The sequence below is a fragment of the Balaenoptera musculus genome, chromosome 1 (genome assembly GCF_009873245.2).
Source record: "Balaenoptera musculus isolate JJ_BM4_2016_0621 chromosome 1, mBalMus1.pri.v3, whole genome shotgun sequence".
In the NCBI taxonomy this organism is placed as follows: Eukaryota; Metazoa; Chordata; class Mammalia; order Artiodactyla; family Balaenopteridae; genus Balaenoptera; species Balaenoptera musculus.
In genome coordinates, this window is record NC_045785.1 from 79,045,206 (window position 1) to 79,117,294 (window position 72,089).

Here is a 72,089-nt window from a genome sequence, read left to right on the forward strand (position 1 = left end):
CATTGATCTATATTTCTGTTTGTGTGCCAGTACCATGCTGTCTTGGTTACTGTAGCTATGTAGTATAGTCTGAAGTCAGGGAGTCTGATTCCTCCAGCTCTGTTTTTTTCCCTCCAGATTGCTTTGGCTATTTGGGGTCTTTTGTGTCTCCATACAAAACTGGAGATTTTTTGTTCTTGTTCTGTAAAAAATGCCACTGGTAATTTGATAGGGATTGCACTGAATCTGTAGATTGCTTTGGGTAGTATAGTCATTTTCACAATATTGATTCTTCCAATCCAAGTACATGGTATGTCTCTCCATCTGTTTGTGTCACCTTTGATTTCTTTCATCAGTGTCTTATAGTTTTCTGAGTACAGGTCTTTTACCTCCTTAGGTAGGTTTATTCCTAGGTATTTTATTCTTTTTGTTGCAGTGGTGAATGGGAGTGTTTCCTTAATTTCTCTTTCAGATTTTTCATCATTAGTGTATAGGAATGCAAGAGATTTCTGTGCATTAATTTTGTATCCTGCAACTTTACCAAATTCATTGATTAGCTCTAGTAGTTTTCTGGTGGCATCTTTAGGATTCTCTGTGTATAGTATCATGTCATCTGCAAACAGTGACAGTTTTACTTCTTCTTTTCCAGCTTGTATTCCTTTTATTTCTTTTTCTACTCTGATTGCCGTGGCTAGGACTTCCAAAACTATGTTGGTGAGAGTGGACATCCTTGTCTTGTTCCTGATTTTAGAGGAAATGCTTTCAATTTTTCACCATTGAGAATGATGTTTGCTGTGGGTTTGTTGTATATGACCTTTATTTTGTTGAGGTAGGTTCCCTCTATGCCCACTTTCTGGAGAGTTTTTATCATAAATGGGTGTTGAATTTTGTCAAAAGCTTTTTCTGCATCTATTGAGATGATCATATGGTTTTTATTCTTCAATTTGTTAATATGGTGTATCACATTGATTGATTTGCATATATTGAAGAATCCTTGCGTCCCTGGGATAAATCCCACTTGATCATGGTGTGTTGTTGGATTCTGTTTGCTAGTATTTTGTTGAGGATTTTTGCATCTGTATTCAACAGTGATATTGGTCTGTAATTTTCTTTTTTTGTGACATCTTTGTTTGGTTTTGCTATCAGGGTGATGGTGGCCTCGTAGAATGAGTTTGGGAGTGTTCCTTCCTCTGCAATTTTTTGGAAGAGTTTGAGAAGGATAGGTGTTAGCTCTTTTTTAAATGTTTGATAGAATTCACCTATGAAGCCATCTTGTCCTGGACTTTTGTTTGTTGGAAGATTTTGAATCACAGTTTCAATTTCATTACTTGTGATTGGTCTGTTCATATTTTCTGTTTTTTCCTGGTTCAGTCTTGAAGGTTATACCATTCTAAGAATTTGTTCATTTCTTGCAGGTTATCCATTTTATTGGCATAGAGTTGCTTGTAGTTGTCTCTTATAATGCTTTGTATTTCTGTGGTGTCCTGTTGTAACTTCTCCTTTTTCATTTCTAATTTTATTGATTCGAGTCCTCTCCCTGTTTTTCTTGATGAGTCTGGCTAATGGTTCATCAATTTTGTTTATCTTCTCAAAGAACCATCTTTTAGTTTTATTGATCTTTGCTATTGTTTTCTTTGTTTCTATTTCATTTATTTCTGCTCTGATCTTTATGATTTCTTTCCTCTGCTAAGTTTGGGTTTTGTTTGTTTTTCTTTCTCTAGTTCCTTTAGGTGTAAGGTTAGATTATTTATTTGAGATTTTTCTTGTTTCTTGAGGTAGGATTGTATTGCTATAAACTTCCCTCTTAGAACTGCTTTTGCTGCATCCCATATGTTTTGGACCATCGTGTTTTCATTGTCATTTGTCTCTAGGTATTTTTTGATTTCCTCTTTGATTTCTTTAGTGATCTCTTGGTTATTGAGTAATGTATTGTTTAGCCTCCATGCGTTTGTGATTTTTACATTTTTTCCCCCTGTAATTTATTTCTAATCTCATAGCGTTGTGGTCAGAAAAGATGCTTGATATGATTTCAATTTTCTTAAATTTACTGAGGCTTGATTTGTGACCCAAGATGTGATCTATCCTGGAGAGTGTTCCGTGTGCACTTGAGAAGAAAGTGTAATCTGCTGTTTTTGGATGGAATGTCCTATAAATATCAATTAAATCTATCTGGTCTATTGTGTCATTTAAAGCTTGTGTTTCCTTATTAATTTTCTGTCTGGATGATCTGTCCATTGGTGTAAGTGAGGTGTTAAGGTCCCCCACTATTATTGTGTTACTGTCGATTTCTTCTTTTATAGCTGTTAGCATTTGCCGTATGTATTGAGATGCTCCTATGCTGGGCACATATATATTTATAATTGTTATTATCTTCTTCTTGGATTGATCCCTTGATCATTATGTAGTGTCCTTCTCTTAATCATTATGTAAAGATTGATCCTTTAATCCTTGTGCAGTGTCCTTGTAACATTCTTTATTTTAAAGTCTATTTTATCTGATATGAGTATTGCTACTCCAACTTTCTTTTGATTTCCATTTGCATGGTATATCTTTTTCCATCCCCTCACCTTTGGTCTATATGTGTCCCTAGGTCTGAAGTGAATCTCTTGTAGACAGCATATATATGGGTCTTGTTTTTATATCCATTCAGCAAGCCTGTGTCTTTTGGTTGGAGCATTTAATCCATTTACACGAAAGGTGATTATCTTATTACTATTTTTTAAATTGTTTTGGGTTTGTTTTTGTAGGTTCTTTTCTTCTCTTGTATTTCCCACTTAGAGAAGTTCCTTTAGCATTTGTTGTAGAGCTGGTTTGGTGGTGCTGAATTCTCTTAGCTTTTGCTTGTCTGTAAAGCTTTTGATTTCTCCTTCGAATCTGAATGAGATCCTTGCGGGTAGAGTAATCTTGGTTGTAGGTTCTTCCCTTTCATCACTTTAAGTATATAATGGCACTCCCTTCTGGCTTGTAGAGTTTCTGCTGAGAAATCTGCTGTTAACCTTATGGGAGTTCCCTTACATGTTATTTGTTGTTTTTCCCTTGTTGCTTTTAATTATTTTTCTTTGTCTATAATTTTTGCCAGTTTGATTACTGTGTGTCTTGTAAACTACAACTAGGCATGAATATAAGCAGTTAATAGACTGTAAGAAAAAGTGATCCATTTGCCCTTGATGCTAGCAATAGCCACATTTGAGAGACCCGGGGGATATAACATTGGGTCCATGGAAAATGTCATCCTAGCATATAACACTGAACAATGCTTATATTGATCATAATAAAATACATGCAGTATATTGGCTTGCTTCCATTGTTTATTATGTTTTAATAAACTTTATTTTTTAGAACAGTTTTAGATTTATAGAAAAATTATAAAGACACTACAGAGTTCCCCTATTATTAACATCTTATATAAGTATCATCCATTTGTTATCATTAATGAACAAGTACTGATCCATTATCATTAACTAAAATCCATACTTTATGCAGATTTCTTTAGTTTTTATCTAATGTCTTCTTATGTTCCAAGATCCCATCCAGGATACCACATTACATTTAGTCATCATGTCTCCTTAGGCTCCTCTTGGCTGTAATAGTTTGTCAGACTTTCCTTATTCTTGATGACCTTAATGAGTTTGAGGAGTACTGGTCAGGTATTTTGTACAATGTCCCTTATTTGGGATTTGTGTGGTGTTTTTCTTATGATTAGACTGGTGTTACGGGTTTTGTAGAGAAGACCACAAAGGTCAAGTGCTGTTTTTGTCACATCAAATCAAGGCTACATACTATCAACGTGACTTATCACTCTTTCTGGCCTTGATAACCTGGTTGAGGTAATGTTTGCGAGGTTTCTCCAATGTAAAGTTTCCCCTTGCTCCCACCTTTTCATACTGTCCCCTTGGGAAGGAAGTATATAGGTTATTAACTTCTAAAGTCAACCTATAGATAAAGTAGGAAAGAATTTTTCGTGATTGCAGTACTAAATGTAAATATTAACAATTTTGTTAGTGGTTACATGTTGCTGACAAAAAAAAAAAGGGAAAGGAAAAGTGGAGGAATGGGAAGGGGGATCAATACCTTCATTTTATAGAGGAAATCCATAGATACACTATTAAAAAATAGAAATTTGAGTCCTTGTTTAAAAATGTAAACGTTTAGGACTTCCCTGGTGGCGCAGTGGTTAAGAATCCACCTGCCAATACAGGGGACACGGGTTTGATCCCTGGTCCGGGAAGATCCCACATGCTGCAGAGCAACTAAACCCATGTGCCACAACTACTGAGCCTGTGCTCTAGAGCCTGCAAGCCACAACTACTGAACCCACGTGCCACAACTACTGAAGCCCACACGCCTAGAGCCCATGCTCCACAACAAGAGAAGCCACTGCAATGAGAAGCCCACATGCTGCAATGAAGAGTAACCCCTGCTCGCCGCAACTAGAGAAAGCCCATATGCACCAATGAAGACCCAATGCAGCCTAAAATAAATAAATTTATTTTAAAAAAATGTAAACGTTTAGTTCCAATAGAGGAAATACTGCTGTTAAACATTGGGAAGGGAAGAGTAGTATGAGATACATTCTGATTTTCATACTGTGAAATTGACTGACATTGACTGAAGTTGGTAATCCAAGAAGAGAGATATAGAATGCACTGGAAGTGAAGACTGAATGATCTCACTCCAGATAAAACCAGTTTTCCTCTGTAGAGGGGATTGGAGCTAACTAAGCAAGGAAAAGAGGAAAGGCTATAGCTTTTCCCTGAAGTTCTTTTATACTACTTGATTTATTACCATGTGCACAAATCATTTGCTTTAAAGCCAAAGACGATGTGTAGGGTGGTGTCAGGACTAATACTGGACCACCCAGTATGACCCCTTTTGCCTTTACTGATCCAAGCAAACCCATCAACTGCCTAAACATCATTCACACCAAACCATACTACTATGTGGTGTTTTGTTGAGGCAGGAACCTTACTTCTGAGAGAATAAAGGGGTAATCTTCATAGGTCTTTGATTTGTAGGAAAGGCATTTAAAAAAGAGAACTCTGTAGAAATAAAGATTAGGAAGATTTCAGTTGCAAAAGGAAACCTGGCTGAAAGATGCATCAGCTGTCTCTGGTTGAGAAATATTGGCAGTCAGTGAAATCCTTTGTGTGTTTCCTGTGTTTAGCATTATACATGTTTCAGTTTAAAAGCCTTTACTGTCATTAGCTAATTGCCTCCTAAGGGCTGCAGGGTAGTTAGAGGGAATATTGGAACCAAGCCAGATTTTAGAGCTGAAAGATGTATATGTGTCTGTACCAACCCTGATTCAGGGTGTAGTTGTTATACCATTTCACACACAGGGATCGATCCGCTAATGTGTGGTTACTCAACTATAAAGTTTCTTTTCTAACTTCAACATATCCTTGAGAAATACAAGTTACTAAAACAGAAGGGAACTTATTCCAATAGCATCTCTTACGAGTGTCTTGAAAATCAACATTGGTGACAGTTTTAGATTCATCATTAAATCAGAATCTCCAAAGTGAGGCCTAGATACTGGAACTCATTAAAAGTGCCCAGATGATTCTAGAGTAGAGACAGGCTTGAGGACCACTTACTTAAGTGGAAAATAGCTGCTCCTTTCCCTACCCCTAACAGTAACTATATCTACTATGGAAATGAAATACAACATTTGGCTAAGGAGAAATTTTTATAAACACTAATTATTAATAAATATTACAAATTGTTTTGTGTAAACTATATACTTTATAGAAGTGCTCAAGAAATTTGGAGAATATAGGAGAACAAATAGGTATGTCTCTGTGCATACAAAAAGTCATCACACAAAGAATCACTGTTCATGTTTTGGAATTTTTCTTTCCAGTTTATTTTCATACTTTGTCTTTTAAAAAAATTATTGACATTGCTCTTGTCAGATTCCATACACAATTTCATATCCTGCTTTTCAAATATACCATTATAATAAGCTTTTTCATCCTTTGATTCATCCTTTAGAAGTCATCTCTAAAAATGAAACCTAGTGAAATGAGGCAAACAGGGAAATTTAAATCCACAATTAAACCAGAATAGAAATTCAGGTACCTGTAGAGCACCAGCCCACAGGAATATTCTCTACCCTGTTTCTATTTGGAACACTCAGACCAGCAGTATCTAGAACATGTGCTCAATTTCTGCAGCCGAATTTTGACTATATTTGGTGTGTGGTGCCCTCTACTGGCTCTCCCAGGATTGTGCCTTTTTTCTGTTTGTAAACTATGTGTTTGGGTAAGGACTCTAAAGAAGGGAGTTAAATTGTATGTGTGCAAGTTTGAATTTTGCATGTCTGTATTTTTATTAATATGTGTCGCCTTAATGTAGAATTGAATCTATCTTAATACTGGATCTGACTGTGGGTCTGTTTCCTTTTTATTTATTCCACAAACATTTTAGAGTCTACCATGTGCCAGGGGTATTGTGCTAGGGGGCTGGAGACATAAAGATGAAATCTCCACCTTCAGGTGGCTCATTATCTATCCCAGGCAGGATAACCTACTTAACATGCCTTGAATATTCCAGCAGAAGAACCTGACTCCTTATAGATCCTTGTCCTCCTCTATCTAGGAAAATCATCCTCTTCAATGAAGCATGCAGCTTTGGGACAGACACATGTGGCAGAGCCAGGAAGAAAGAGGACACCTTTCCAGCAGGGCAGATCCACCAAATCAATTCTGGCCATCAGTGGGGTTGACAGATGTCACAGACAGCTTGCTCTCAATTTACTTAGGAAATTAAAATTTATGATGGATTATAACACATTAATAGATAAAATGAGTGGCAATAATTCAGAGGTTTAATTGAGCCCCTATAAGGGAATAAACCTCATTTTCTAGAAATGTGAACTTTATATAATATGTACCTAAGGAAGGGAGGTAATTATTACGTTCTGAAAGCACTTCTGCATTTAAAATTTTACCTCCATTTTGGGGGGAGGAAATGCATATGAAACTAATGGAGTTTTTCTAATCTGAGGAAGGCCTAAAGCATAGAACAAAGTGAGGAATCTCTAAAGCCTTCATGATCACTTCTTTTGGTATGCAGTTTCTTTGACCACATTATATGCAATTATGCAAATGATAGGTTAGCAAACCCCTTCCCATGCCCCCTTTTTAACCTGAGGACCCTGATGATGATGCTGGATCTACAAGGTTGAATCCATACACCAGTAGACCCAAGCATGACTATATAATATTTATCCTGAATATGAAACCAGATTATATAATATTGCACATCAACTATACCTCCAAAAAAATTTTTTTAAAATATAGAACCAGCAATTACTCGTTAAGTGTTCTTGGATGAATAACTTTCTTTTTAATTTGTCTCATTTGGAAAAGGATATAGCCTATCTTTTTTGTTAGGATTCGAAATAAGGCATGTAAAGTGTCCACCAAATTCCTAGCATATCACGGCTACTCAGTAGACAAGCATAGGCACTTCCGAAGCTTGGGCTCTGGAATCTGGCTGCCTGGATTTGAAACATCTTTACTCTTCTTTTAGGGGTGTGACCTTGGGCAAGCAACTTCACCTCTCTGGGTCTCAGTTTTCTAAAGTAGTGGCCATAATGGTACCTACATCATAGAATTACTGGGCAGATAAAATGAGTTAATACATGTAAAGTGCTTTGGAACATTTATTAATATATAGGGCTTTATAATGGTTGCTTATTATTTTAATTGCTATTCCTTTTAGCTTTTAGAGACTCTTGCATCTTTTCGAAGTCGTATATGAAAATCGGAGAGATATCTTCCCATACGTATAAAACACATCCATTTAGTGCTGTCATACCAGTTGCTTTCAGCAGATTTCCACTGTTGTGGTTCTGTAACCAGATCTCCTTGATAAGTCCTCAGAGCCCTCAGTAGGAATTACTTTGTTTATATTGAGTTTAGCTGCTTTGCTATAAGATAGTAATTCTTAGTTCTTGACTTTTGCAAGTATTTGTGAATTCCCTAAAGAATATAGGGAGGAAGAATTATTTGGAGCTAATTAGGAAAACATTGTGAAATTAGGACTCCCTTTTGTAACTCCACTGTCACTTACTCTCCAAAATAAATTGTAGGATGCTGTGGTTTTGGATGAAGCTCTGGACATCCAATTTGTCTGAATCTTTTCTTCAGTGGCTAATTGGCTAATGAGCCTCTCCTTTAATATATAGTGACAATGTGCTACACATAGGCCTTATAAAGGGGTGCAAAGAAGGGTCCCCATACCCAAAGAGTATGAAAAAGTAGCTAGACAAAGAAGTAACTAACTAACTATAACAAAAATTCAACTGTGATAACTGCTATTAAGGTAACATAGAGGGAAGGGGATTTTGACTAAGAGTTAGGGAGGGGTTTAAAAAGAGGTAACATCGATATTGAACCTTGAAGAATGGCAGAGGAGGGGAGGAAACATCATAGAAGCAGAGAGAACAAGATAAGCAAAGGCATAGAAACGTGAAACTACATGACTTGCTCGGGGAACAGCAGATGGTCCTGTGTTGCTGGGGCAGAAAGTATGTAGGTGGAAGGTTAGGAGATGAAGGGCAAAGGTCCCTGCGTCCTGAGGAAGTCTGCTCACCTAGCTCTTCTCAGGTTCTGGGGAGTGGGATGGTGGGGCTCCTCTGACAGCTCCCTCAGGATCAGGTCTTGGGCATGACTCCTCACTTCCTCCTTCTCCCTGCAATCTTTCCTCGGCCTCAGCCCACACATCCTTTAACCTCTGCACTTAAAAAACCCTGTTCTCTTTTATTTTCCAAGAGACTCTCCCGGTCTGGTGTTTACCAACCTTCCACCTCTTGCGAAATATGTGGAGGATGAAATGATATAAGACTTTGTACAAAACGTTGGCCCCTCAGGGTAAAAATCTGAGCCTAGCAAAGTACAGACCCTGGGGGGCAGGAAAGAGATAACAATGAAGAAAAGGATGTTTGGCACATAGTTGGTGCTTATCCAATATTCGTTCCATAAGTGAATTAGGGGATGATGTGATAGTCTCTCAAGTATTACGTGGTGTCTCAGGTACTGCCACCTGCCTCTTCAAGAACACTTCCTATTTGGGAAGGAGGAAGGAAGGAGGGAAGAGACACATGTATTCTGGCTCTCCAGGCGTTTGTGCTGAGGTCAGGTTTCTTCTGGAGTTAGGAGTTCCTTGTCTGGCAGTTTTCTCTTTCAGGGGAGTAAGGTAGGGGTGTGTGTGTGTGTGTGTGTGTGTGTGTGTGTGTGCACGCGTACATACGCGTGTGTGCATACGATACACAAATACAAATAGTGACCCAATGTTTATTTCCTTTCACTTATGCCAAGACCTGAAGACCTCAGATTACAAAATCATTCCTTTGCCTTGATAACAAGAAAAAAAGTTAAAAACCTCAGGGAGAGCTCAGTTTTAATTGTTAAACTTACGTGCTTGGCACTTAGGATACAAAGAAGACTTAGGTCTAATCTCAAAGGGCTTTTAATGTGGAGAGACATAAAGCCAAACAGTATCTGATGCAAGGAAGATAGTGCTGGAGCAGAGGTTGGTCCAGGGAACTCAGAGGAGGGGCTTTTAATAGAGCCCAGGGCCCAGGGCCTTGCTATTCCAAGTCTAGTTTGACTGCCAGCAGCAACATCTCTTGGAAACTTGTGAGAAATGCAGACTCTCCGGCTCCAACCCAGACTGACTGAATGTGAATCACATGCTCATTAATATTTGAGAAGTACTGGTCTAGGGGGCGGGGGTGGGATGTGGGAGCGTTTTTCAGAGGAAATAAATTCTGAACTGTGTTTTGAGGATGAGTAGGGTTAACTGGGGGTGTTCCAAACAGAGAGAAAAACCTAAGCAAAAGTTCAGTGGCATGAAAAAGCATTGGGGTGTTTTGGGAACTGCGAGTAGCTTAAAATTGCCGATCAAAAGGGAAAGAGTAGGGGAGAGAGGAGGAGGGAGAAATGTAGGAAGATGGCAGGTAAGGCAGTGGCTAGACCCTGCTGGATGTGCTCTGTGTTAAGGAGCTTTGCCTTCACCTAATCCGTGATAGAGACGCATGATATGTTCAGATTTGCCTTTAGATCACAGCGGCCCTGAGGAGCCTGAGAATTATTTAGGAAGCTATGGCAATAGTTTGGGAGAGAGATAACGAGAGTCTAACTCAGGTAGTGCAGTGAGTTGGAGAGCAGGGGGCAAATTTAAGACATTTTAGGAGGTAATAAGCAGATGAGAGACTTCAGTACGGATTGAGGATGGGAGAATGGGAGTAGCCTGGATGAGTTGCAGGTTTCTGGCTGGGATTAGTAGTGGGTGGTTGCTCATGACGCCACAAACACAGATGAAAGAATAAAGGAGGATGAACAGGTTTGAGGAAGGAAATTATGAGTTCAGTTTTCAACATGTTCTACTCCGGTGAATAGAAAACATGTATAGGAGGGAAAAAAAAGAAGAAAACAATAAAAGGGTGGAGAACTGGGTGAATCAATCAGGGTGGAGAAGGAAAGTGATGAGGAAGAAACAGTGCCCTGCCCAGATTTGGGGCTACAGTAATGCAACATAGTATACCTGTGAGCTTTTCCTTCAGTCCTGTTTCTAGGGGCTGCTTTCTCGGAACTTGGTTCCCGCAATTGCTTGGACCCCAAAGAAGGGCAAAGGGCTTGATTCATGATTTCCTATCCTGTGATCAACTCATTGTTGACACCATTTGCGCTATGAAAAAAATGTTTTCTAACCTGGAGTTCAAGCTGCTCCAGGGTTAGAATGACCTAACTGTTGTTTTTTTCCACATTGCCTTGTGGGTGAATGACTTTGCCCACTGTCCCCAACACTATTTCCAAAGTGACAATAATACAATGCTAACATGTATGTGTGTTTGCCCGTTGTTGTTCTTCAAGTTCTGGATGACTCCTGCCACAAATCTTCCCTGTTAACTTTTAAAACATTTTTATTTTGCACCTTGAAACTCAGAACTTGATCATGGCCTGTGTTGGATCATACTCATAATTGTTTCCTATTTAGCAATCTGTTCTCCTCTGCTCACAGAGTTCTAAAAACGTCCTGGAATTCTGCGTCTCCACGACAGAAACTCCATAAGGATTTTAACATTTTCTGATCAGTCATCACCAGCCAATAAAAAGCAAAATGTCGGCACGTGGTATAATATATTAGTTCGGGCAGGAGGAAGATATTCCAACCAGATCCTTTCGCTCTTGCCAGAATCAAACATGGCGGGCCGCAGCCAGACCTTCCAGAACACCCAGCTCTCTTTCCCACGACCCCGGCCAGTCGCTGGGGCTCCTTTTTTTTTTCCACCTTCCTTACCCCTCGTCCGCTCCGAGAGGGTCAGCACCTGGGAGCGTGACAGCTGACCTGCTTCCCGCCCCCACTCGAGGGCCCGCCCACCAGCCCGCGCCAGCCAATCGCAGGCCGCGCTGCGACGGTTGGGAGTGCCGGCCGGCCCCGCTTCCCAGCCTCGCTGTGGCCTGCGGCTCCTGGGCCGGTAGCGCCGTTCTTGATCGCGTTGACTGGCTGTGTGTAACCGCGGGTCACGGGTGCTCGCCTCCCGTCACAGCTCAGCCCAGCGCCGCCGAGGCCGTCGGCCCCGAGCCTCCGCCATGGACTTCGAGGACGGTAAGCGCGGCCTCTGGCTGGTCGCCGCGGCGGCGGGAGGCGGGGTGGCCTGCCCCGGGGGTCTGTTTACCGTCTCAAGATGGCCGTGTGGGCTTTGTTCTGCGGGCCCGGAGGCCGCCCGCCCGCCGCGGGCCCGGTGCCCGGAGTCGGCCTCTGTGGGGACCCGCGCGCCCGATCCCCCGGCCCGGCGCCCGCTGTGGCCCGTGACCCTGGAGTTCCGCGCCGGCCTCGGTGTGGGGAAGGACGCGCCCAAAGCGCCGCGGCCTCCGGACTCGGCCCCAGACTGGTCCCCGCCCCGCTGCGTGGAAATTGCCCCGACGCTTCCAACTTCCCGGTCTCGGGCTAAGCGGCGAGCGGGCCTCCCTTGCCGCGGCTCGCGCTCGCGCCGTGGGCAGCGATCCAGATCGTCCTTTTAGTCAATTCCCAAACCCAGGTTACTTCTCGCCAGATAGGATTTTCATAGGCTTGTTCACGGTCGTGTTCCTGGTTGTCTTAGTTTAAGATGAGTTTAAAGGGCATCTGTAAGTGATAAGTATAGGTAGATCTCTATCCGGAATGGAAAGTAAGGTATTTCTGGTTAGCAAACTGGGATATTTATCCACCGACAAACATTGCCCGGGCCTTAATCCCTAATTTGAAATACGTCTGTGAAGCAAAGCATTTTTCTCTGGACGGTGTATGGATGGGACTTAAGTTAGTCAGAGTTCCGGCACAGCATCACATGCCCTTCAAATTCAGACCTGTGCACAACCGCCTGGGTTGGACTTGCTGTTTAAATAAACCGTATTTTAGCAGGACCTTTCAGTCGTCTCTCAGGCCAGTTCTTTATAAAGCATTTTCATAGGCTCACGAAGTAAAATTAATTTGGTTTTCGCCTTGTCTTCAAATCTTGGCCAACTTTTATAGGAACGGGTGTCAAGGTAACATGAGTACGTAATGACAGCATTAGGGAGACATGAGAAGGGGTGTGAATAAACTGGATTTAGTCCTGAGTAACCAGGCATTTCCAAATAAAATCAGTTTACTACCTAGTTCTAAGCCTCTAACCCAACCCCCAGAATTATCTTTGAATGTGCTGTGAGTCCGACTAAATGATCTTTTGATCTTTGATTTGATTTCATGCCACAAAAAGTTAAAGCTATCAAATCTAAGTATATGAAAGGGGATTGGAATAACCCTTTTGTGGGTAGTTTTAAGTTACTTTGAAACAGGAAGTTTAGGTATTAACAGTAGCACACTCTGGTGTTTTTTTTGTTTTAGTTGGACTTTGACTAATCCTGTGTAGTGTAGTTGGATTCTATTGTATCCAAATGACCACTCTGTTAAATTCCTTTCTTTGAATATTTATTAGTAAAATTAACTAAAGAATTTAACAATTGCCAAATTCGTTTTGACAGAGAAATTATCAATATGATTTTTTGGTGATGATGCCACATCCTGGGTAGATATAGCACCACACATATACACTTATATGTATATACATTTCTCAGATAAGATCTTGAAATCTTTAGAGAGCAAATTAAGTGCTAAAAGAAATATTAACTTGGAAAAAATTATATATTACATAGAATCAATTCTCAGATGTCCCTGCTTTTTGCATTATTTGATACATAATATATTTGCCTTCCTTTTTGTTACTCCATATAAATCAGTACTGGATCCCCTTTTTTGGATGTTATTATATATTAGGTTTTATAAACTAATTTTTACATTACCATGATTTGGATGATAAACCTGCCATTTGGGGAGATAGTGAAAAGAAAGGGTTATGTATTTTCCCATATGAAATATTTATAATTATTTACACCCTATTTTTGCAGATAATTGCATTAATGGCATTTTAAAAATTGTGTTTGTTTTTAGTAGATGGGTATATAATTTCAGATATTTGCTAATATTGCACTAATTCCTTTCTGTTAAATGTGTCTTCATAGATTACACACACTCTGCTTGCAGAAATACTTATCAGAGCTTTAATGGTGAGTATCCTCTTTCATTTGCTCTGAAATAAGTTAAGGGAATGCATTTCAGTTTTTCTCTTCATCCATATAAAGTACCGATGTAAAAAGGGAATTGTGCCTTGTTTCAGTCATTGTTTGGTCTCTTGATGTATCAGTGTTAATGTTGTTATAATATATATATTATTTGAGTTAGAGAATTTGGGATCAGAAAAACTTAGGGCTATTCAGATTAATTTGACTCTGTTTTATTTGAATTATGAATCCTTTAATTTATTCCAAAAGGCCCTGACTGCACTGAGTGATGACTTAACAAGCAACTAGCTGAGTTATTTTTGTTGAATTAGAGGTTTTGGTATTGAGTAAAGTAGATTAAGTGGATTATTGGCTTTGTTTTATACTGCTTCTTTTGTAACATTTTGACCTTGTTTTTGAGGTCATTTGCTTTAATGTGTCCAAATGTGTTAGTATATAAAGAACTGTCTAGAGGAGCACATAAAGAAGCCTGATTATTTATTGACATAAGCATGACATTAGAGTTGTGACTACAGAGCTAGGTAAAATCGTAAGAGGTATGCAGCATACAATTGGGGTGGTGTTTTGATAGTTATTAGAGTTAAGGCTTTACCAGACAGGATAATAACACAAAGAGAACATGGAACAATTCAAAGAGGTTAAAAAGCATTATATGAATGACACCAGGGAGTGGAATTAAATATCCTAATTGCCAGAGAAATGCAAAATTCAACTGTTGTACAGGATGTAATATATTCACTAAATAAAACTGAAGTAAATGTACTACTACGTAAAGAAGACCATGTCATTTTATGGGAATAATTAACATTCAGTTAATTTCTATTTATCATCTCTAAGAATTTAGAGAAACTTTGAATTTGATGTTGACTAAAAAGGTTAAACATATAGGAAGTAGTCAATGTATATTGAGTGCTGAAAAATATATTTTTGAGAAGCAGAGTGATATAATAAAATTACCAAAAGAAGTTTAATTTGCATCCACATGTAGGTTAGATTGAAAACTGGAAAATTATCAAGAAGGCTGTTTCGTAAATTCAGGTGTAAGGATTTTAGACCTTGAACTTGGGAGGTGATGATAGTAATTTAAAAAATATTAAGCTATTTCTTGAGAAAATTAGCAAAACTTTCAGGCTGCCTAGTAGTGAGTAGAAAATTGAGAAGGATGAATAAAAATGAATCCAGGATTTTAAACTGGAGTCAGTAGGACTAGTACTTTTACCAAAGAGGTTTGGAATAATAGAAGGCCATGATCTCCAGTAGGATGTAACAGAGAGCTGAATTTAATGCCTAAATATAGGGCTTTGAAATGCAGGATCATAGAGGGCCAGAAGTTTATTTTCTTAATGTACAGTGTTGCAAAAAGAGCTTCAGAAATTTCTGTCACTAACGTTATGACCTTCTTTTTAAAACATGCACTTTATTTTTGTATAATTTTATTTTTGTATAATTTTTATTTTGTATAATTGACATATAACATTATATTAGTTTCAGGTGTACAACATAATGATCCCATATTTGTATACATTGTGAAATGATCACCACAATAAGTCTAGTTACCATCTATCACCATACATAGTTTTCCTGTAATGAGAACTTTTAAGATTTAATTTCTTAGCAACTGTCAAATATGCAATACACTATTACAAACTATAGTCACTGTGCTATACATTACATCCCCATGACTTATTTATTTTATAACTAGAAGTTTGTACCTTCTGACTCCCTTCACCCATTTCACCCACTTTTTTTTTTTTTTTTTTAATTTTTATTTATTTACTTATGGCTGTGTTGGGTCTTCGTTTCTGTGCGAGGGCTTTCTCTAGTTGTGGCAAGTGGGGGCCACTCTTCATCGCGGTGCGCGGGCCTCATTATCGCGGCCTCTCTTGTAGCGGAGCACAGGCTCCAGACGCGTAGGCTCAGTAGTTGTGGCTCACGGGTCTAGTTGCTCCGCGGCATGTGGGATCTTCCCAGACCAGGGCTCGAACCCGTGTCCCCTGCATTGGCAGGCAGAGTCTCAACCACTGCGCCACCAGGGAAGCTCCCATTTCACCCACTTTTATACCTACCCCCCTTCTCTGGCAACCACCAATCTGTTATATCCACGAGCTTGGCTTTTTTGTTTGTTTTGTTTTGATTTGATTTGTTTTTTTTTAGATTCTACATATAAGTGAAATCATACAATATTTATCTTTCTTTGTCTGATTTATTTCACTTAGCATATGCCCTCAAGGTCTATCCATGTTGCAAATGGCAAGATTCCATTCTTTTTCATGGCTAAGTAATATTTCATGTATATACATACATATATATCACATCACATTATCTTTATCCATTAATCTATTGATGGGCACTTGGGTTATTCCATATCTTGGCTATTGTAAATAATGCTGCAGTGAAAACGGGGGTGCATATATCTTTTCAAATTAGTTTTTTACTAATGTTATGACTTATTTTTCTCTTAATTTTAGTTCCAATAGTGGTTCTCATTTAAGGGTGATTGTTAGACTCCCTGTGGAGCTGTTTCAAAGTGTATCTGTTTAGGTCATACTCTAGTCCCCTTGAATCTTAATTTTTAGGGTAAATGGTCCCAACTATGTAAGTTTTAAAGAACTACTTTGAATGATTTTGGAATGCACCGTTAGGTAAAGACCACTGCTTGACACCACTTTGAGGTCTAAGTTATCTACATTTTATAAATGAGGAACTTAATTTCAGGGATGTAATTTGACTTCAACAGATATTTATTGAGTGCTATGTATCAGATATTGTTCTTGGAGCTAGCAATATAGCAGTGACCAAAATGCACAAATATTCCTGCCTTTGTGAAGTGTACAGTCTAGTGGGGTGAAATAGACAGTAAACAAGAAGTAATATATATTGTACTATTGCAATTGCTAGGGAGAATAATAACACAGGGCAGGGTGTGTGTGTGTGTGCGTGTGTTACAATTTTAAAGAGATTAGCTAGCGAAAGCCTCACTAAAAGGGTAACTTTTGAGCATAGATTTGAGGGAGATGAGGATGCAAGCCATGAAGCTATCTAGGGGAAGAATGCTGTAGACTTTAGGAAATAAAAGGTATGTAGTAGTTACCAGTTGAAGCCAACAATGCATTGATTGTTAGTGTTGTATTTTCCAGCAACTGAAATGAAGTAGAAGACACTGGAAAACATGTCAAGATACAAATTTCTTGGAAGGAAGTTGTATTTCCAGTGTCTCCTTATTTCCTTCTTGCTTTAAAATAATTCTTCTTATGTAAATAGCAGACAAAAAAAGGGAAAGCATTTTGGGTAGAGGGAAAGCAGGAACAAAGGTAGGGCTGAGTACACTGTGCTTCAGAGAGACTTAAGAAGATGGGCTTGACTACAGCAGATGATTTTTGCTGAGTAATCTTAAAACAAGGTTAGAATAGTGAGGTGTAGCCAGAAGGCATTGAAAGTCAAAGACAATTTGCTTATATCTAGGAAGCAATAGAAAGTGAAGACCTGAAAGAGTTGAGGGTGTGAGCAACACAGATACAGAAGAAGAGCATTCCAGGCAGAGGGAATAGCAGGTGTAAAAATGGATATATGCCTGTTGTAGTCTAGGAACAGCAAGGAACCTAGTATAGCTAGAGTGGAGTAAGGGGAGACCATAGATGATGAAATTAAGAGGCAATGGGATAGATAAAGTTAAGAGGTAATGGGCAGGATTTCTCAACTTTGGCACTGTTGACATTTTGGACTAGATAATTTTTCGTTGTGGAATGTGCTGTGCATTGTGGAAATGTTTTAGCAGCATCCTTGGCCTGTGTCATTTGATGCAGGTAGCACCCACTACCCATTTTGGTGACAGCCAAAAATGTTTTCAGACATTACCAAATGTCCTCTGGGGGGCAAAATTGCCCGTGGGTAAGGACCACTGGTGTAGGGCCTTATAGATTATCTTAAGGCTTTAGCTTTTACTTGGAGTAAGATGGGAAGCCATTGGAAAGTACTGAGCATTGAACATAATTTAACTTACATTTTAACAGAATTCTTCTAGCTATTTTCTTCACAATAAACAGAAAGGGAGGGAGCAGAAGTGGAAGCAGGAAAACCAGTTGGGAGGCTGTTGCAATAATGTAGGTGAGAGATGCTGGTGGCATGCACCATGATGCTAGTAGTGTGGAGGTGGTAAAAAGTGGTCTCATTCACAATTTAGTGTCATACAACTTGTTAGTTACTTTGATCATAAGTCAGTTGTTTTTTCATACTACTCCACAGCTCTTATCTTGTGATTTAATTATACATGAGTTTTAACATTTGTTGAGCTTATCATTTATATGATAGCGTAATCAAAGCAATAGAATAGATTTGATTTAAAATATGTCAGTTTAATTTTTGAGTGAGTTACTTTCATTTAATATATTTTTTTATTCAGAAATAGTTGATGGAATACTATATGTTTCAGGTGTATAACATAGTGATTCACAGTTTTTAAAGGTTATATTCCATTTATAGTTATTGTACAATACTGGCTGCATTCCCTGTGTTGTACAGTATATCCTTGTTCTCATTTAATATTAATAGTAAAGGTATGTTATAGTCTTACAACTTTATTTTTAAAGTGATTTTTAAATTCATTCCGTAACCTGGAAAAATATTGTTTATATATAAATGGTCATCTTATAGAATCTATATCCCTATAATCACACTGATTATATGCAATACGTATAAAGATTTTTCCTCTTTTCCTTTTTAATTAACTGAATAGTAACAGTAGTATGAACAGTAAGCCCAAGTCATTGCTATATAAAGATAGCTCTTAATTTTTGTGTACTCCACAGTGCCTGGCACAAGGTGAGTGTTCAATAAATGTTAGTAATTTATGACTCTGTAGTGAAATAAAAACACACAGAATCAAAAAACTGAAAGATTTAGTATCCAAAGGCAGCCTCTGCTGACTCAAAATAGAAATGAGCAGAAATAACAAAATACAAGTTTTTTTGTTTTGTGTACCTAACTGAACCTAACTCTAAAATTACGTTTTAATATGAGGCCTTTAGAGGAAAGCTTTTTATTTTGAAAACTTTATTTTAATGTCGAAATTGTCCCCTATATGAGATATGAGCAAATTATATTGTATAATTACCAACTCTAAAGACAGATAACTGACTATTTTATCAGTCTAGAACTGTGTTATCTGATATGGTAGACACCAACCTCATATGACTATTGAGCACTTGCAATGTGGAGAGTCTGAATTGAGGTATGCTGTCTTAGTCTTAGTATGAACTTGACTTGAAGTCTTAGTATGAACAAAAAACAATGTAAAATATCTCAGTACTTTCTGTATATTGATAAACTTTTTGTTCTATTAAAATCCATTTGTATGCCTTGCACTTTGAATGGATCTTTTTACGATTTATGATCTTGTAATATCAGGCATTAGTTATTTGAAAAGTACTGGTTTATTGAGTTATTCAGATTTTCCAAGCTAGAGGGGTGGTTATTTATGAGACTTTGGGAAAATCATTTCATCTCTTTGGACTTTTTAGTTCCATAATCTATAACATGAAACGATTAAATTTGATCATTTAGGTTGCTTTCAGGTTTAAAGTTGCAAGATTTTGTTGTTAGGACCAGAAATCATATTTATATGATTACAATTAAAATTTAGTGTTTTTAAAAAATAAAAATTAATGTATTTGCTCCGTGTATATTCTTACATTTATTAGTGCATAAAACTTGGAGAGGGTGATAAATGAAGGATCTTAAAGGACTTTATAGGAAACACATTCTGAATGGTTTTTAAATTTTTTCAGTTTTATAATCATAGTAAATTAATTTTATTACCTCTTTTGTTGTATTTGTTTTTCATGTCAGAGGTTGGGATATAAGTGGAATTACAGTGTAATAAAATATACTTAAGTGCCTCAATTGTATCATAATTTTTTTTAGTGTCTGCATTGCTAGAATTCACATTCATTCCCTTTATTCAAAGTATTTGAGGATTTAAATATTTGTTGAGTCATTATTTATAGGCACTGTACCACAGATAGGCCCTACTCTGATTTTACTTTTTAAAGATACCAATTTCAGTTACTGTATGAACTAATTTCAGTTGGGCTAATTTAAAATGTGGCTGCTTCTGAGTTTTTAGACATTTTGAGAGGAGTTAGATGTAGAAGACTATACTTGTAACAAAAACTTTTCCTTTTGACATTATTAAATACTGACTTTTCTTGAGAATAGGAATTATTAATTATGTACCATGTAGCACCTAACACAGGGCCTTGTGGTAGTACCCTAGTCAAATAAACATTGGCTATATTGAAGATAATTTTAATATAGAACCTTTTAATTGATAATGTTTTTCTTTGAAAAATTAGGTTTCATTAGCAAATCTGATTTTTCAATAGATTATAATCTGTGTGTTTTTTCCTTCAGTGTCTATTGTGACTTTAGCTTAAATGTTAATGATGAATTAACATCATTAATTAATGATTGATATGAATATCTTGTGTTTTATGCAAAGATTCCTGAAGAGAATGGTATCTTACTGACCTTTTGCTATTGACTCTTTTAGGAATGGATCGTGATTATGGCCCCGGATCTTATGGAGGTCTGACATTCAAGGATATTTATCTAAAAATTCTTCTTTTGAGTGCCAGTAAAGGTGAGCGTCATTTAATTTTTTTCTTTTTAAACTCTTTGTAGGGATGGATCGTGACTATGGCCATGGATCCTGTGGGGGTCAAAGATCCATGGACTCCTACCTAAACCAGTCATATGGCATGGACAGTCACAGTGGTGGTGGTGGGGGTAGCAGGTAAATTGCTTCATCACTTGGCCAAATAATTAGATGACTGTAAGATTCTGGATATTCTAATTTCCTATTCCTTAGGCATGTGACGCTACTTGAACTTTGCTATTTAGAATCACCTTAAATGTTGAAAGGTGTTAATGGTTCTAAAAATTATCTCAGCATCACTGGCAGACATTAGGAAAATCTCAGGAAAACCTTTATCATTTCATTATAATAGAGTAAGATTTTCTGTCTTTAGCAGTGAGCATTTTTTTTTTTTTTTTACTTCTTTTACTTTTAACTGCTTACCAATCAGAGTGTCCTGAACAAATGATATAAAAGTGTTATTGGAAATATTACTTGTGAAGCTTTTTGTTATGAATTTCCAAAAATCTTTACTACTATAAAGCAGCAAAGCAGTCTTTGACTAGAATGGGTTTAACTGAACCAGTCTAGCAACATTCAATTTCTAAGAAACATTTAAAATAGTTATTCTTTTAATTTTAATTTTAATTTTAAAGTAAGTTACAAGAGCATATTGTAATAATAAAAGTGTTCTTTAAATCATGTCCAGATTATTTATTGGCAGGTACTGCTTATACCAGAAACACTTGTGCTCTAGACTAGGAACATTATACTAAAGCCATGAGTATGATACCTTTGCTTATTTTAATGCAGTAGAATTTAGATTGTACTTATGTTTCACTGTTAATGCTGTGTAAAGCTTAAACCTAGTTGAACTCCTACAGGCTTTAGGGTTGACCACATTTCAGGTCAAGGGGGGTCTACTTTTTGAGGCACAAAGATTCCTACTAGATATAAGTAAAACTAGTTAGGAAACATTTGAAAGTATTGTCCTTCTTCATAAATTGAAGGATCTGGATTCCTTAAGGATGGACCGAATGATGCTTACTTTTCTTTTTTCTGCTTCAAGTGTGCCATTATGGTTTATAGTAGAGAAAAATCAAGAAAATAGATACAACAATTTTGCTTACATGATAGATGTTTTGAAAAATGTAGTTGAAAAGAGGAATAATTTTTATATGGTTACTAGGATTCAGAAGTAAATAGTACCTTCTATTTAGTGATCTGTAAATAATTGAAGTAATGTAACACATTTAAATGTTTTTACCATATCTCTTCCTGCCCTATTACATTGTAAATGTAATGTGCGTAAACTATGTAGATGTTATCATTTATCTCGTGTAATTGTGGGCCTTTATAAAACTATGTTGTAAGATAAGCGACTTTTGTAATCCATGCTTTGGTGAGAAGTAAGATGATTTGTTTCTTCTGTTGACTCTATTAAAACCTTGAGGAGACTGTACACTCCCTTTTTTAGAGTAGCTTTATGTGATAATTTTATGTGATACTAGGGAATAATTTTTTGATAATAGGGAATAATTTTTCAAATAATTGAAGACCTTATAAAATGTATTCTTTCTAATCTGCCTTGAAAATTCATATGCAGAGGGTATATGTTGGTGGTCTTTTACTTTTATGTTCTATTTTATGTGCTTATTCTTCTAGATTTGTTAGATTTATTAGTCTACAAGTAAAAAGTGACTGAGGATTGATTATTGACCTTAACCAAAGTTTGGCAGGTTGCCAAACTTTATAACCAGCTAATTCTCCCAATTTTGACTGCTGTAGACACAATGAAGCAGTTTTGTCATATAGATTATTGGGGGTGCAAATGGATCTCTTCTGTGTCACAAGTAGCCTACATCTGTGTAGTCTTCAATTTGTGTCCCTATTGAAAGCCAAAATATTGTAAATATTTTGTATTTTCCAGTATTAGGGATGGATTCAAAGAAAGTTTGAGTAGTTTGTGAACTTTAACAAATGACTTTTCCCAAGACTAGGGCTGGGCTTAAATAATGACAGACAAATCTTTTCTTTCTAATAAAATAGAAAGCTGCCAAAAAGCAGATTTTTAAGCTAAGGTTTACTTAACTCAATTCATATTTAAACACTGACTCAGATAGCTTTCTATCTGGTCTCATGTTGAACTGCCCAGCCCTAATCAAGTGTGAACAAAAGTAGAACTGTGCAAACCAATATGGTATAAATGAATTTTAGTTGATAAATGTCATCTGATAATTTGTCTTTTGAATTGTCTAACATTAGTAAGCTTACTTTTGTTTTTTCCCTCACTGTGCAACTCTTCCAGGTTTGGACCTTATGAGTCTTACGACTCCAGGTCTTCTCTGGGTGGGCGAGATCTGTACAGATCTGGCTATGGTTTTAATGAACCCGAACAAAGCCGCTTCGGAGGTAGTTATGGTGGTCGATTTGAGAGCTCCTACCGGAATAGCCTTGACTCTTTCGGAGGTAGAAACCAGGGCGGGTCTAGCTGGGAAGCACCTTACTCCCGTTCAAAATTGAGGCCTGGGTTTATGGAGGACAGAGGAAGAGAGAATTACTCTTCCTACAGCAGTTTTTCTTCACCCCATATGAAGCCTGCACCTGTAGGCTCTCGGGGGAGAGGAACGCCTGCTTATCCTGAAAGTACGTTTGGAAGCAGAAACTATGATGCTTTTGGAGGACCATCAACAGGCAGAGGCCGAGGCCGAGGAGTAAGTACAACAGAATCTTTTCAGATTCTTTTCACTAGTCACTCTTTTAAACCCTTTCAAGACCATGGTTTTCAACTAGAATAAACACTGTTCATCCCAGTGTATTTTGAAGAAAAGCTGAGTCCTAAGCATAATTTTTAGGTTGCCTATAAAAGTTTTTCCACCTCAGAAAATACGTGGCAGTGTGAGATGACTGTTCATAAAGTTTTGCCAAATATCCCTTTATTAAAAAGGTGAGGATATTAGGTTTGGTCTAAAAGGGGTTAAAAGGAGTTGCATTTTTCCTTGTAAACACTAGCAGTTTTGCTAGTGGGACAGTTCTTGGATTATGTAAAGGTAATGAACCCTTTTGGAGTTTTTGAGTAGGTTAAAGGTGCAATGTATGATAAAATGTGTATACTTTGCTGCTAAACTCTAGCACGTAGAATTTCTTCAAAGCTTCATGTTTCACATTAAACACAAGAGACTAAAAGTCGGTGATAGTTGAGGGTAGCTTAGCCATGTTTACATGGTGAAGAAGTTGATATGTATAATAGGTTGTAGATGATTTGTGGTCAGTATAATTTTGCTAACTTACTCTCTTACAGTATGTCTTATTGCTGGGTGTTCTGTTTTACCTGTGTCACTAGTTTTACTATTGAGAAATAATTTCCTCCCTGTATAAACACGTCTACGGCTTCTTCCTAGGAAGTAATATTTTGTAAATTACTGCTTAAATGAGTAAATATACTAGTCTTCAAGTATTTAATTTCAGGATATCTAGTATAAAGATTATGCCTTACATCCTCAGGTAACTTGACTGACATGAAATTTTACCTAGTAAGTGTATGTAGATTGTGGAGTTATTATGCACTTTGATCCTGTAAAGAATATTGTATTTTTGCTATAATGTGAGGAGTGTTTTATTCTTTTTAAGTCAGTTGCTCTTAATATTCTGTTTGCAGAGGAAAGTACTTCTGATAAAAAATGCTGTAGGGCACATATTTTTGACTGCTCACTAGCCTTTGGTACATCAGTGTAGTTTGTCATACTTGTGTAGAAATTTTGCATTTATAACAGTTACTCTTTACTTATGTAAAATGCATTGCACCTTTAATGGATAATTGATGAAGATTTTTCTGATGTGACTATGTAAATTACCTGGAAACACTAATTTATTCAAGTCTACTAGGTTAGATAGGTATTCCTAAGCATAATATACAAATGTAAGCAACTGATATGTTGCTATTCTACCATGCTTCATGATTGTAGATTAATTGAAAATAGTTGGGATAATAGGCTTTGGGTTTTGAAATTGAAAATCTATTCCAGTTGGAAAATTTGGAAAACTCTTAACGTTTTCCATTAGGCAAATGATTTTTTTCTCAATGAGACTTCAAATATCAATTTTGTTTTCATGATAGAAAAACAGGTATTCCTGTTCTTTGTTTCCACCATTCTAGTCGGAATGGACTTTTCTTTCTTTCTTCCTGTTAATGACATAGATGAATCAATAGGGCTTTCTTTTTTAATCTTCACTTGTACAATTCCCATTGGATCCTTCTCTTCAGATTGCTCCTCAATCTTTATCTTCTAAAAGTAGGGTTAGTAGAGTAAATTTCTATGAACATGTGGCCTCTTGGTGTAGTGGATTTTGTTAACGACAAGAGAAGAGGAAGGGACACAAAGAGTCGTTTGTTGCATGACTCTTCGTCTGTAAACTTTTGCTTCTTGGGCTTCTGGGTCAGAATGTTTCTCTAGGTAAGAATGTGAATGGAACGTCAGATGCAATTCTTTATCTGAAGTGTGTCTTGGAAGTTGATGCATGGTTATGCTTTAACTCTCCTATTTCATACTAATGTTCCATCTCGCCTTCTCATCCCTTTTTCAGCAGGGAGAAATCCTAAATCATTTCTGGATCTTTTTTTACTTCAAACTTCAAATATGGTCGTCTTTGTGTATCTTAGTTTTAAGCCAGGTTTTAGTAAAATAAAGATTTCTTTTAAGGTCTTTTCATGGGAAAACATCGATTAGGAACTCTGAAGAGGAGTTGTCAGAGAGTTGTACAAGTGGTAATATTCTGACAGGCACATATGTTGTTTATGATCTCAAGTAATTTTGAATTGTAAGAATCAAAAAATAGGAAATATTCATATTTGTTCTTCTGGAAATAAAAATACTAATTCAGTGGATTTGAGCTCATGTAATAATTTACAAAGTTTTTCAATGTATTTATTCAGAGTGGACTTGTAAAATTTAGTTACATTCTGAGGGATTTTCAGGTGAAAAATTTTAGATAGGTAACATGTAAATTATATATGAATTCATATGTTATCTTTGGATATTGTGCTAATATTTCTTGATTTCACAAATTTGCAGCATATGAGTGATTTTGGAAGCATTCATAGACCTGGAATTGTTGTTGACTATCAAAACAAACCCACCAATGTGACAGTTACTGCTGCAAGAGGAATAAAGAGAAAAATGATGCAACCATTTAATAAGCCTGGTGGAACCTTTATCAAGAAACCCAAGCTAGCAAAACCTGTGGAGAAGATGAGCCTCAGCAAATCACCCAGTAAGTAAGAAAACATAACCTTGCTATGGTTCAAGGTACTTTTTATTTTTTTTAACTCAGTGCATTTAGATAATTTTTTCATGTTCATATAGAGAAACAGTATAATAATTGCAGTTGTAGAAATCAGATCTGCAGATGCCCTAATCAGTCATGGATATCAAAATTACCGAAAGATACTTTTTAAATTCACATGCCCTGGTTCACCCCTCTTCGCTAAATCTTGATTTAGGGTGGAGCCAGAACGTCTATATTTTTAAAAAGACCTCACACATGATTTTGATTCAGACTCCTTTCTTGGGTGTTATATTTATTGTTGGATATATTATTGAAGAAGTGGTATGTTACATTACATAGAATCCCCTTCATGAGGTCAAAGGCAAGAAATTTTTCATGGTCCTTGGTACCAGGAAAAGCTGTGTATTCTTCTAGAAAATTAATTTGCTTTTTATCTTCTGGACATGATTATTCTTAGAGATAATCATATTTCCATTTTTACAGTGTTAAAAATTGAGAGCCAGTCTGAAAATGAAATTAAGAAAACAATTTAAATCAGTTAGCATCAAGAAGAATTGAATACTCAGGAATAAATTTAACAAAAGAAGTGCAGGGCTTCCCTGGTGGTGCAGTGGTTAAGAATCCGCCTGCCAATGCAGGGGACACGGGTTCGAGCCCTGGTGCAGGAAGATCACACATGCCGCGGAGTAACTAAGCCTGTGTGCCACAACTACTGAGCCTGCGCTCCAGAGCCCGTGAGCCACGACTACTGAGCCTGCATGCTACAACTACTGAAGCCCGTGCACCTAGAGCCTGCGCTCTACAATGAGAGAAGCCACCACAATGAGAAACCAGCACACTGCAATGAAGAGTAGCCCCCTCTTGCTGCAACTAGAGAAAGCCCATGTGCAGCAATGAAGACCCAACGCAGCCAAAAATAAATAAATAAAATAAATAAATTAAAAAAACCCAAAAGAAGTGCAAAACTTATACTTTGAAAACTGTAAAACGTTGAAAGAAATTAAAGAAGATCTAAATAAATGGAATACTAAATAAATGTTCATAGATCAGAAGACTTAACATTATTAAGATCGTAATACTCTCCAAACTGATCTACTGATTCAGCCCAATCCCTATCAAAATGCCACCTGACTTCTTTGCAAAAATTGACAAATTGATTCTAAAATTCATAGGGAACTGCAAGGGACCTAAAATAGCCAAAACAATCCTAAAAAAAGAAGAACAAAATAGAAAGACTCATTACTTCGTGATTTCAAAACTTACTACAAAGCCACAGTAATCAAGACAGAGTGGTACTGGCACAAGGACAGACATATAGATCAATGGAATAGAATTGAGAGTCCAGAAATAAACTCATAAATCTATGGTCAAATTTATTTTAGCAAAAATGCTAAAATTATTCATTGAGGAGAGAATAGTTTTTTCAACAAATGGTGCTGGAACAACTGGATTGCCACATGCACAAGCTAAAATGCAGCACCTAAATGCAAGGACTGAAACTATAAAACTCTCAGAAGAAAACGGGTAAGTCTTCATGGCTTTGGATTTGGCAAGGAATTCTTAGATATGACACTAAAAGAATGAGCAACCAAATAAAAAATAGGTAAATTGGACTTTATCAAAATTAAAAACTTCTGTGCTTCAAAGGACACATCAAGAGAGTGAAAAGACAGCTCACAGAGTAGGACAAAATATTTGCAAATTATATATCTGATAAGCGACTTGTGTCTAGAATATATAGAATTTTTAAACTCAGTAAAAAGACGAATAGCCCAATTGAAAAAAGTGAGCAGAGCATCTGAACAGACATTTTCCCCAGAAAGATATACAGATAGCCAATAAGCACATGAAAAAGTGCCCAACAATTAGTTATCAGGGAAATTTAAATCAGGACCACGATGAGATACCACTTCATACTCACCTGGATGGCTAGAATCAAAAAGATAATAACAAGTCTTAGCGAGGATGTGGAGAAATTAGAGCCTTCTTATACCACTGGTGGGGATGTAAAATGGTCCAGGCACATTGGAAAACAGTTCCTCAAATGATTAAACAAATTACCATATGATCCAGCAGTTCCACTCCTAGGTATATACCAAGAAAAATGAAAACATATGTCCGCACAAAAATTTGTGTACGGATACATATAACATCATTGTTCATAGTAGCCAAAAGGTAGAAACAACCCAAATGCTCATCAGTGGATGAATGGATAAACAAAATGTGGTACGTCCATGCAGAATAGAATGGTAGAATATTTTCCAGCCATAAAACGGAGTGAAGTACTGATACATGCTACAACTTGGATGAACTTTGAAAAGATTAATGAAGTGAAAGAAGCCAGTCACAAAAGTCCACATATGTGATTCTTTTCATTTGAAAGTGTAGAATACAGAAGTCTATAGGGATAGAAAGTAGATTAGGGGTTGCTTTGGGCTGTGGGGTGTGTAGGGAGTAATACCAGGGTACCAGATTTTTTTGTAAGGTGATGAAAATGTTCTAGAATTGCTTATGGTAATGTTTGCACATATCTGTGAATGTTCTAAAAAACATTGGATTACATACTTTAAATGGGTGAATTGTATGGTATATTCTGAATTATATCTCAATAAATCTTAAAAAAAAAGTTCAGAGCCAGATTACTCTGTTTCTTTTCTCCGTCATTGTATTTTATTTAACTTTGTAATGTATCTCTAAATGATATCAAGTACATTTGACCAAATTAGATTGTCAAGAGGATACATAAATAAAAGGTAAGGAAATGTCTTTCTCAGCATTCTTTGTGAAAACATAATAGCAAAATAATATACAACAAATACTTTGCCTGTTTTCGACTGTACACTGAATTATTTTTTGTTTTTTATATTTATTTTATTTTTGCCTTGATGACTGAAAAGCATTTTATTTTTCCAAGTTAGGTGATATTGCAAGGGGGCAACAATTACTCTCTTCTTTAGAATTAATATTTGATTGCCTAATCTTGTTGGGACTGGAGGAGGTTAAGATCATTGTAATGAATGAATATTCCAAATTTTTCTAGTCCAGGTTTTCAAACTTTTTACATCCAGTTTTAAAAATAAGATATATATATATATTTTAACATCTTTATTGGTGTATAATTGCTTTACAATGGTGTGTTAGTTTCTGCTTTATAACAAAGTGAATCAGTTATACATATGTTCCCATATCTCTTCCCTCTTGCATCTCCCTCCCTCCCACCCTCCCTATCCTACCCCTCTAGGTGGTCACAAAGCACCAAGCTGATCTCCCTGTGCTATGCGGCTGCTTCCCACTAGCTATCTGTTTTACGTTTGGTAGTGTATATATGTCCATGCCAGTCTCTCACTTTGTCACAGCTTACCCTTCCTGCTCCCCATATCCTCAAGTCCATTCTCTAGTAGGTCTGTGTCTTTATTCCCGTCTTGCCCCTAGGTTCTTCATGAACTTTTTTCTTTTTTCTTAGATTCCATATATATGTGTTAGCGTACTGTTATTTGTTTTTCTCTTTCTGACTTACTTCACTCTGTATGACAGACTCTAGGTCCATCCACCTCACTACAAATAACTCAATTTCATTTCTTTTTATGGCTGAGTAATATTCCACTGTATATATGTGCCACATCTTCTTTATCCATTCATCTGTTGATGGACACTTAGGTTGCTTCCATGTCCTGGCTATTGTACGTAGAGCTGCAATGAACATTTTGGTACATGACTCTTTTTTTTTTTTTTTTTTATAAGAATATATTTTTTTAATTATTTATTTATTTATTTATTTATTTTTGGCTGTGTTGGGTCTTCGTTTCTGTGCGTGGGCCTTCTCAAGTTGTGGCAAGTGGGGGCCACTCTTCATCGCGGTGCGCGGGCCTCTCACCGTCGCGGCCTCTCTTGTTGAGGAGCACAAGCTCCAGACGCGCAGGCTCAGCAGTTGTGGCTCACGGGCCCAGCCGCTCCGCGGCATGTGGGATCTTCCCAGACCAGGGCCCGAACCCGTGTCCCCCGCATTGGCAGGCAGATTCCCAACCACTGCGCCACCAGGGAAGCCCACATGACTCTTTTTGAATGATGGTTTTCTCAGGGTATATGGCCAGTAGTGGGATTGCTGGGTCATATGGTAGTTCTAGTTTTAGTTTTTTAAGGAACCTCCATACTGTTCTCCATAGTGGCTGTATCAATTTACATTCCACCAACAGTGCAAGAGGGTTCCCTTTTCTCCACACCCTCTCCAGCATTTATTGTTTGTAGATTTTTTGATGATGGCCATTCTGACTGGTGTGAGATGATATCTCATTGTAGTTTTGATTTGCATTTCTCTAATGATTAATGATGTTGAGCATCCTTTCATGTGTTTGTTGGCAATCTGTATATCTTTGGAGAAATGTCTATTTAGGTCTTCTGCCCATTTTTGGATTGGGTTGTTTGTTTTTTTGTTATTGAGCTGAATGAGCTTTTTATATATTTTGGAGATTAATCTTTTGTCAGTTGCTTCATTTGCAAATATTTTCTCCCATTCTGAGGGTTGTCTTTTCATCTTGTTTATAGTTTCCTTTGCTGTGCAAAAGCTTTTAAGTTTCATTAGGTCCCATTTGTTTATTTTTGTTTTTATTTCCATTTCTCTAGGAGGTGGGTCAAAAAAAAAGGATCTTGCTGTGATTTATGTCATGGAGTGTTCTGCCTATGTTTTCCTCTCAGAGTTTGATAGTGTCTTTTTTAATCTAATTACAACATTACAGACATTTTAATATATCATATTTGAAAAAATAATTGAAATTGCAAATGTTGGATTTTTTTCCCTTAAAATTATAAGTTATAATGCAAGACTCAGGAACGGTTTAAATACTATTCTTAAATCTACTTTTCCTGCCATGCTTTGCATTGGACATCTATATTATTTAGTAAAAAATAGCAATATTCTGGAATTCAGGAAACCTGATAATAGGTAGAGGTGTGTTAGTAAGGATAACTTTTATACTGTGTTAGTTGATAGATTGCTATTTACTGAATTGTGTACTCTAAATATTTCTAGACTAGGCAATTCAGTTGATCCTCTTGGGATAGATTTCAAAGATATATTTTGCAGGTATAGTTAAATAAATATTGCAAAGTTTGATTCAGAAACTGATTTGCCACTAAAGCAGCTATATGTGACCCAACTTTTTTTTTCTTTTTAGCAAAACTTGAGAGAGCAGTGTAGTATAACTAACAATGAAGCCAAAATCCTATAGTCAAATCAGGCTTTCACTGTTAGGTGTGAGGTGGCATTCTGAAAGATGTCTGCTGAATATTTAGGAATAAGAAGTCTTGCTACACTGTAGTATATAGACTATCTGATTTGTTGAAAAGCAGTAGGAAAGGAACCATATTCAGTCATTTGGATAGAGGTACAACATATATCGTAGTTTTAGCACATGAAGGGAAATGGAATTGCTTGTAGTTTAAGGTCATGTACAAGTGGATTTTCTACAGAGTGAGGATTTGAGGGGAACTGAAGGAGGATATTGAAAATGGTTAATAAAATAATAATGTACATTTAAGCTCTTATAAAATGATGAAAAATAATCTAGATATTGAATTTTAAGGTATTGATTTTATATCATTTTGAAACATCCCACTGTATGCATAGCAAGTACTTAATATTTGTTTACTGTTAAGTTTATGAAATCCCCAGGTGTTCATGATTTTGTATTAGATATTTTTCCAAAGGTAATCCAAAAGGATAAACAATGTATAAAAGGAAAAGTTTGAGGGCAGATGCGTTTTTTTTTTAAGTCTAAAGTTAATTGTATTATAAGAAAGAACCTTTTTCTTTTAATACAATGAGATACCACTTCACACCATGTGAAGTCGATGGCCTTAAAAAGAAAAAAAAGAAAATAACAAGTATTGACGAGGATGTGGAGAAATTAGAACCCTCATACATTACTGGTGGGAATGTAAAGTGGTGCAGCTGCCGTGGGGAACAGTTTGGTGGTTCCTCAAATGACTAAACGTAGACTGACCATATGAACTGACAATTACACTCCTAGATGCATACTTCAAAGAATTGAAAAGAAGTATTCAAACAAAAACTTGTATATAAATATTCATAACAGCATCATTCACAAGTGTTAAAAGGTGGAAACAATCCAAATGTTCATCAACAGATGAATGGATGAAAAAAAATGTGTATTCGCACAATGGAATATTATTCAGCCATAAAAAGGAAGGAGGTACTGATACATGGTAGAACGTGTGGGTGAACCTTGAAAACATTATGCTAAATAAAAGAAGCCAGACAAAAAAAGGCCACATATTGTATCCTTTGTTTATGTAAAATATCCAGAATAGGGAAATCTGTAGAGACAGAAAGCAGATTGGTAGTTTTACCAGGTGCTTTAGTGACTGCTTAATGGGTATGGGGTTTTTCTTTGGAGTGATTAAAAAGTTCTGGAACTAAATAGTGGTGATGGTTGCACAACACTGTGATGCACTTAATGCCACTAAATGGTACACTTTGAAATGGTTAAAATAGTGCATTTTGTACTGTGTATTCACATTAAGGCATGTTTTGAGAAAAAGAGGAAGAATCTGCTTTTGTTTTAGAGTTTATACATTTTAAGAAATTTTGGGAGAGCTGCTATAATAAATGAGTTTTTGTATCCAAGGCTCTCTTTCTAGTGCTCATTGTTTTTCCACATTCATGCGAGGTCAGGTTATTTCAGTGTTTCCCAGAGTGTGGTATTCAAAATTATTTTAGGTGATGTGGATATTATTGCTTAAAATGAGGATAAGAAAAAATGAGCAGATCTAGAGAAAAATATGTAGCAGATAATAACATAGGTGAGAATTAAATAGGCAAAGTTCATGATGATGTTATTCACATGAATGAAGTTTCAGAAATGATGGGTAATCTCAAATTCTGATTTTTCTGGTGAGTTCAATTTAGATAATGACCATCAAGTAAATCTTGTATGTCTATAGTTTATGAACTGGGGACTGGAAAAGGAGAATGGAAAAATGATTTTTAGTTTTAACTTTTTTGTCTGATCCCCTAGCAAAAACAGATCCTAAAAATGAAGAAGAAGAAAAGCGACGAATTGAGGCTCGGCGAGAGAAACAAAGGCGCAGAAGAGAAAAAAACAGTGAGAAATATGGAGATGGATACAGGTTTGTGCTTAGTAGAGTCTGAAAATTGGACTCATAAAAAAACTGCTTCCGGGGTTTGGGGGCAGGAAAATTGAGTAGATGGCCAAAAGGTGTAAACTTCCAATTATAAGATAAATAAGTTCTGGGGATATATTGTACAGCATGGTGACTATTGTTAACAGTACTGTATATATATTTGAAGTTGCTAAGAGAGTAGATCTTCAAAGTTCTCGTCACAAGAAAAAAAATATAACTAGTGAAGTGTTGGACGTTAACTAAACTCATTGTGCTCATCATTTCACAATAGATACATGTATCAAATAATTATGTTGTGCATCTTAAACTTACACAGTGTTATATGTCAATCTCAATAAAACTGGAAAAAAGTAAAAAAAGAAAAGATATTTTTTATAAAGCTGTTACTTTTGGTGTCTTAAGCTGGTGCTGTAGTTGTGTAGAGTTAACCTATGTTTGATTCCTGTCTCAAGGATATTGACAAATATATTCAATTTGCTACTCTCCATCTCTCCCACAACTATTTGGTTGTCAGTGTCTAAAAGAATGCTGTATAATTGTCCTTGGGACTTTCAAGCCACTGGCAATCACTCTTCAGATTTTAAAACTGGAATTCCTCATTTTTGTACATGCACAAGCAATAATCTATCTGGCCAAAAGAGATTGTGATATGTCATTAATTTTATGATACAGACTGATTTCAGAGATGCAGTAAGGAAAAATATGTCTTAGAATCGATAAATTATTGTGTTTAAGCAAACAAAAACAAAAAGAAACCTGTTTCCTTGAAAAGGCAGATACATCAATTTGGATGTGAAAAAATTCCTGAGAGTCAAATGAAAAGGTTTGATCAAAGATATATAGGAATGGGACTTCCCTGGTGGCTCAGTGGTTTAGAATCCGCCTGCCAGTGCAGGGGACACGGGTTCGAACCCTGGTCCAGGAAGATCTCACATGGCGTGGAGCAACTAGGCCCATGCGCCACAACTACTGAGCCTGTGCTCTAGAACCCGCGAGCCACAACTACTGAGCCCGCGTGCTACAACTACTGAAGCCTGCACGCCTAGAGCCCCGTGCTCTGCAATAGGAGAAGCCACCACAATGAGAAGCCCACACACCACAATGAAGAGTAGCCCCTGCTCACCGCAACTAGAGAAAGCCCGCACGCAGCAACAAAGACCCAACACAGCCAAAAAAAAAAAAGATACATAGGAATGATTTTGATTTTTTGATATTTGCAGTCATCGCACAGTGGATTGGTTCTAGGACCACCACCCCTCCTACCCGACCCCCACCCCCGCCAGACCCTCGAATACCAAAATCTCAGGATGCTCAAACACCTCTATGAGGGTTTTCATCTTACTAAGATAAGAAAACTAAGATAAGAAAACTAAGGCCCAGAGAAGTTAAGTTGCCTGAGGTCACATAAGGGTGCTAGGAAATAAACCCAGCAGTAGATATCAGATCCTATACTCGTACTTAGAAAAATAAATATAATAGTACTGTAAGGAATTAGTTGGAAAGTGGAGACTAGAGGCAAAGAAACCAATTAGGAAACTAGTGTCATAATTCGAGGAAAAGGAAGTAACAAGAATATATGAGGTAGGAATAATTAAATGGCAGAAAAAGGGAAAATTCATTCTGGAGTGGCTCCTGAGCTTCTAAATGAGTGCATTTGTCCAGTCCAGGCTGATTAGTCATCCTGAAGTGATTTTTAGAGGGCAAGACTTTTGATCATCCAAGAGCTCTAACAGAGAATTATGGTTGTCTGATGTTCCACCTGGCTTTGTTGTCACTACTTTAGTGGTTTGGAAGCCTGAGGATGGAACAGAGTGTAAAATAAGTAGTAGAACTTCAGAACTTGATACTGCTTGAAGTTTGCTCTGGCTTTCTAACTGATCTAGACTTGAAGTGGATAGTTTAGGATTAGATTAAGTAGATCCATTGATCCATCTTTCATACCCAGAAGCTCCAGTGTGGGCCAGCAATGCCAATTGGTATAATAACAGTGTCCAGACAGGTACTTAGATACTATCTTTTTCTCACTTAAGCTAAATTTAAATCAACCATTAAATGGAAGAGAGGAAATCATTTATGCTGGGAAAATTAATTTTATTGGTATAGTCTTATGAACTCTTTCTAAGTAAATAAGGTAATATTTAAAGAAAAACTTTTTTTTCCTTTACAGAATGGCATTCACATGTTCATTTTGTAAATTTCGAACATTTGAAGAAAAAGATATTGAACTGCATCTGGAAAGTTCTTCACACCAGGAAACATTAGATCATATTCAAAAACAAACCAAATTCGATAAAGTAGTTATGGAGTTTTTGCATGTAAGTAGCTGTTTTTGAAGTGAGAAGCACTTTATCTGACATTTGAATTTCTTATATTTTCATAGTTTCCCATCTTTCTCCCATTTTATGTTTCTAAGAATTTAATTTACTATTCACTTAAAGAAAGAGTTGTTTTAAAATTAGCTCAGAAGTAGATGTGAATTCCTCTTTCATAGATTTTAGATTTGTTATTTGAGAGTACATTTTACATTTTTCACAGTAGTTTCTGGCAGAGGTGTCAGGAAAAAAATTCCTTCAACAGCTGTTTATTGATACAGAATCAGCTATCATCTATTAACAATCTTCTGTGTACCTGGTGTTGTGCTGGGTACTTTTCTTCATATTTCATTTCAGCCTTATACTAACTCCTCTTTATCCTAAAAGATCATGCTCAGAGCAGTTCAGTGACTTTCAATAAATGGAAGTCTGAATTCAGAGCCAGAGAGCCTGGTGTTTGATTAGTGTCCTGTATATTATCAGAATGTGGTCATCAGTTCAACAGTTTTTCTTGAATACTTACGGAAGGTGCTGTTCAGGCACTGAAGACAAAGACACTTCCCTCAGTGAACTAACAATAATTGGAAATCGAACACACTCACACTTACACAGATGACACTATTAAGTGGAAGACCCCAGAGTGATGTAGGTATAGGCAGAAGTGGCTTGGAGAAGGGGTGGATAGTTGGGGCCAGGGCTGGATCTGGACTGCTAACTGTACATACAATTAATTTGGGCAAAAGAGATGGAGTTGTTAGAAGTACAGGGATCATTTACTCCTCTATATCCTTGCAGAATTGTGTACCTTAATTAAAATTTCTTTCTGTAATTTTGTTTAACTGGTTCCTAACTGTTATTTAGGACTTAAGTATTCACCTGTCCTGAGAAGATCTCTTGCCTATTCAGCTGTCTTCGATCTCTCTCTCTCTATGTGCCTAAAATACATCTTGAAAAGTAAATACTTTTTGTAGTTTCCTGGTACTTTATAGTAGTCTTTCCAACTAAATTGTAAGCTCCTTGAGAACATTTACTAGTTCTTATATAACAGATATTGTTATCTTCCATAGGCCAAGCATGGTGCTAGGCCTATACTCTGTGCTCACCGAAAACCTTTTGGATTCTTTCTATTTTGTTTTCTAGGAATGTATGGTAAATAAATTCAAGAAAACATCTATTCGTAAGCAACAGACAAATAATCAAACAGAAGTAGTCAAAATAATTGAAAAAGATGTTATGGAAGGTAAGTATTTAAACAAATTGATTTAGAAATTTACATATATATTTTACATACCATAACCTATTTCAGTGTAATGATGCCCATTAGAGCAGGGGTCCCCAACCCCTGGGCCATGGACCAGTACCGGTCTGTGTCCTGTTAGGAACCAGGCTGCATAGCAGGAGGTGAGCGGCGGGCAAGCGAGCAAAGTTTCATCTGTACTTACAGCCACTCCCCATCGCTTGAGTTACCGCCTGAGCTCCGCTTCCTGTTAGATCAGCGGCGGCATTAGATTCTCATAGGAGCTCGAACCCTACTGTGAACCTCGCATGTGAGGGATCTAGGTTGCATGCTCCTTATGGGAATCTAATGCCTGATGATCTGAGGTGGAGCTGAGGTGGTGATGCTAGCGCTGGGGTGTGACTGCAAACACAGATTATCATTAGCAGAGAGGTTTGACTGCACAGAGACCATAATAGATCAATTGCTTACAAGCTCATATCAAAACCCTATCAGTGAGTGGCAAGTGAAAACAAGCTCAGGGCTCCCACTGATTCTGCATTATGGTGAGTTGTATACTTATTTCATTATATATTACAGTGTAATAATAATAGAAATAAAGTGCACAATAAATGTGCTTGAAACGTCCCGAAACCATCCCTCCCAGCCCTGTCCATGGAAAAATTGTCTTCCACAAAACCGGTCCCTGGTGCCAAAAAGGTTGGGGACCGCTGCAATAGAGTGATATAGTACATAGTCATATGTGGTAGGCCTGAGTGGGTTATCAGAAATGGAATCCTTTGATTCCTGTTCTCATGCTTACAAATTTATCACTACCTGCCCTTACGTCTTTCACTTCATTTCCTTCATAGAGGAAAACTCAGCTTTGCTTCCACATGGAAGATACAGTTGTCCCTAGGTTCCGAGAGAGATTGGTTTCAGGACCTGCTTCGGGTACCAAAATCTACAGATGCTCAGGTCCCGTAGTTGGCTCTCCAGTGTCCATGGATGCAGAAGCCATGGATACAGAGGGCCGCCTGTACTTCTGTATGTCCTCTGTCTCTCTTATACCTTCTCATAAGCCCCAGAGGAAAAGAAAAAAACATAGACACTAGTTCCTCTAAAACCTGCCTTTCTGTTTAAACAGCCACACTTCTTTAAGCATAGTCCACACTGGTCTCTCTTTTTTCATTCTCATTTATTACTTTACCCACAGCAGACAAGTTTCTGCTACCATTAGTCTACTGAAACTGCTATGACAGAGGTTACCAACACCAACTTCAGTATGTTCTTTTGAATCATTATCTTTCTTCTGCAACATTCTCCACTGATAACTGTATTCTTTGTGAATCTGTTTCCTCCCTTGGTTTCTGTGGTATCTCAGTGCCCTGATGTTTTCTTTATTCCCTTGTCATTTTTATTCTTTGTGCTTTTCCTTCTCTACTAAGCTTTGGAAGTTGGTATTTTTCAGTATTGTCAGTCCCATTATCATCTCTATATATCTTCCTGATGAATTAATTTACATACAGAGTTTAAATCAACATCTATATGTTGATTACTTATAGACCTATATCTTTAGCACAGATCTCTTCTAACTCCAATCTCCTACATCCAACTGCCTACTGACATCTCTCTTTAGCAGTCTCACAAAGTGAACATATCCAGAAAATTTATCCTCCCCTTGAGCGTCCTCCACCCCAAAAAGAAAACAAAACAAAAACTTAACAAATGTCTCCTCATTTATCTTGGAAAGTGGCCCCATCATCAAAACCAGAACTTTGAAGTTAATCTTAGTACTCACCTTTACTATGTCTGTAGCATTGTGTTCTGTCGGTTCTATCTTTTAAGTATGTACCAAGTCTGTTTCTTTACTTCCTCTTTAAATATTGAATTTGTTCAAAGCTTTATCTGTTCTTTTGGCAATTACAGTATTTTTCTAACTAGTTTCCTTACTTTTAGTCTTTCTTATCTTTAACTTTACTACATGATTTTATTACTTCAAGAATTTTCAGTGGCTTCCCCATCCTGCACAGAATAAAGTTCAGATTCCTAGGCATGGCACACAAAGCTCTTCATGATCTAGGCCCTGCTCTTTTTCCCTGTCGTCCCTTTATAGTCTGTGCCCCAGCCATATTGAATTACTTGTAATTCCCAGAAAGTGCCATTTTCTCTTATATCCTTCCCTTGCACAGGCAGTTGTCTTTATGTATCTGATGGAGATTGGTTCTAGGACTTCCCTGCAGATAACAAAATCCATGATGCTCAAGTCCCTTGTATAAAATGGGTGTAGTATTTGCATATAAACTATGCATGTCCTCTTATATACTTTAAATCATCTCTGGATTACTTATGATACTTAATACAGTATAAATGCTGTGTAAATAATTGTCAGCATGGAATTCTGCTTTTTGGAACTTTCTGGAATTTTTTTTTTTTAAATATTTTCTACCTTTTTTTTTAAAAAATATTTTCTATTTAAAAAATTCAGCCATGGTTGGTTGAATCTGCAGATGTGGAACCGGCTGATACAGATGGTCACAGTACTAGTACCTTACAATGTTACTTCAAGAATGAAATATAAGATCATGGGGATCTTTTTATTTAATTGAAGCTACATGTTGTCTACTCTTTTCTTAATCGACTGTCATGATAAAGTGCAGTTGCCCAAAGGAAGAGCCAAGTCAATTTTTTCAACATAAAAAAATACATGGTTCTTTAAAAGTGATATAATTCCAAGGAAACTGGTGTGTTCCCAACAGGTTTTCATGTGCAGCGTTTAAAGAAAATTCCTGTGTATATATATATAACTTATTAATTTAACATATTTACTGAGGTCCTATTGTGTGTCAGGCATTGTTGCTAAGAGCCAAACATACAGTGATAAGCCAGGGAGCCAAAGCTGTTACTCTCTTTCTATTGGGATGTGCAGAAATCAACAAATAAAATAGGTTTTAAAAACATATAAAGTAGCCTTCACCTGTAATACACCTCAGTCACCATTTTTAAGATCTAACGTATGTTTTTGTTCCTTATGAATACAATTTTGACATTTTTCCAGTCCCTACCCACCCACATTCATAAGCATGGAAATTCTTATTTTACTAGAAAATCAACTTTTTTTTTTATATTATATTTTTTGGGGTTGGACTTATAGACCTCAGAGCATCAGTGTATAACATGATTAGGAAATATAATGTAATTATACTTTATAATTTTAATCTTTTATCCATATAGTTTTTAATCTATATATGCAGATGTATGAGATATAGCAAAAGAACTCTACCTATATACTCTGATCCTTTTTTTGGAAGAAGGGGTATAAATAATCATGGAAATGAAATAGTGGAAACTTGATTTGTCAGAAGTATGTGAATCACTACTTATTAATAGTTGCATTTCTTTTGTAGGTGTTACTGCAGATGATCACATGATGAAAGTAGAGACTGTTCACTGCAGTGCTTGCAGTGTGTATATCCCTGCTTTACATAGCTCAGTTCAGCAGCACTTAAAATCTCCTGATCATATCAAAGGGAAGCAGGCAAGTTTTAATTTGTCTTAATGAAGTCATTGAATTATTCATTAATCCCTTATTGCCCTTTAAAGGCTGTTGTTTCACACCTACCTACTTGTGTACAATCCAATTAATCTCATGAGTGAATTACTGTAAAGGTACTTAGAGAGACAGTGTAATACAGTGGTTAAGTGTAGTATTGTGGGCTCTGGAGCAAGACTTCTCTGTTTGAATCCTGGTTCAGTACATACATGTGTTAAGCAAGTAATAAACTTTTCTTTGTCTAAGTTTCCTTATCTGTAAAATGAGGATGGATAATCACTCTTCTCTTATGTGACTGATTAAGGATTAGGTTAATTAAAATATAAAAGGCACTTAAAGTAGTGCCTGGCACATAGGAAGCATTTAGGAAATCATAGCTGTTGTTGAACGGCTCTGTTTATTGTTAACATTTTTTAAACGTGGTACAAAATGATTTTATGAGTGTGTGTGTATTTTAGAACAAAAAAGAAAGACTTGGTTATAGCATACATTTTGATGACTGGGAAAAATAAATTTAAAAAGTAATATTACCAGTTACTATCTATTGTTACATTTTTAGTAGAATTTACTCAAAAATTCTAGGAAAAATTTACTATTTTCTTCTTGATTAGTATATTTCTGCTTCTGTGTTGGTTTTATTTAGTCAAATTTATTTCAAATAAAAATATTTACTTTGTGAGAAATTAGTTTGTTTGAAAAGCAAGTTTAAAAATTCAAATATTAAAGACTTAAGTTTTAAATAGAGCATTCCTGAGTCTTAAATTCATATTTTGTATTGACGTGAACCTCATTTAACTCAGATTTTTTTAACCACTTTGAGCATGTACAATCTTTTTTTAAATCTTTGTCCTTTCTCTTTTTTGATATTCCCTTGACACCTTTTTGGCAATTAGACATTCCATTTTATTACCTTTCCTCCTTTGTATAATATATTCTTGTACTATTTACAGCCCAGAGAAAGACTAATTACTCTAGCAGTATGAAAAATTAGTCGTTTTTTTGATAGCGTGAAAATGAATAGTTGGAGTAGCTGGGGCTGGGGGAGTTGGATGTAGCGTGAAAAGGAGAGAAAACAACTGTTTAGTAGACCCGGACTTAGAGTGTTTAGTGACTAAGTGTTTTTTGCTGAAGTTGGTTGGCTTTTTGAATCTTCATTGTTTTAATTCATAGATGATTTAGATTGTGGTCACAGTAGCTGTTGTTGCTTTAGAACTTAATTTGCCAGAAAATAAGTCATTTAATTCTAAGGATTCGAGCATGCAGTCATTTTAATTAAGGAAATATTTTTCATGACATGGTTTTCAGGTATCTCAGTGTGTTCTGTTTTTCATAGGCTTATAAGGAACAAATAAAAAGAGAGAGTGTCTTGACTGCTACAAGCATTTTAAATAATCCAATAGTGAAGGCGCGATATGAACGTTTTATTAAGGTAAGATTTTAGTGCAAAAACTTTAGGTTATATTGTAGTAGTGTAATAGTTAAATGATGATATGGTAACTCTTTGTGATATTTAATATAGTACAAAATTAGGAGAATTTTACTTAATATTGTACATATAGGTAAAAAAATATCTTTTTTCCTAATTATTGGGATTTGTTGGGGGAGGGAACAATAAGCCATTCCTTTCTTATCGCCTTTCTAGCTCTGGGTCATTTGAGAGATACACAGGAGTCTGATAGAAGACCCAAATGTCAGACCCAATATTATCCTTGATTTTTTAAAAAAAGAGTGACTTGGTGGATATGTCTTAGATAGTCTAGTATTTCACTCCTAGACAGACTCACCTCCCCCCAACTTCTCTTACTGGTTCAGCTGGGCAGCAACAGGGTTCTCCTGGTCTATCACAATGCACAGAACAAAGTAGAATGTACCCTTTCTGTTGCTAAGAAGACGCAAAAGAGGGTCTTGATGCCCAGCTCAATCCCTTCTTTCCCCTCTTTTGGGTCTTCCTAGCAAAGAGAAATTCCAAAGAGGAATGATGTATCCAATTTTTAGTTCTTTTTCTAAGCATACCAATTAGATAAGTCATTCCTCTTCCTTGGATAAAAGTTGGAGGGGAAGTAGGAAGATCAGATATGTTGCTTCAGAAAAACAGCTCCCTTATAGAATCAGGAGGCCAGGAGAAAAGAGGTTTGCTTCTAATGTTAGGAAACTCAGAGGTGAACAGTTAGGTATACCTGGCCTACTGCTTCTCAGGCTTTTTGCCATATATTATTCCAGTAATCCTTCTTTACATATTATGAGCACTTACTGTATAAATAAGAAACTTATTATTATTCAGGAAATTAATAGAAATTTTTAAAGGTTAGTTTTTGAGTCTTTATAAAATAATACCTCATTTAAAATCATCCTGCGCTGAAGTGAGCCTGTTATGTTGAAGATTTACAAAAGTGTTATTTACGTTAGTAACTAAATATTTTATAAATTAGAGAAGTTTTGTTTATTTTGGCTGTTGTGATTAATAGGTACTATTTGATGATCATTAAATTGTTATATATGTATATCTAATATAAATATATATATTTAGTGATCATTAAATTATTCCTCAACCAGATGACTTCCAAGCTGAATAAATCTCAGTTCTTTCAGCTTGTTCCTGAGGGCCCTATTTTCTGATTTGTCCTATTTGGCACTGTTTACTGCACTCTTGACACCACTTTTAAAAAGTGAATGCAGGGCTTCCCTGGTGGCGCAGTGGTTGAGAGTCTGCCTGCCAATGCGGGGGACACGGGTTCGAGCCCTGGTCTGGGAAGATCCCACATGCCGCGGAGCAACTGGGCCCGTGAGCCACAACTACTGAGCCTGCGCGTCTGGAGCCTGTGCTCTGCAACAAGAGAGGCCGCGATAGTGAAAGGCCCGCGCACCGTGATGAGGAGTGGCCCCCGCTTGCCGCAACTAGAGAAGGCCCTCGCACAGAAACGAAGACCCAACACAGCCAAAAATAAATAAATAAATTAAAAAAAAAAAAAAAAAGTGAATGCAGCCCTAATTGAAATCCAATTTTGTGGGAGATATGGCATCAAAAAGATTAAAAGCACCATAGCTAAATTAGGAAATATTAAATTTTTTATCCTTGCTGTATCACAGACTTTTGAGAAGTTAATGGTTTCTATTGATGCATGAAAGTAATTTTTAATGAGAGAAGAATACAAATTAGAATTTCTATGTAGGGTTTTCAAGCGACACTTTAGAGTCACTTCATGGAATGGGAGACATCACTAAGTGGGAGTGTCTTGCTCATGTGCATCTTGTGGAGAAAGTACCTGAACTGAGGAGAACTCTTCTAGAACCTTGTTACTCCATGTGATCCAAGGATCCAGCAGTATTGACATCACCTGGGAGCTCATTAGAAATACAGTTTCAGTTCATATCTGGGCCTGTTGAATAAGAATCTTCATTTTAACAAGATCCCAGTTGATTTATATACATGTTAAAATTCAAGAAGCACTGGTGTCACATGACTCAGTGATGTCCTTTGTCCAGCATTTTTTGTCCAGCATTCCTGTCTACTCTGTTCCCTGCTGTCTGCTCTGTTTCTAGCTGTTCTAGATGTCTGCAGAACATCCTCTGCTCATAATCATCTCTGGTCATGGCTTTAAAACACTTTCATCTTTACGTGCTCTCAGAATGACAAAATACCTTTTTTAATCTGTGCCCCGTGATATAATCAGTTCATCAATTTCTCCCACTTCTCCAGCTATATCATCTTGTTCTGCCTTCACTCCCTGGCCTGGACACTCATGGTTAGCCCTTACGACAATGCAGTGCTGCCATTCGAAAATTCTTTACTTAATTGTTCTACCACTTACCAGTTCTTAACTCTGCCATCTATGGTTAGCTTTACTACTGTCTTTCCTGCTAAAAATATGGAATTATGCCAGTACTATGTTTGCCAGATTTTCACTGCAATTCACAATGATTTTACTTATTATCAATCAATGTAATGTGCTTCCCGTAGTGACTATTTCAAACTTTCCACTCTTCACATACCCGGATTTCATTCTTACTCCCTTCACTTACCATATTCTTATCTCTTCTCTTGCTTTAGGGAGGTTGGACGGTTAGATGTGAACTCTATAACTTTTCTCCTTTTTACTTTAGAATTATGTATCTTTTTTCTCACCCTTATTGTCTGTGAAGGAAAACACTCTTTTTTTGCCCTTCATCTGTGTTCTTGTTTCATCAGTTATCTCTCTCCTTACTTTCATCTGATTTTTTTTCCTGTTTATTATCTTACTATTCTTCCCCAAAGAGACATGCTTTTGAGTTCCCTAAACTAAAAATGACTTAACTTTTCCTAGACTCTAGCCCTTCTTATCTTATTATCTCTTTTCTTACTATCATATTTGAAAAGGTAATTAACCTACATTGTGCTCTTTGCTTCCTATATATTATTCACTCTTTAATCTAGTATTTCCCAATTGGAGATGTGATTAGAATTCCCTGTGAAGCTAAAATCAAATAAAAAAGCTACCCAGGCCCCTCATAAAAGACCTTCTGAATTAGGGTTTCTCAAACTTCTCTGATAAAGATCTCCCTAAATCCTTCTTAAATATGCAGATTACCAGACTTCTTTCCTGGACAGTTTGATTCAGAAAGTTTAGGTCTGAAACTAATTCAGGAATTTGTGCTTTTAGCAAGAGCTCCAGTACTTGATTAAATTAAAATATTGGCGTATGGGGTCTGGGCCTGTGTGTTTTGAGAGCTTAGGAGGAAATTGTGCAGATTCATTCTTGGGCAGTCATTGCTGTCCAACTTCCATTTACATCATACTTTTGAAACTCTTCTTTCTAAGATTACCAGTGACTTAATTTAATTTTCAAATAAAAAATTTTAACATTTTATTGTTTATTATTTTAAACATACAAAAGTAAAGGGAATAGTATAATAAATCCTTTAAGTACCCTTACTCAGTTTAATATTTATCAGCTTTAGTGAACTTTTTCGGTTCTTTTCTGTTACCTGTTTGTATCATTTGACACTGTTGATCTGTTGATTTATTCTTGAAACTTTGTTTTGCCAGATGATATTTTACTATCCTGGGTTTCTTCCTGCATTGAGTATTCCTTTTCTAACTTCTGTCCCCATGTACAAGCCTTTTCCATAGGTTTTATTCTCAGCCCTTTTTTTCTACTTACTTCCTCAGCTCTACCCTGGGCTTTCCTATTTAAGACCTGGCTTCACTATTCACTCTGTGCAGGCAATTCACAAATCTAAATATCTTATTTTGAAGTCTCTTCTCTTTTTTAGTTGCAAATTTATAGTTGCCTATTAGACATTTAGACATCTTAAATTCCAATTATATATAGCATATACCTGCTTCTCTTTCCCCGTCTTAATTTATCCATTCTGTTAATGGTGTCACCACATCTTTTACCCTTTCCTTTCCTGGGCTATTAGAGTAGCCCCCTCACTAGTATTTCTTCTCTTGCTACTTCCATTCATCCTGCATCTTCCTAACTGGAATATCTTAAAGTGTAGTACCATCTTATACTTCCCTGCTTTAAAAACCTTCATTGCCTCTTCATTTCTTACATCATTAATATAGCCTTCTAATATGCTCCAATTTATGAGACATCATACAGATACATAATTTAAGTATTTAAATAAATTAAAATATTAAAATTGTATCTGTGAACGTTTAGTGAATTAAAGATGTCTATTTTTTTAAAGTGAAAGTAAGGCATGATACCTAATACGTTTCTGATTTTCATTTGGGTTTTTAAAAGTACTTGATTTTCATTTGAATTTTGTAAAGTGAACTTGCAACAGTAGTGCATTGAATATTGATGTAATTAAGTAAAACATAAATCTTCATCTGCTTTGTTTTATGGAGTATAAAGTAATGACTTCAGGAATTTATATACCCACATTGGTATGAAATAAGTACTCAACAAATATTAAATGAATTTGTTATAAGTTGAAATTAAAAGTTTCAAATAGTGTTTATTTTTAATGGTATAGCAAATAAAAATTTCACTGATAAAAAATGAATGTGCTGACTTTAAAAGCTATTGTCTTTCATGTTTTTAGGGTGAGAATCCCTTTGAAATTCAAGATCATTCTCAAGATCAGCAAATAGAAGGAGATGAGGAGGAGGAGGAAAAGATTGACGAACCTATTGAAGAAGAGGAAGAGGAAGAGGAGGAAGAAGAAGAGGAAGTGGGGGAAGTAGAGGAAGTAGAAGAAGTGGAGGAAGTAGAGGAAGTAGGAGAAGGTGGAGGAGTAGAAGGAGTGGGGGACACAGAGGAAGGAGGGGACGTAGAGGGAGAGGGGGAAGTAGGGGCAGTGGAGGAAGGAGAGGGAGAAGGAGAGGGAGTAGGGGAAGTAGAGGAAGAAGCAGCAAAGGAAGAGCCTGTCGGCTTCCCCGTTGACCAACCAGAAGAAAATTAAATATAAGGTATTAGTCAGTTTTAAAGGAAGCTTTAAATTTCTGTCCCAATGTGGAAAAGGGTAAGAATATCAGTAGTTTAAAATATGAGAGTTAACACCCATGTTGCATGCATTCCACAGATTAAATTTGTTTTATATAATTTCTAAATGTTTGGCATTTGTTTAATAAAATGAAGGTAAGACTATTTTAGTTTAGTTTTTATAGCTACCTAACTTAGATTCAATAAATTGTTTGTATAATTTTTAAGCTTAATTTTTATTACTTTATTGGTGTTGAGGATAACAGATGTGTATTGTTAGTATATCTATTCTAATCATTTGAACTTAAATGCTGCTCTTGGGAGTATATATTCAAGTGTGCATTAATGTTTTCAATACTTACCCTAGAAGAGATGAATTGGGCAAGTATTTTGTGCTCTGTGTATTTTTTTACTGCATTGGACATTGAATATAGTAATTTGCGTTAAGATACGCTTAAAGCCTTTTTGTGACCATGTTTCCCTTTGTAGCAATAAAATGTTTTTTACAAAAATTCTCTCCCTGGATTAGCAATTTAAAATGAAACAGAATTCATCAATTAAATGAGTATATAAAATCAGGATTTGCCTTAATGTATGAGTTCAGCTTATAAGTGTTTTAAGATAATTGGAAGACTTGAATTAAAAAAATTTACTTCACTTTTTTTTAAGTATGATTAAAATATTTTAAAACATGTTTCAAATAGAAGTCAGTCTGTAACTGACTTTTTTATATTTGTTTTAATTCATTCCTTTTCTCTGTGCCTGTGTCAGATCTTGGAATCTTCTTGGAAATACATTTGAATACAAATAATTGTTCATAGTTATGTTAGTTCTTTTGTCATGCCTGTTTTTGGCTGAAGAGCCAAGAAGCAAACTATCACTTTTTAAAAAAGAATTATTTCTCTCTTGAATCTGTCTCTCCTTTTTATAGCTTATATACTTCATACTTAAAAGGGAAAATGAGATTGATAGATTATCTATTTTCAAATGACCATCTGTGTCACTAAAAAATGTAGCGCTCTTATTTGAATCTTTACTCTGGTCTTTTGAGAGGGGGGCTCTTCCAGTGAAATTATCTTCTCAAAATTTTGAGGCATTGAATGGATGAACATATGGGTATATTAAGTAATTTTAAGGCATTAAGGGGATGAATGTATGGGTATTTGTAGAATTTCACAGATAATTTCTCTCTTTGCATATAACAAAGCTTTTAAAAATAGATTTTTGAGGTCAATTTGGGTTTATTGTTGTGGGCTAGATTTGCTTATCTTTAAGCTGGGAAAATCCAATAGACATTTATATCCGCTTGTAGGGATTTGGAGCCAAGTAAGAGAAGTTTAGTTGAAAACGGGAGAAATTTGGATCCTATCTAGGAGTCTGTATTTACTTAAATAGGCTGCAGAGAGCCTTTGTGCTCAGGAGTTCAGATTTTAAAGCTAATAGGACTTGATGGACCTTCCTGTTTCTCTTTTATTTTAAAATTTGGGGGAAGGGCTAAGGTAAAAGGAGAATAGATCCCTTTGAGATTAGAATTGCAGGCGGCCCTCTGTATCCCCAGGTTCCGCATCCCCAGATTCAACCAACTGCAGATCGAAAATATTTCGGGGAAAAAAAATTTCGGAAACTTCCTAAAAGCAAAACTTGAATTTGCCAAGCACTGGCAACAATTTACATAGCATTTATATTTTATATAGCACTCACATTGTAATTAGGCATTATAAGTAATCTAGAGATGATTTAAAGTGTAGGGAAGGATGTGCGTAGGTTATATGCAAATACTATGTCCATTTTATATAACGGACTTGAGCATCTGTGGATTTTGGTATCTGTGTGGGTCATAGAACCAGTCCCCTGTGGATACTGAGGGATGACTGTATTGGGTTATTTTGGAACTAGTAGAGTGCTTTAAAAAAAAAAAAGTGTCCCAAGTAATTTGATTGATATGTGAAACTTTTGGAATTCTGTATAACAAGAATCTGTATAACAACTTCTAAGTAAATGTTTTAGAATGAGAGATAAAGAATATCTAAGTATTAATTTTTGTTGGAAATGTAAAATCCTTTATTCAGATTAGCTTATTTGCAGGGTATTAATAAAGTATTTTGTTACTGTACTTTATTCAGAGATTTAAATTTTATATATCTTATCAGATAATTTGTAGATGGGCAGTTTAGTTTGCCAGGAGATTAATTTTTGTGATCCTTAGTGTTTATATTTTCAATATTTTTGTGATAAGCATTTATGTAATATATATAATACCCTTTCAACTTCTCTTACCCAAGTATTATTTGTTTTCTTTATGAAAAGGCCAAACATGTAGTTCTAATAACCAAAGAAATTTATATACAACACACACAGTTGTTTAAGCCAGAAGCCTAGGGACTATCCTACAGTCTTCTCTTTTTATCACTGTCTACCTCCAATCTATAAGAAAGTCTATGTTTTCTACTTCCAAGATTTATCTGCCCACTCTTCTACGTCTGCTGCTACCAACCCCAGTTCGAGTCACCATCATCTCTTTCCTGAACTATTGAAATAGCTTATTAACTAATCTTGCTTCCACTCTTACCCTGCTAGGATTCAGTTTTCCACACAGAAGTATAGTCTTTTAAAAATGTTAATTCAGATAATGTTAGTCTCCTGGGGTTTTTTTTTGGTACCCATACAGTCAGTCCAAACTCCTTATCATGGTATTCAGGCCTGGTTTAGCTTTCTGACTTAATATCATGCCATTTTTCCCACTAGCTATGATGGCTATTTGTTAGTTTTTAATGAAACTCTTGCCTATATCCAGACCTTTGCATTTTCTGTAACCTATACCTGTCAGCTTTCTTTAGCAGACTCTTCATCCTTTCTAACATTTATGGGTACCATAAATGTTAGAAAAGGCTTTTCTGAGGAAAGAAGGATAGTAGTTCTTAGATTTTTGTAAAAGACTTTGGGGCCATCTGTGCCCCAGATGTACTAGATCATATTCTTTGGTGATGGTATGTTTTAACAAGTATCCCAGGTGATTCTGATGGTAGTGGTCAGTGATTGCATTTGGGAATATTTATAGTGCCTTCAAACAAATTTAAGTGCCTGCAACTCTCATATCAAAGCAGGAGCTCTTGTCCTTTAATAAGCTGATATAAGTTTGGGAGAGACTCCATTATGTTTTGCAAAAGCATTGGAATGACCTGTTATAGACTTCTGAGGAGTCAGAAAAGGGCCTTGTTTTTGTTCTTTCCCCTCTTATTAGATTATTTCTTACAGGCATTTTGTAAAGTCATAGGAATAGTAGTTCTCCCATATAACAAGCTTTCTCTTGTTTCATTCCCCTACTTGAAATCCTTCATTGGCTTTCATTACCAGTTAGTATAATATCCATATCCTTTTAGTGTGGCATCCGTGTTTTGTTTTGTTCCTTGTCTGCTTCTCCGCCCTTATATATCAGTCTTAACATATTTGTATTAACTACCTGTTCCCATAAACATTTTAATTTATGATCCTACTTCAGGAGACAGGAGTGGTTCTTAGAGTTGCCAAGATTTGACTATAACCTGACTATATTATAACATCTAGATATTATATTTGTATTTATAATATCACACTATTATAAAATATACTCATTTATATCTTATATTTTATAGTAGTATAATATATAATTATATAATCCTTTCTAAGAATGAGGTTGAGGTAAAAATAACTGAAAATATCTACAGAAATTTGTATCCCGAAAGTCACAGACATACATATAGATAAAAGAACTACAAAGGCAGTTTTGGTAGTATTACATGTTAAAACATATTTGAGAATTCTGTTTTTATTGACAAGATTGTTTTTACTATAGAGATAGATAGTATCAAGTTATCTTGTTATTAGACTTAAATTCTTTAACATTTGCTTCACCTACCAAATTGTCCTTGTTTTGAAAACAGACTTTTTTCTATATATATGTAAAATATACATACCATAAAATTTACCACTGTAACCATTTTTGAGTGTACAATTCAGGGGCATTAATGACAAGCAAACTTTTTATTATAGTTTGCCATCCATTGTCGTTATGCTGATGGACAGAAAATGGAGTAGTCATGCTGGCAGAAGTGTTTCAGTCCATTGGGAACTTACAGTTCATGTTATAAATTAATAATTTGACTTTATTTGATAGTTATAGTTCCTACCCTGATAGCTGGATCTCTAATTGGCGTGCAAACAAAATCAGGGAGCCTGCAAGGCTGGGGGCAGATTTTTGGCCGTGGTGAATTCAGTCTGCGCTGCCACCATTTGAGGGCTCCTTGGAAGCAGTCATACTAGTCTCTTCCCACTTTTCTCTTTCCTCTTGATTTTCCTAGTTTTTGTTCATCTGTTTTCGTTTAAAAATTTTTTTTAAGTTAGTATATTGGGGTAGAGGTGAGGTGGTGTTAATGGTGATGGGAGATGGTCTCCCTGGTGACTGGGAGTATGGAAGGGAACTACAAGTAACTTAGTTATTAGATGAATATAAAGTATGAATTTGGGTAGAGTTCCAGATCAAAATGCATATTGGATTTAAGTTACTGTCTTCTAAAGTTCTATTAAAATTACTGAAGATATACAATGATTAAAAAATACAATAATGAAGATAAATCCATAACCACACTGGAAACACAACTAGGGTGCTGTGAGGCATTTCTAGAAGATATAAGATGAGGAACCAGATTTTGGTAAAAAGAAGAGAGCTACAGCTGCATACAGGTGACAGTTAAGGAATTACCTCTATTTTTAGAGGCAGCTGTGAGAGTGGGTGGCTATAGTATGACAAGACAGACTTTTCTTTTTTAAACATCTTTATTGGAGTATAATTGCTTTACAATGGTGTGTTAGTTTCTGCTTTATAACAAAGTGAATCAGTTATACATATGTCCCCATATCTCTTCCCTCTTGTGTCTCCCTCCCTCCCACCCTCCATATCCCACCCCTCTAGGTGGTCACAAAGCACCGATCTGATCTCCCAGTGCTATGCGGCTGCTTCCCACTAGCTATTTTACGTTTGGTAGTGTATATATGTCCATGCCACTCTCTCACTTTGTCACAGCTTACCCTCCCCATATCCTCAAGTCCATTCTCTAGTAGGTCTGTGTCTTTTTTGCCATCTTGCCCCTAGGTTCCTCATGACTTTTTTTTTTTTTCCTTAGATTCCATATATATGTGTTAGCGTACGGTATTTGTTTTTCTCTTTCTGATTTACTTCACTCTGTATGAGACTCTAGGTCCATCCACCTCACTACAAATAACTCAATTTTGTTTCTTTTTATGACTGAGTAATATTCCATTGTATATATGTGCCACATCTTCTTTATCCATTCATCTGTTGATGGACACTTAGGTTGCTTCCATGTCCTGGCTATTGTAAATAGAGTTGCAATGAACATCGTGGTACATGACTCTTTTTGAATGATGGTTTTCTCAGGGTATATGGCCAGTAGTGGGATTGCTGGGTCGTATGGTAGTTCTATTTTTAGTTTTTTGAGGAACCTCCATACTGTTCTCCATAGTGGCTGTATCAATTTACATTCCTACCAATAGTGCAAGAGGGTTCCCTTTTCTCCACACCCTCTCCAGCATTCATTGTTTGTAGATTTTTTGATGATGGCCATTCTGACCGGTGTGAGATGATATCTCATTGTAGTTTTTTTTTTTTTTTTAATTTTATTTTTTTAATTTTTTAAACATCTTTATTGAAGTATAATTGCTTTACAATGGTGTGTTAGTTTCTGCTTTATAACAAAGTGAATCAGTTATACATATACATATGTTCCCATGTCTCTTCCCTCTTGTGTCTCCCTCCCTCCCACCCTCCCTATCCCACCCCTCTAGGTGGTCACAAAGCACCGAGCTGATCTCCCTGTGCTATGCGGCTGCTTCCCACTAGCTATCTCTTTTACATTTGGTAGTGTATATATGTCTATGCCACTCTCACCCTGTCACATCTTACCCCTCCCCCTCCGCATATCCTCAAGTCCATTCTCTAGTAGGTCTGTGTCTTTATTCCCGTCTTGCCACTAGGTTCTTCATGACCTTTTTTTTTTTTTCCCTTAGATTCCATATATATGTGTTAGCGTACTGTATTTGTTTTTCTCTTTCTAACTTACTTCACTCTGTATGACAGACTCTAACTCCATCCACCTCACTACAAATACCTCCATTTCGTTTCTTTTTATGGCTGAGTAATATTCCATTGTATATATGTGCCACATCTTCTTTATCCATTCATCCGATGATGGACACTTAGGTTGCTTCCATGTCCTGGCTATTATAAATAGAGCTGCAATGAACATTTTGGTACATGACTCTTTTTGAATGATGGTTTTCTCAGGGTATATGGCCAGTAGTGGGATTGCTGTGTCGTATGGTAGTTCTATTTTTAGTTTTTTAAGGAACCTCCATACTGTTCTCCATAATGGCTGTATCAATTTACATTCCCACCAACAGTGCAAGAGGGTTCCCTTTTCTCCACGCCATCTCCAGCATTTATTGTTTGTAGATTTTTTGATGATGGCCATTCTGACTGGTATGAGATGATATCTCAATGTAGTTTTGATTTGCATTTCTCTAATGATTAAGGATGTTGAGCAGTCTTTCTTGTGTTTGTTGGCAATATGTATATCTTTGGAGAAATGTCTATTTAGGTCTTCTGCCCAGTTTTGGATTAGGTTGTTTGTTTTTTTGATATTGAGCTGCATGAGCTGCTTGTAAATTTTGGAGATTAATCCTTTGTCAGTTACTTTATTTGCAAATATTTTCTCCCATTCTGAGGGTTGTCTTTTCATCTTGTTTATGGTTTCCCTTGCTGTGCAAAAGCTTTCAAGTTTCATTAGGTCCCATTTGTTTATTTTTGTTTTTATTTCCATTTCTCTAGGAGATGGGTCAAAAAGCATCTTGCTGTGATTTATGTCATAAGAGTGTTCTGCCTCTGTTTTCCTCTAAGAGTTGTATAGTGTCTGGCCTTGCATTTAGGTCGTTAATCCATTTTGAGTTTATTTTTGTGTATGTTGTTAGGGAGTGTTCTAATTTCATACTTTTACATGTACCTGTCCAGTTTTCTCAGCACCACTTATTGAAGAGGCTGTCTTTTCTCCAATGTATATTCTTACCTCCTTTATCAAAGATAAGGTGACCATATGTGCGTGGGTTTATCTCTGCGCTTTCTATCCTGTTCCATTGATCTATATTTCTGTTTTTGTGCCAGTACCTTACTGTCTTGATTACTGTAGCTTTGTAGTATAGTCTGACGTCCGGGAGCCTGATTCCTCCAGCTCTGTTTTTCTTTCTCAGGATTGCTTTGGCTATTCGGGGTCTTTTGCGTTTCCATACAAATTGTGAAATTTTTTGTTCTAGTTCTGTGAAAAATGCCAGTGGTAATTTGATAGGGATTGCACTGAATCTGTAGATTGCTTTGGGTACTAGTGTCATTTTCACAATGTTGATTCTTCCAATCCAAGAACATGGTATATCTCTCCATCTGTTTGTATCATTTTTAATTTCTTTCATCAGTGTCTTATAATTTTCTGCATACAGGTCTTTTGTCTCCTTAGATAGGTTTATACCTAGATATTTTATTCTTTTTGTTGCAATGGTAAATGGGAGTGTTTTCTTAATTTCACTTTCAGATTTTTCATTAGTGTATAGGAATGCCAGAGATTTCTGTGCTTTAATTTTGTGTCCTGCTACTTTACCAAATTCATTGATTAGCTCTAGTAGTTTTCTGGTAGCATCCTTAGGATTCTCTATGTATAGTATCATGTCGTCTGCAAACAGTGACAACTTTACTTCTTCTTTTCCGATTTGGATTCCTTTTATTTCTTTTTCTTCTCTGGTTGCTGTGGCTAGGACTTCCAAAACTATGTTGAATAGTAGTGGTGAGAGTGGGCAACCTTGTCTTGTTCCTGATCTTAGTGGAAATGGTTTCAGTTTTTCACCATTGAGGACGATGTTGGCTGTGGGTTTGTCATATATGGCCTTTATTATGTTGAGGAAAATTCCCTCTATGCCTACTTTCTGCAGGGTTTTTATCATAAATGGGTGTTGAATTTTGTTGAAAGCTTTCTCTGCATCTATTGAGATGATCATACGGTTTTTCTCCTTCAGTTTGTTAATATGGTGTATCACATTGATTGATTTGCGTATATTGAAGAATCCTTGCATTCCTGGGATAAACCCCACTTGATCATGGTGTATGATCCTTTTAATGTGCTGTTGGATTCTGTTTGCTAGTATTTTGTTGAGGATTTTTGCATCTATGTTCATCAGTGATATTGGCCTGTAGTTTTCTTTCTTTGTGACATTTTTTTCTGGTTTTGGTATCTGGGTGATGGTGGCCTCGTAGAATGAGTTTCAGAGTGTTCCTCCCTCTGCTATAGTTTGGAAGAGTTTGAGAAGGATAGGTGTTAGCTCTTCTCTAAATGTTTGATAGAATTCTCCTGTGAAGCCATCTGGTCCTGGACTTTTGTTTGTTGGAAGATTTTTAATCACAGTTTCAATTTCAGTGCTTATGATTGGTCTGTTCGTATTTTCTATTTCTTCCTGGTTCAGTCTCTGAAGGTTGTGCATTTCCAAGAATTTGTCCATTTCTTCCAGGTTGTTCATTTTATTGGCATAGAGTTGCTTGTAGTAATCTCTCATGATCCTTTGTATTTCTGCAGTGTCAGTTGTTACTTCTCCTTTTTCATTTCTAATTCTATTGATCAGAGTCTTCTCCCTTTTTTTCTTGATGAGTCCTGCTAATGGTTTATCAATTTTGTTTATCTTCTCAAAGAACCAGCTTTTAGTTTTATTGACCTTTGCTATCATTTCCTTCATTTCTTTTTCATTTATTTCTGATCTAATCTTTATGATTTCTTTCCTTCTGCTAAGGAAGTTTGGGGTTTTTTTGTTCTTCTTTCTCTAATTGCTTTAGGTGTAAGGTTAGGTTGTTTATTTGAGATGTTTCTTGTTTCTTAAGGTAGGATTGTATTGCTATAAACTTCCCTCTTAGAACTGCTTTTGCTGCATCCCATAGGTTTTGGGTCGTCGTGTTTTCATTGTCATTTGTTTCTAAGTATTTTTTGATTTCCTCTTTGATTTCTTCAGTGAGCTCTTGGTTATTAAGTAGTGTATTGTTTAGCCTCCATGTGCTTGTATTTTTTACAGATTTTTTCCTGTAATTGATATCTAGTCTCATAGCGTTGTGGTCGGAAAAGATACTTGATACAATTTCAATTTTCTTAACTTTACCAAGGCTTGATTTGTGACCCAAGATATGATCTATCCTGGAGAATGGTCCATGAGCACTTGAGAAGAAAGTGTATTCTGTTGATTTTGGATGGAATGTCCTATAAATATCAATTAAGTCCATCTTGTTTAATGTATCATTTAAAGCTTGTGTTTCCTTATATATTTTCATTTTGGATGATCTGTCCATTGGTGAAAGTGGGGTGTTAAAGTCCCCTACTATGATTGTGTTACTGTCGATTTCCCCTTTTATGGCTGTTAGTATTTGCCTTATATATTGAGGTGCTCCTATGTTGGGTGCATAAATATTTACAATTGTTATATCTTCTTCTTGGATTGATCCCTTGATTATTATGCAGTGTCCTTCTTTGTCTCTTGTAACAGTCTTTATTTTAAAGTCTATTTTGTCTGATATGAGAATTGCTACTCCAGCTTTCTTTTGATTTCCATTTGCATGGAATATCTTTTTCCATCCTCTCACTTTCAGTCTGTATGTGTCCCTAGGTCTGAAGTGGGTCTCTTGTAGACAGCATATATATGGGTCTTGTTTTTGTATCCATTTAGCGAGGCTGTGTCTTTTGGTTGGAGCATTTAATCCATTTACATTTAAGGTAATTATTGATATGTATGTTCCTATTCCCATTTTCTTAATTGTTTTGGGTTTGTTATTGTAGGTCTTTTCCTTCTCTGTGTTTCCTGCCTAGAGAAGTTCCTTTAGCATTTGTTGTAAAGCTGGTTTGGTGGTGCTGAATTCTCTTAGCTTTTTTTTGTCTGTAAAGGTTTTAATTTCTCCATCAAATCTGAACGAAATTCTTGCTGGGTAGAGTAATCTTGGTTGTAGGTTTTTCTCCTTCATCACTGTAAATATGTGCTGCCACTCCCTTCTGGCTTGCAGAGTTTCTGCTGAAAGATCAGCTGTTAACCTTATGGGGATTCTCTTGTGTGTTATTTGTTGTTTTTCCCTTGCTGCTTTTAATATTTGTTCTTTGTATTTAATTTTTGATAGTTTGATTAATATGTGTTTTGGCATGTTTCTCCTTGGATTTATCCTGTATGGGACTCTCTGTGCTTCCTGGACTTGATTAACTATTTCCTTTCCCGTATTAGGGAAGTTTTCAACTATAATCTCTTCAAATATTTTCTCAGTCCCTTTCTTTTTCTCTTCTTCTTCTGGGACCCCTATAATTCGAATGTTGGTGCATTTAATGTTGTCCCAGAGGTCTCTGAGACTGTCCTCAATTCTTTTCATTATTTTTTCTTTATTCTGCTCTGCAGTAGTGATTTCCACTATTTTATCTTCCAGGTCACTTATCCGTTCTTCTGCCTCAGTTATTCTGCTATTGATGCCTTCTAGAGAACGTTAAATTTCTCTTATTGTGTTGTTCATCATTGTTTGTTTGCTCTTTACTTCTTCTAGGTCCTTGTTAAACGTTTGTTGTATTTTCTCTATTCTATTTCCAAGATTTGGGATCATCTTTACTATCAGTATTCTGAATTCTTTTTCTGGTAGACTGCCTATTTCCTCTTCATTTGTTAGGTCTGGTGGGTTTTTACTTTGCTCCTTCATCTGCTATGTGTTTTCTTCTCATTTTGCTTAACTTACTGTGTTTGGGGTCTCCTTTTGCAGGCTGCAGGTTCGTAGTTCCCGTTGTTTTTGGTGTCTCTCCCCAGTGGCTAAGGTTGGTTCAGTGGGTTGTGTAGGCTTCCTCGTGGAGGGGACTAGTGCCTGTATTCTGGTGGATGAGGCTGGATCTTGTCTTTCTGGTGGGCAGGTCCACATCTGGTGGTGTGTTTTGGGGTGTCTGTGGCCTTATTATGATTTTAGGCAGCCTCTCTGCTAATGGATGGGGCTGTGTTCCTGTCTTGCTAGTTGTTTGTCATAAGGTGTCCAGCACTGTAGCTTGCTGGTCGTTGAGTCAAGCTGGGTCTTGGCGTTGAGATGGAGATCTCTGGGGGATTTTCACCCTTTGATATTATGTGGAGCTGGGAGGTCTCTTGTGGACCAGTGTCCTGAAGTTGGCGTTCCCACCTCAGAGGCACAGCCCTGACACCTGGCTGGAGCACCAAGAGCCTTTCATCCACATGGCTCAGAATAAAAGGGAGCAAAAATAGAAAGACAGAAAGAAGATAAAATAAAGTAAAATAAAATAAAGTTATTAAAATAAAAAATTATTAAGAGAAAAAATTTTTAAAGTAAAAAAAAAAAAACGGATGGACAGAACCCTAGGACAAATGGTAAGTGCAAAGCTATACAGACAAAATCACACACAGAAGCATACACATGCACACTCACAAAAAGAGAAAAAGGGGGAAAAAATATATCTTTGCTCCCAAAGTCCACCTCCTCAATTTGGGATGATTTGTTGTCTGTTCTGTTATTCCACAGATGCAGGGTACATCAAGTTGATTGTGGAGATTTAATCCACTGCTCCTGAGGCTGCTGGGAGAGATTTCCCTTTCTCTTCTTTGTTTGCACAGCTCCCGGGGTTCAGCTTTGGATTTGGATCCGCCACTGCATGTAGGTCGCCTGAGGGCATCTGTTCTTCGCTCAGACAGGACGGGGTTAAAGGAGCAGCTGATTCGGGGGCTCTGGCTCACTCAGGCCATGGGGAGGGAGGGGTATGGATGCGGGGCGAGCCTGCGGTGACAGAGACCGGTGTGACGTTGCACCAGCCTGAGGTGCACTGTGTGTTCTCCCTGGGAAGTTGTCCCTGTATCACGGGACCCTGGCAGTGGCGGGCTGCACAGGCTCCCAGGAGGGGAGGTGTGGATAGTGACCTGTGCTTGCACACAGGCTTCTTGGTGGCGGCAGCAGCAGCCTTAGCGTCCCATGCCTGTCTCTGGGGTCCGCACTGATAGCCGCGGCTCGCGCAGACAAGATAGATTTTTAAAGGACTGAATAATTACGCTAGTCTCTGGCTCAGAGCTGTTGGTTCATAGAATCCCTCCAAGTGAAAGCCAAACGCAGCTTGCTGTTTGCCAAATGGAGTGAGGCTTCTGATACAGGAGACTCCCAGAGGATATATCTAGGGGCCATCAAAGTGTGGCAATGCCCTATGTGTTTTGTGGGTACCACAAGGAGCTTTGATTCCTCATACTTAGAAAACACGCAAAAAAAACCTGGTGGCTGTCCATTTCCCATTTTCCCTAGTGACTTCCTCCCCTCTTCCTTGAAAATTAGAATGCTAGGATCCTTGTAATAAAAACCTGCCAGGGAATTGCACTCAGACTGAGAAAATAAACTTCAGGTAACAATAGTGAAAAATCTAGTAGTTGGCAAGACTCCCACTGCCTGTTTTCATATGAATTTTACATTTTTAAAGGGTTGTAGAAAACAAAAACAAAGCATACATGACAGATATCTAATGTGTCCCTCAAAGCCTAAAATACTTTGCTAACTGGCCCTTTACAGAAAAAGTTTGCTGGTCCCTGGGCTCTCATTAGACAACAACCTAGAAGCAAAAAACATTGAAGGAAAAGAGCAACATGAAAGATAGGCAGGAACCTTAACAAGCAGAAATAATTCCTAGGGAAATAATGCAGGGGGGACAGAAAGAACTTTGAGTAAGCATAATTAGTATTATATGTAATAATAATTAGTAATTATAATAATTAGTTTTATATGTAATTCTTGGATAGTGTTATATATGATAATCTTCAAAGAGATTTGAGAGATTGCACTAATTTAAAAAATGCAAACTGTTATGAAGAAGTATCTTGAAAATAAAAAATAGTTGCTAAAGTAAAAATCTCTGTTTTAGGCCAGGTAGTTGAATAAACAAGACTGAAAATCAAATTACTGACCTAGAATTTTGAGCTAAGGAGTACTTCCAGAATCTTATGAGAAGAGATCAAATAGGTGGAAACTATGAGAAAAGTTAAGAGACATAGACGATCCAGGTAAATAGCATCCATTTAAAATAAAACTTGCTGAGTTTAGGAGCCACATAGAGAATTCACCATTGACTATCCATCATACATCACAGTGCCGGGTGTGTGGTAAGTGATCAATATTTTCAAATGAATGAATGAATGCGTGTATGTGTATGAGTTCCAGAAGGTGAGAACAGAAAAAGCTGAAGAAAAGAAATAATAGGAAAAAAATTCTGATGAAAGACTGATCTCGTATTAAAAAGTCTAAGTACTGAGAAAAGATAATGGAAAAGGAGACATTTGAAAAATAACTCCTGACAAAATTTATGTAATGCCAGGATAAAAAGATAATCTCAAAATATCTAAAGAGAAACAATTTACCTATAAGGGGAAAATCACATTGGTCTCAGACTTGTCTGTACATTGGGATACTAAAAGATACTGTTATTTTTAAAGTTATGAAGAGAAATTGTTTTGAATTCAGAATTCTATCTTGAGTTAAACTATCATTTGAAAGTGAGTACACAATAAAGGCATTTTAGAATTCTAGAACATGGAAGGATTTGGGAATTAACTGTCAGATGCTATGCACTCAACAACATGAAATCAAATTATGTGATGAAAAACTTGACAGGGAGAAAGATTTGCTGTCATAGCTAAGTATTTGAACACAGCTCTTTCAAAAATTATTAGATGAAGGGTTCAAAATTGAGGACACAGGTTTTGAATCACACAATTCAAAAATTTTAATAGTTATAGAGAATTTATTTTCAAATACCATGAAAAAATGACTATAAAGCAGGTCACAAAGAAGTCATATAGGCTCCATTCTATTATCACAGTACAATAAACTATAAATTAACAGGTGTTTAACAACCAATAAAAATCAGATACAAAAGAAAACTGTTGTGATGCTTTCATTAAAAGAAAAATGAAATTTCAAGAAAGAATTTCTGTTTTATTTAAGCTGTTCCAGATTATACAGAAATCTGAAACACTTCTCAATTTGCTCTCTGAGACTAGCATTACCCTTATTCCAGAATGTTGTCTATCAAATATAACGATAGATCAGTCTCACTTAGGAAAAAATGTAATCGTTGAAAAGAACATTCGCAAATTAAATCCAAAAGAATATGGTCATGGCAAAGTAGGGTTTATCCAAAGAATACAAAATAATCTATTAATGTAACTCAATACATTAGGAATCTATTAATGTGACTTTTATAAAAGGCAGATTAAATGAGAAAAAAAATCACATGATAATCTCGACAGATGCTGGAAACATATTTCCTAAAATGTAATGCTCATTCCAGATTTAAATCTTGTCAGGCTGGGAATAGAAAGACCGTTTTCAACTTGGCTAACTAAGGACATCTACCAGAAACTTTTCAGCAGATGTTCACATTCACAATCATTTAACCACAAGAACTAGAAATATTAGAGAGAGACAACACAGTCGTTATTTCAGGTAATGTGATTATGGAGATAGTACCTCCAAGAGATTCAAGTCAAAAGCTATTAGAAATAATAAGAGGTAGTTTTGCTTAATAGTTCAACGTACAAAAATCTGTAGCTTCCTGTCGACTGGAATGGGCCAATTGGAAATGTAATTTTAAAAATCCTATTTGCAATAAAAATCTGAACTATATCCTATTTAGGAATAAACAGTGGGAAAGTGTAAGATCCATATGAGGAAAACTATGCATTTTAACGAAGGATGTAAAACACTTGAATAAATAAACAGTTTATGTTCTTCTTTGTAAAAACTCAGTATTGTCCAGATGTCAGTTATCTTCAAATGAATTCATAAATTAATTAAAACCCCAGTGGGGTTTCATTACTTAGTGTTGACTGTGAGAGAAATTAAATGTAACAGCGGTTTAAGATTGAAGGGTCTTTCTCGTAAAAGTTCAGGTGTGCAATACAAGGCTGGTGGTGCCCTTCCAGGTGTCAGAGTCTGAGGCTCCCTCTATATTGTTGTGCCACCTTCCAAAATCTCTAAGAAGAAGAGAGTCACACATCTTCAGTTTGAGAACAGGTCCCAGAAATTGTACCTACATTTCTACATTAATCTTTTTGATGGAAATAGTAAACAATCTATAATAGGAATAGAAAAGTGTTTAGTTGAGCCAGACTGGGGACTGGAAAGACAGATTCTGAGCCTGAGAGACACAGATTCGAGAAGCATTTTTTTTTATTGGAGTATAATTGCTTTACAATGTTGTGTTAGTTTCTGCTGTACAGTGTATCATCTATATGTATACATATATCCCCTCCCTCTTGGACCTCCCCCATCATCTCACCCATCTAGGTCATCACAGAGCACGGAGCTGAGCTCCCTGTGCTATATAGCAGGTTCCCACTAGCTATTTTACACACGGTAGTGTATTTATGTCAAACCTAATCTCCCAATTCATCTCACCCTCCCCTCCCCCCACCCCGTGTCCACATGTCAATTCTCTACGTCTGCGTTTCTACTCCTGCCCTGCAAATAGGTTCATCTGTGCCATTTTTCTAGATTCCAAATATATGCGTTAATATACGATATTTGTTTTTCTCTTTCTGACTTACTTCACTCTGTATGACAGACTCTAGGTCCACCCACATCTCTTCAAATGACCCAATTTCATTTCTTTTTATGGCTGAGTAATAGTACATTATATATATATGTACCACATCTTCTTTATCCATTCATCTGTCGATGGACACTTAGGTTGCTTCCATGTCCTGGCTATTGTAAATAGTGCTGCAGTGAACATTGGGGTGCATGTGTCTTTGAATTATGGTTTTCTCAGGGTATATGTCCAGTAGTGGGATTGCTGGGTCATATGGTAGTTCTATTTTTAGTTTTCTAAGGAACCTCCATACTGTTCTCCACAGTGGCTATATCAGTTTACATTCCCACCAACAGTGCAAGAGGGTTTCCTTTTCTCTGCACCCTCTCCAGCATTTATTGTTTGTAGATTTTTTGATGATGGCCATTCTGACCGGTGTGAGGTGATACCTCATTGTAGTTTTGATTTGCATTTCTCTAATAATTAGTGATGTTGAGTATCTTTTCATGTGCCTTCTGGTCTTCTGCCCATTTTTTGATTGGGTTCTTTGTTTTTCTGCTATAGAGCTGCATGAGCTGTTTGTATATTTTGGAGATTAATCCTTTGTCCATTGCTTCATTTGCAAATATTTTCTCCCATATTGTGGGTTGTCTTTTCGTCTTGTTTATGGTTTCCTTTTCTGTGTGAAAGCTTTCTCTTTTTTTTTTGAAATATATTTAATTTATTTGTATATATCAGAGAAAAAGAGTAAGTGAAACTGAAGGAATTGTCAAACGTCAAGTAAAGTAAATATCTTTTCACAGTAAGATATATTATTTCTTGGAATATTCCTCCAGAGTTAAGAAAAAAGACTCTGCAAAACATGAAGGTACAGTGTCATTCTTTTTGAGAAATAATGTATATACAATAAAGTGCACAAATCTTTGTATAGGTGTCATTGGTGTTTTTAGGTTGTGTTTTAATTGTAGACAGTCAGGTATCTTATATTTCTTCCCAGAACCCCTTCCGTACTTTACTTCTCAGCTTTCATATACTGTGAGATTTATTACATTTAGTTCTTTAGTCATAATTCCCATGATTCTTTTTTTTTAAAACATCTTTATGGAGTATAATTGCTGTACAATGTTGTGTTAGTTTCTGCTGTATAACACAGTGAATCAGCTATATTCATATGTATATCCCCATATCCCCTCCCTCTTGCATCTCCCTCCCACCCTCCTTATCCCACCCCTCTAGGTGGTCATAAAGCACCGAGCTGATCTCCCTGTGCTATGCAGCTACTTCCCACTAGCTATCTCTTTTACATTTGGTAGTGTATATATATTAGTGTTACTCTCTCACTCCGTCTCAGTTTACCCTTCCCCCTCGCCATGTCCTCAAGTCCATTCTCTACATCTGTGACTTTATTCATGATCTGCCCCAAGATTCATCAGAACCTTTTTTTTTTTTTTTTTTTGGATTCCGTATATACAGGTTAGCATATGGTATTTGTTTTTCTCTTTCTGACTTACTTCACTCTGTATGACAGACTAAAAAACTAAAAATAGAACTACCATATGACCCAGCAATCCCACTACTGGGCATATACCCTGAGAAAACCATAATTCAAAAAGAGTCATGTACCACAATGTTCATCACAGCACTATTTACAATAGCCAGGACATGGAAGCAACCTAAGTGTCCATCGACAGATGTGCTAAAGCTTTTAAGTTTAATTAGGTCCCATTTGCTTATTTTTGTTTTTATTTTTATTACTCTAGGAGGTAGGTCATAAAAGATCTTGCTGTGATTTATGTCAAAGGGTGTTTTTCCTGTATTTTCCTCTAAGAGTTTTATAGTGTCTGGTATTACATTTAGGTCTTTAATCCATTTGGAGTTTAGTTTTGTGTATGGTGTTAGGGAGTGTTCTAATTTCATTCTTTTACATGTGGCTGTCCAGTTTTCCCAGCACCACTTATTGAAGAGACTGTCTTTTCTCCATTGTATATTCTTGCCTCCTTTGTCATAGATTAGTTGACCATAGGTGAGTGGGTTTATTTTTGGGCTTTCTATCCTGTACCATTGATTTATATTTCTGTTTATGTGCCAGTAGCATACTGTCTTGATTACTGTAGCTTTGTAGTATAGTCTGACGTCAGGGCGTCTGAGTCCTCCAGCTCCGTTTTTTTCCCTCAAGGTTGCTTTGGCTATTCGGGGTCTTTTGCGTTTCCATACAAATTGTAAAATATTTTTATTCTAATTCTGTGAAAAATGCCATTGGTTATTTGATAGGGATTGCATTGAACCTGTAGATTGCTTTGGGTAGTATAGTCATTTTCACAATATTGATTCTTGCAGTCCAGAAGCATGGTATATCTCTCCATCTTTTTGTGTCATCTTTGATTTCTTTCATCAGTGTTTTATAGTTTTTGGAGTACAGGTCTTTTGCCTCCTTAGGTAGGTTTATTACTCGGTATTTTATTATTTTTGTTGCTATGGTAAATGGGATTGTTTCCTTAATTTCTCTTTCTGATCTTCCGTTGTTAGTGTATAGGAATGCAAGAGATTTCTGTGCATTAATTTTGTATCCTGCAACTTTACCAGATTTATTGATTAGTTTTAGCAGTTTTTCTGGTGGCATCTTTAGGATTTTCTATGTATAGTATCATGTCATCTGCAAACAGTGACTGTTTTACTTCTTCTTTTCCAATTTGTATTCCTTTTATTTCTTTTTCTTGTCTGATTGCTGTGGCTAGGACTTCCAATACCATGTTGAATAATAGTGGCAAGAGTGGATATCCTTGTTTCGTTCCTTATCTTAGAGGAAATGCTTTCAGTTTTGCACTATTGACAATGATGTTTGCTGTGGGTTTGTTGTATATGGCCCTTATTATGCTGAGTTAGGTTCCCTCTATGTCCTCTTTATGGAGAGTTTTTATCATAAATGGGTGTTGAATTTTGTCAGAAGCTTTTTCTGAATCTATTGAGATGATCATATGATTTTTATTTTTCAATTTGTTAATATGGTGTATCACATTGATTGATTTGTGTATATTGAAGAATCCTTGCATCCCTGGGATAAATCCCACTTGATCATAATGTATGATATTTTTAATGTGTTGTTGGATTCTGTTTGCTAGTATTTTGTTGAGGATTTTTGCATCTATATTCATGAGTGATATTGGTCTGTAATTTTCTTTTTTTGTGATATCTTTGTCTGGTTTTGGTATCAGGGTGATGATGACCTTGTAGAACAAGTTTGGGAGTGTTCCTCCCTCTGCAAGTTTTTGGAAGAGTTTGAGAGGATAGTTGTTAACTCTTCTCTAAATGTTTGATAGAATTCACCTGTGAAGCCATCTGGTCCTGGACTTTTGTTTGTTGGAAGATTTTTAATTACAGTTTTAATTTCACTACTTGTGATTGGTCTGTTTATATTTTCTAATTCTTCCTGGTTCAGTCTTGGAAAGTTGTACATTTCCAATAAGTTGTCCACTTCTTCCAGGTTGTCCATTTTATTGGCATAGAGTTGCTTGTAGTAGTCTCTCATGAGCCTTTGTATTTCTGTGGTAATTTCTCCTTTTTCAGTTGTAATTTCTCCTTTTTCATTTCTAATTTTATTGATTTGAGTCTTCTCTCTTTTTGTCTTGATGAGTCTGGCTAAAGGTTTATCAATTTTGTTTATCTTCTCAAAGAATCAACTTTTAGTTTTATTGATCTTTGCTATTGTTTTCTTCATTTCTATTTCATTTATTTCTGCTTGATCTTTGTGATTTCTTTACTTCTACTAACTTTGGGTTTTCTTTGTTCTTCTTTTTCTAGTTGTTTTAGGTGTAAAGTTAGATTATTTATTTGAGATTTTTCTTGTTTCTTGAGGTGAGCTTGAATTGCTATAAACTTCCCTCTTAGAACTGCTTTTGCTGCATGCCATAGGTTTTGGATCATTGTGTTTTCACTGTCATTTGTTTCTAGGTTTTTAAAAATTTCTTTGATTTCTTCAGTGATCCCTTGGATATTTAGCAGTGCACTGTTTAGCCTCCATGTGTTTGTGTTTCTTACAGTTTTTTTTTCCTGTAATTGATTTCTAATTTCATAGCATTGTGGTCGGAAAAGATGCTTGATACGATTTCAGTTTTCTTAAATTTTCCAAGGCTTGATTTGTGATCCAAGATGTGATCTATTCTGGAGAATGTTCTGTGTGCACTTGAGAAGAAAGTGTATTCTTCCGCTTTCGGGTGGAATGTCCTATAAATATCAATTAAGTCTATCTGGTCTATTGTGTCATTTAAAGCTTGTGTCTCCTTATTAATTTTCTGTCTGGATGATCTGTCTATTGGTGTAAGTGAGGTGTTAAAGCCCCCCACTATCATTGTGTTACTGTCGATTTCCCCTTTTATGGCTGTTAGCATTTTTCTTATGTATTGAGGTGCTCCTATGTTGGGTGCATAAATATTCATAATTGTTATATCTTCTTCTTGGATTGATCCCTTGATCATTATCATTATGCAGTGTCCTTCCTTATCTCTTGTAACAGTCTTTTTTTTTAAAGTCTATTTTATCTGATATGAGTATTGCTACTCCAGCTTTCTTGTGATTTCCACTTGCATGGAATATCTTTTTCCATTTCCTCACTTTCAGTCTGTATGTGTCCCTAGGTCTGAAGTAGGTCTCTTGTAGACAGCATATATACGGGTCTTGTTTTTGTATCCATTCAGCGAGCATGTGTCTTTTGGTTGGAGCATTTAATCCATTTACATGCAAGGTGATTATCGATATGTATGTTCTTATTACCATTTTCTTAATTGATTCGGATTCGTTTTTGTGGGTCTTTTTCTTCTCCAGTGTTTCCCACCTAGAGAAGTTCCTTTAGCATTTGTTGTAGAGCTGGTTTGGTGGTGCTGAATTCTCTTACCTTTTGCTTGTCTGTAAAGGTTTTAATTTCTCCATCAAATCTGAATGACATCCTTGCTGGGTAGAGTAATCTTGGTTGTAGTTTTTTCCCTTTTATCACTTTAAATATATCCTGCCACTCCTCAAGAAGCATTTGAATTGTGTTCCACTGAACTACAAAATGGAGGGAGGTTTATAAAGGCAAAAAACACAAAATTACATAAATTGTCAAAAATTACAATTGGAGCTGGCAAGGAGTAACTGCTTGTTAAGCAAGGATTCATTAGGGGCTGAAATGGTTGCATAGTTACAACAGGAGAGCTTGACACCACAAGGTTGCAGTTGGCAACTGCTAGCAGATATTGTTTTGAGAATGGCTGGTGGTGTCCTTGAGTATGATACAATTCCTTTAGTATGATACAGTTCCGAAAATTCAAGTTCTCCGTGATGAAGAAACATGTGTGATACCACATCCACAATGGCCACCAGCTCTATTTTGAATGCTTGAACCACAGTTACTCCATTTTGATTTTTAAATGCATTTTTTTTTAATGTTTAAAGCAGATGTAGAATGCATGTTTAATAGGCTGCAAAGTGGCAGTTTTGGTTAGCCTAACGTTCAAGTTAAATCATGTATAAGCCAGAATAATTTCCCCGTACCTCAATATGTGAAAATTACTTCCATTGATCCCACTGCTTAAAACACCCACATGAACACACCTGCCAAAAAGACAGGGAATTGTATATATTCTATATGGTCAGGTTTCCAGTAAAAAGCAGGGGTCTATTAATAGGAAAGGTGAAAATGGATATTGGGGTACTATTAGCAGTATGTGCCATTTAAGCTGATTCAGAAATTCATACACAAAGTAAATAACCAAGAAAAACAAACTTGAAAAAAGAACAATGAGGAAAATTTGGCTTATGTTTCTTACTAGAGATGAATAACAAAACTACAATAATATATTAAAGATCAATAGATCAATGGAACAGATTAATGAAACAGACTCTATACTATGCAGATACATAGTATACAATAAAGATACCATTTTGAACCATGGGTAAAAGATAAAATACACTGAATGATTTGGAGACAGTAGAATAGTTACATTGGAGGAAGGTAAATGCCTATGTCATTCTATACACAAATTTCAAATGGATTAAAGAGACAAAAGTTAAAAAAAAAAACTACACAAGTACTAAAATAAAATGTATGAAAATCATTTATAATTTTGGGATGGAGGTCTTTCTAAGCGAGATATAAAGCCCAGAAGACATAGGGAAAAATATTGACAAATTTGGGACATGAAAGAAACTATTGCAGGGTGAAAGACACCCTAAATGAAGTTGAATGAAGAGTGACAGAAGGGGAGAAAATATTTGCAATATGTATAAGAGATCAAAGATTAAGTGAAAGAGCTCTAATTTATCAACCATTGTGTTGATAAATATTCAAATATTTATAATAGCCACTATGGGTGAGGAAAGTAGGCCCTTTCTCAGATGGTTGATGGCTGAATAAATTGATTCGCCATATTTAGGAGGGAAATTTGGAAGTAACTTGCAAAATTTAAAATGCACATATAATTTGATCCAGCCATCTTACCTATAAATAGCTATACATTCGCCTGAAATCTGAAATGCACGTGAATGCAAGGATAACTTATTTCATCTAATCTAAAATGTATTGAGGTTGATACTTTTTTACTATTACCAGAAGGTATCAAAAAAATACCACCTGGCTGACAGCAATCATAAGATGTCATCAATTGTAAGATGCATTCCAGTCCCAGAGATGATAAAATGTGGAGGGAAAGAGTGTGTCTAAAATTTGCTGAATCAGAATATATCTGAAGGAATGATCTTTGCAATATTATTTGTAACAATGAGAAATTGGAAACAACCTAAATATTTAGCAATAGGGGAATAATTAAATTACTGTACAAGCACAACAGTTGAATACTATATAGCCATTAGAAAGAATGAGAGAGACCTGTATGCTTTGATATGGAAGAATCTCTAAGACATACTGTTAAGAAGATAAAAGCAAGTTACAATATAATGTATATATTAGAATTTTACTTGGAAAAACTACATGTGTGTATATATAAATATATAAATTCCAAACTATATATTTGTATAGAAATGCATAAAAGTAAAAGTAATGTATTCACATAGAAAAAGTCTGAAAGAATACACAAACAGTGTTTACATGTAAAGTGGGAAGTTGCATTGGGAAAGCGGCAACTTTTTGTTTTTCACTCAACCTATTTGGTTTTTCTTTTTTGTTTTTTAAACAAGGATATAATCATATGTCATGTGTATAATGTAAATGTTTTAAACGAATCTGGAAAATCAGAGCAGTATAAAGAATAAAATAAAAACACCTAGAATGCAACCACCCAAATAACAGCACAATTAGCAGTTTTTGTGAATTTCCTCCTAATCTATTTTTCTTTGCAACCAGGTAGATGTTAATACTGTTCCTTGAGGTAGGAGAAGCAAGAAGAAGAGCAAGTTTAGGTGAGGTAGATGATAAATGAATTGGGGGCATGTTAAGTTGCTATTCCCTGTGGAACATTGAAATGGTGATATCAAATAAGCAATTGGATATGTAGGCATGGAGCTATGGGGAACTCATGATCAACTTTTATAGTATTAATGCTTTCTCTTTCAAGTGATGAGTTTTAATATTCATGTGTCTGACAAAAATAAAAATATAATTTCTTGTAGCAACATAGTGTAACACAGCTTCTTAGCCTTGGGATTCAACAGATCTTTCTTCCCCGCTGTTCCCCACTCCCTATCCCAGCTGTACCATGTTCTAGTTTTGTCCATCTTGGGAAAAACATTTAAATTAAGAAAAGCCCCAATTTTCTCATATATAAAATGAAGATACTATTATCTTCCCTGTATGATTGAAGCAAAGATTAAATGAGTGTAAGTAAACACCTAGTACTGTCTGGGGTGCTTAGTTGGCTTTCAACATTTACATTTTAGTTTTCTTACTGTTACCTAAATGTCAGAGTTCATTTATTTATTTATTTTTAATTAGAGATAAAAGAGAAAAGGAAGTATTGGCTTGGTAAACCTTTATGTAAAATTAATACAGAAATTTAGTTTTTTTCACATTTATTTTAACCGTCTTGATCTTTCATAATGTGTTTTGAAGATTACATTACATCTACTCTTTTCTCCATAACGTTTGCGCAGGCCTTTGGTCAAAATTAATTATGACCTGATAATCTGATATAATTAAAGGGAAATAATTAATAAATGGCTCATATAACAGAACCAATCATAGTTATTCCCAATAATTTTTTCCTTCGGCATCAGAGTTCCTCAACTGTCAAGGATATTCATAACCTGCTAATGTTGGAGCTCCAAACTCAGCCACCACAAAGAGTTAAATAACTTTCCTCAACTGGGGTTTGAATTGCTTGTCAGAGCTGAGGTCACTCTCACTGTTAAATGACAGATGTTTGCCTGCAAATGCCTTGTATCTCTTCTTGGGATATAAAGTTCAGTGCCTGCAACAACAGGGTGGTGTTCTTTAATAACTGTTAAATTTATTCTTTAGAGATTTTACAAAGATGTCCTATTGCTCCTGGAGGACTCCCTTGACACCCAACTCTGCATTTTCTTTTTGCATAACGCCTACAATTTAGAGCCACTAGGCTCCCTGTTGTATAGCTCCTGTATCCTTGGTTCAGCATAACCAAAATACTCATAAATCTCCTTTTCTTTCAGTAGCTTTCTGCAGCAGCTGGGGTATGACAGTGATGTCCCTGTTCTATAATTTCAGACAGCCCTAGGGTGAACAGACAGACCAATCCAGAGCTACTACGTCAGATAAAGTGATGTTGTTTGCACAACTCAGTGTCCTCAAGAGGTAGTCATGTAATACTCCCAATTTGTATTCTGCATAAAACTCCTTTCACAAGTTATAAACTTCCTACAGGGAACAAACGTATCCAGCTAAAGGATGCTGAACATATGACTATGTAATGTAATTTTAAACCCAAAAGGAATGGGCTAAGTCTTTTCCATCCTAGAAGCTGAAAGCTATAAAAGAACCCACAGTTTCTATTTAAGAGTGACATTCTTCAATTTGGAATTCTAATCAAGCAATGATTTCCTAAGACCCTGTGTTTGGTATGCGGTGCTAGGAATATGACTGATTAATATAAATATTTGAATTGTGCATATCATGAGACTTTATTCATAGTTATCACAAAAATCTAATTATTGTTTTATTATTTGTGTTTTATTGACTTACATTGGAGGCAGCTATTAAATGATCCTATTATCACATTAATTACATTAGAGAAACCTTGACTAAATTATATACTTGTGTTTTTATTTGCATGGTACTTCCTAATTCTTCTGTCATTCGAGATCAGGGATTCTTAGTCTTGGCACTGTTGACATTCTGGAGAGTCTAATTCTTTGTTGTGGAAGGCTGTCCTGTGCATTATAGGATGGTCAGCAACATCCGTGGCCTCTGTTTCATAGATTCCAGTAGCATACTGCCTGTCGTGACAGTCAAAAATGTTTCCAGTCATTGACAAATGTCCCTTTGGAGGCAAAATCTCCCCCAGTTGAGAACCACTGGTCCAGATATATTAAAAACAGTTGGGTGTGGAATTTGAACTCTAAATGTTGTGTTTGAATGTATTAGGATTAAAAAAAAAGCCGCCTTAGATTCAGTGGTTCTAGGAAGCATTCGCAGGCTTTTTGACCTTTTCTCCCTCTACTCACCAATAGATGTGCTGTAGATATTTCTTTCTCCACCCTATCCTGGAGTCCTCCGCTTCCCAGAAAGGTCTGTGTCTTACTCTTTCTTCCACCTCCAGCTTCTAACACAATGCCTTGCACATGGTAGGCGCTCAAAAAAAATATACAGACCCTTTTGAGAATAGATGTGTCCAGCTATTTTATTTTGTTTTGTGTTACCTACTTTTTATAAGTCTGAATGTTCATGAAACATTATTTATTCACCTCATATCCACTGAGTGCTTACTAGGTGCCAGACATTAATACTAGGAGCTGAGGATACAGTTATAAACAAATGGACATAATCCTTGTCCTCAGGAGTCTTACAGAGGGCTAAGCGGTGATTACAATTCAGGAGTGACCTACTCACTTAGGTCTGTCTGACAGCACTGGTTTCCAAACAAATCAAAATTGTACATGCCTAGAAACCACCTCTGGATACATGGCATGTTAGAAATGTGGTCTGTAGACTTCCAGGGTTTCCCTTCTGCTTCAGAGATCCTAAATTATTTCTTCTAGCTTTTCCCACACTCCAAAACACCAGAGGAGGAAATCTGGAGTCAACAGCGGAGGGGTTATCTTTGGGAAGTAATGAACAGGCAGAGCTCTGTTCTTCAGAAC

The 72,089-nt window shown here is 36.3% G+C and overlaps 1 protein-coding gene across 8 annotated transcripts; it reads left to right on the forward strand.

Annotated features, from left to right (window-relative positions):
* The first annotated feature begins 11,182 nt into the window (after positions 1-11,182).
* On the forward strand, positions 11,183-46,679 carry ZNF326 (zinc finger protein 326). Of its 8 annotated transcripts, none has more exons than XM_036856892.1 (12): positions 11,183-11,598; positions 13,533-13,577; positions 20,140-20,175; positions 20,271-20,382; positions 22,532-22,937; positions 25,296-25,494; positions 32,544-32,655; positions 34,838-34,985; positions 36,123-36,222; positions 39,606-39,736; positions 41,085-41,180; positions 45,785-46,679. In XM_036856892.1, exons 1-12 carry the CDS (start codon positions 11,583-11,585, stop codon positions 46,142-46,144), a joined length of 1,761 nt encoding a protein of 586 aa, XP_036712787.1. In that variant the 5' UTR covers positions 11,183-11,582; the 3' UTR covers positions 46,145-46,679. The 8 variants fall into 8 exon arrangements, with proteins under 8 accessions (XP_036712787.1, XP_036712797.1, XP_036712789.1 ...); XM_036856902.1 differs by having other exon boundaries at positions 11,428-11,598; positions 22,796-22,937; XM_036856894.1 differs by lacking the exon at positions 20,140-20,175 and having other exon boundaries at positions 11,428-11,598.
* Positions 46,680-72,089: the final 25,410 nt, after the last annotated feature.

Excerpts from the sequence above, each read along its gene's own strand:
- ZNF326 (XM_036856892.1), top strand. Across the intron at positions 36,223-39,605 it reads TGAAAAAGATGTTATGGAAG|GTGTTACTGCAGATGATCAC; the intron begins GTAAGTATTTAA and ends TTTCTTTTGTAG. Across the intron at positions 41,181-45,784 it reads GATATGAACGTTTTATTAAG|GGTGAGAATCCCTTTGAAAT; the intron begins GTAAGATTTTAG and ends TCATGTTTTTAG.